The sequence below is a fragment of the Ambystoma mexicanum genome, chromosome 7p, assembly GCF_040938575.1.
Source record: "Ambystoma mexicanum isolate Mex_15411 chromosome 7p, UKY_AmexF1_1, whole genome shotgun sequence".
Lineage (NCBI taxonomy): Eukaryota > Metazoa > Chordata > Amphibia > Caudata > Ambystomatidae > Ambystoma > Ambystoma mexicanum.
In genome coordinates, this window is record NC_090939.1 from 517,573,765 (window position 1) to 517,645,853 (window position 72,089).

Below are 72,089 nucleotides of genomic sequence, written 5' to 3' on the forward strand. Positions count from 1 at the left end.
GGAGTGCATGAAAGAAGGTATTAATGAACTCCCTACTGTCTTTGGGCACCTTCCTGGGGGTCTGCGCAAAGGCATGTTTTAATTCTTGTACAAATTCTTGTGGGGCCTGGTCTTCCCCACACTGCAGATTGTAGGCCGCCTTGTCAGCCTCTTGGGGGTTCCTATGTACAGAGAAATGTTTTAAGATGGCCGGCTGTAGATGGACCATCTTGAGTGGTTCTGATCCTCATGCTCCACTAAGAATCTGGAGTATTCAGTGGAAAATGTCCATTTGACATATTGGATGCAACTCTGGCTATCTTTCAGATGGAAAGTATCCATCATCTGCTCGTGTAACTCAATGTGCTGCCAGACTGAATACTTGGCATTTTGTGATAGGGAGTTATGAATGACGCTCCTAATGGCCTTGAACTGTTTCAGGGGATCTTTTAGTAGAGCCTTCTTAATTTTGTTGGCCTTTTTGGTCTAAGTCACCAGTGTCCACTCATTCTCTGAGTCAGAGGCACAGCTACAGGAGGTGGCTATCTGATCCTCTAGGCTCTCCCTCATTCTGCGAGCTTGGGAATGGCTGGCAGAATGTGGGGGCCTAGTTTCTTGATGCCTGTGGTGCTCAGAAGAGTCTTCTGATTCTCCCCTGCTCCCAGGATTGGCTGAGTACCCTTCCCCCAATACCCTAGCTGGGAAGAGGCCTTTAAGATACTCTTTGTGGGCCTGCTTTCCTGGAGTTCCCCACAAATTTGACAGACTGATACTTTGGTAGGTGGTAATTTTGAGGATCCAATTCCCTGATTCTCCCCTCACATGAGTCTTCCTGATCAGAGAGGCTACCCTTAACATTTTGGAATCTGTACAGAGACACCTGCCCATCCATTTCTGGGAGGCACTGATCTGTCAGTCCCATGTTGCCAATTCTGCTGAAGTCTACCATCCCCGTGGCCCTTGGTTCATATGAACCAGTGGACATGAATTCGGCAGAGTCCATGGTACTGAAGGGGTTAGAGTCCCTGATTGCAGGGGTCTGGATGTTATGCTCAAGGGTTTCTCTGTCCCTTCCTACCTCTTCATTTTCAGCCCCTATTCCCTGGTGACATGCCAAAATCTGACTCTTTTGCTCCTCTATTAAGTCCTTACTGGACTCAATGATTTGCTCTTGAATGGCTATCTGTTTGTGTAGCCTTTCATTCTTTTCACAGAAAGCCTCATTGTCTCTCTGTGCTTCCTGCCTGGTTTGGAAATATTGGGCCAATTTTTGCTACAGGAGACTCACCTCCTGAGTTCTTTCATTATTGGTCTAAGTGTTCTTTGCCAGAGCATCCTCCACCCACCTGGTGTGCTCTAGTAGCTTCTCATATTCGGTTTTAACTTCACTAAACTCCTGGAGGGCCAGCTTTCTTTCCTCTAACCTGGTTTTTAATTGGCTGACTTTCTGGCCTAAGGCGTCCCTCTCCTGACTTAGTGTGCCCCTCTGTTCAGCCAGGTTGTCCCTCTGTTTATTTAATGCACTAGATTTCTGCCGCTCCTCATCAAATTCCTCTTGAGAGTGGATGTCTTTAATAATTAATTTATTATTTTCCCCTTTCAAGGATTCTAGGTGATTTTGTAAGGTGACTATCTGTTCTGCACAGACTCTATTATAATTTAATTGATGCTCCAGTTTCTGTTGACTCTGTTGTAAAGAGTCAACCCTTTCCTGACACTCATCTTGCAGTGTCTGTAATTTGGTATCTTGCTCTGCCTTCTCTTGCTGAAGGAGGGCCAGATCTTCCTTTAATTTTGTCAAGTATTGCTTAGCTTCTGTCTCTGATTCTTGGCTCTTCTGGAGCCTTTGCTCTGCAAAGTCCAGATCAGTTTGGATTTTCTGTAGTGTTTCCCTTGCTTCTTTGCCAAAGCTATGTTATCTGCATGCTTTTCCTGTATTATTCCTATGTTGAGGTACAGGTAGGCCGCTATTTTGGCAATTTTACACTGCTCCTCTTTTACTTTTGGGGCCATGTACAGTTCACTAAGCACTTGGTGTAATGGGCCCTTGTCTTTGATTTCTTGTAGCCAGATCTGCTCATTCTGTTCTGGCCACTCACCCCTGACAAACAGTTTGTGCAGGATGTGTTCCCTAGCAATATTAATTTTTCCTGGGATCACCATTTCAGAAACATCAATTTCCTTATGACTTATTTTAGGGTTAATTTACTTTCACAAACATGCCTGATTTTTTGAATATTTATTTTGAGAGGTGCTTGTACAGTGTAGCACAGTATGCCAACCTAGCAAGGGGTCTGTACCCTGCAGGGTAGTATGCTGTGTTAGACTGTCACGGGTGGTATCTCAAACTCAGAATCACGACACGAGCCCCCAAAATCTGTTAAGGATTTCAATCAAGCACACACCCAGGTCTCGCATAGCATGTAGTGCGCAAATGAAATACTTCTTTTTTTGTGTCTATAAGTTCAAAATTCTGAATGATATATCACTCATATCACACCCATCTCAAAATACCCCCCAAGTCACACTGGACCAGGAATCAGACTAGTTTGTAAAGGTAAAGATTTATTTATTTATTTTAAATCCAGATCACACATACATTTTAATATAAATATATATGGGGAAGCAAACACCAAGCGGTGACAATACAATTGAAAAATAAGTAAAGCAATTGAATTCCCTTATAATAATGCAGAATAGAAAACATAGGAAAAAGAACAGTTTTGGTTTGTGAACCGATAGCGTTTAGGTTAATATTTCCCCCTGCAAAATTCTTTAAGGCACAAATGAGCAATCCTACACAGATGTAAGTAAGCAGCAGGTATTCAGGAATGAAAGACAATGGGCCTCATTACGAGTCCGGCGGTAACCGCGGCGATAAAACTGCCTGGTTACCGCCGGACTCGTATTACCATTCCGCCTCCGTGACTCCCGGAATAACCAGGGCATTACAGCCCCGGTGTCCCGGGAGTCACGGAGGCAGAATGGTGTTAATCCCCATTCCATTGAGTCCAATAGGACTCAATGTGAATGGGGAAGTGGAAACACCGGCACCATCTCGTGATGGTGCTGGTGTTTCCATGTCCGCCTGCAGGCGGGAGGTGTTCAACCCGCCAGGTCAGACCTGGCGGGAAGATCACCTCCCGCCTGCAGGACTCGGGATCGGGCGGTCCGGAATTAACAGTGGTGGTGGGTTTACCACCACTGTTAATTCCGGACCGCCCGACCCGTAATGAGGCCCAATGTCTAGAGTTTGAATGCAATCTTCCCTCCTCAAACAAGGGAGAAAACTGTTTATGGAAATTGACACTTTTTAAAATGACCAATGAAAATGGCTTTGTGGAACAATGCCAAAAGGCTAAAAATGCTTAAATGGACAGAAATTCTTATGAAAACAACACAAAACCGGTCCTAACACACATGAGCTACCAGATAAACAACAGCACACAACTTAGATCAGGATGGGAGATTAAGAAACACTTTGAATGAGAAAAAGACATATGTAGAACTTTTGAAAATGTAAATTCACTGCAAAATTTTACTATCCAATTTTTGATAAAAATGGGTCAAATACACTGTTCCGCAATGCAGTTTTTGGTTGTGGAGGTAGCTAAGGGCCTTAGGTATCAGTGACAGTAGAAATTAGTTTTCTATCTATAAAATTGAAAATGAAAACAGAAATCTGGTTTTAAAAATGACAGATTGGTTTTATTACACTATATTAATGACTATGAAAAAGAGAATGACACCCATGAATCTCCACAGTTACTCAGGGCCGCTTTTAACTCTTCATGTCTGATGGTCTAGTTTCTGTTTTGTATGGGAATTACTTTACTTAACCCAAATCACTAATGGGTTTTGGTTTAATAACACAGATGAGAGAAAAATCAGCACAAGAATGGTTCTGACAATATGAGAGTTCTGAATTTAAGATGGGATGGGTTGAGATTGAGATAAGACAATTCAAATATACTATGGGTCACTGTCATTCCTGTTGATACTTACAGTCCAAGGTAATTAAGTTAGGACCGTCAGGGTTCTGGTCATCGGATCGGGTCTAACGGAAGCAGAGCACTTCTGGAGGGATCAGTCAGCTGGGTGGATCTGGTCAATTTGGACGGCCCCTAAACTGGATTTGGAATGGATTGACCCTTCTGGTCACTGGACATGGCAGATTAGCAGGATGCAAGTTTTAGCAGGGAAGCTTTAAAGGTAGCAAGCCAGACTGGATCAGAATTAAATTCTCTTAAGTTTGGGATGGTTGAATTTGGGCCTAGCTAACAAGAGTTCAGCAAATGCTAAGGCCTGGATTCTGCAAACAAGTCTGGAATCAGCTTCAAGATGAAGAGTTCTGGAGCAAAGCGCTGCACGGAAATCTGGATGTGTTCAGAAAGCAGTGTGTCTCTATGTGTGGTGAAGTTCCTATATTTATCCTACCAAGTGACATCACAAAGTTTATGGTGTGGGTAGAATTTCAAAACACACCTCCACGGCACTTGCCTTGTTCTGGTTGGCAGTCAGAACAGAGCTGTCATCTTTATGATGGGATTTAGGAACTCCCACATTGATTTAAACAACAATTTAACTTTTGCACAAATGTACATTTCTAAAAGTATGTCCGCTAATAAAATTGGACACATACATAACATATTTGAAGGGTTATTTTTACATTCAATTCCCATCTCTGTATGAGCTGTCCTTGTCATTCTGTGGAATTTTATCAATTTTAATCATAACAGTTTGGCCTAAGAATTTCTTATTCAATACATATCTGGTTGATGACCCCTAGAACATGGATATACAAGATCAGATTTGCAACATTAATAGTTTTGCCACAATCAATGTTTTGGTGTATCTTTGTTTCCTTATGTAGTAAGAACTCCTACCAAATCTTCTACTGTCTAGCATGAGTTCAGATTTATAAGTATGTATTTTTCACTTGTCTACTTATTTTGGCTGCCATGTTAAATGTCAAAGTTCTGAAGCAAAATAAGTAATTTCCATTCAAAATCCAGGCCAGTTTTTTTTCTTACTTCCCAAGTGAGCAAATGGCCAGTCCTTTGAAGTTCACGGAGAAACCTCCTCCACATCCTGCCCCTCCTTTAGGAGGATGGGTGTCCAAGCCATCCTTTGTCCTTGTGTCAGCCATAGATGCATGGCTAATGAGGTCTTTGTTCTAAATATGTGGGAACCTCCAGCAGCCCTTAAGCCTTCCTGGGAGCAGCTTTATGTCATCATGAAGAGTCATCTTTCCCAAGCTGGGCACTGTCCAATCAGAATTAACCAGTTAACTCCAACTTGGTTACTTTAAGATTCACCTACAATCTTTCATTTAAAAGATATAAAATGAACTGAGTTTATATGGGGTGTTGACAATTAAAGGAGTTAAGCCCTTCACAAAAAACATGCTTCAAACAGGCGAAATGTGCGCATCTTCAGAGAAAAAACACATTTAAACTTAGCCTTTTACAATAGAGTTTCCTTTGTAGCATTCACACATTTAACTCAGTATTATCCTGTCTTGGAGTGCTGGGATTTGTTTTGCATGAAATACATTTCTTAGTTGCTGTGAGTGAGTGAGGCCCGGTTACTTCCGACTTCACTGGATGATCTGTGGTTTCAGCACACTTTTCATTTCAATAGTTGACTTGGAAAATAACTGAATTTAGCGCCAAAACAGCACTTTGAAGGTTGCAATTGATTGGGAAAGCTGCATTTTAAAGGCATTTTCGGATTTTAACCCACGTCTGTGGGCTTGCTTCATGTGACAGGTAATAGCACCCACTGATATTCAGTGAGTCCTGTTTTTATACCAACTTTCACTGTGTGTGGCAGGGGTGTGCAGCCTTTTGTGATTTATGAACCGTACGCAGTTTTGCAGATTTGGTGCGCATAGGGGTTAGCGCATTCATTTTTGGCAGTTTCTTTCCCCCATTGGCAAAGGGGTGCAGTGGGGCCCATTGGCATTGGTAAAAATGTCTCACATGACACCCATATGACAGCCATAAGACAGGCATGAGGAGGCCTACACCCGGGCACACATACATACATGTGGATTCTTTGAGCTGACCTTTGGACTGCTGAAAGCCAGGTTCCACTGCCTGAGCAGATCAGGTGTTGCCTTGCATTACAGTCCGGTGAAGACAGGGAAAACATTGGTAGCATGTGCTATGCTGCACAACATGTGCATACGTAGGAACAATCCACTGCCCCCGGACATCGAGCCAGCAGATGATGATGATGAAGACGGTAATGGGATGCGTACACTACCAGGCCGGGGTGCCATTGATGGACAATCATAGCATAGCACTCACACACAATTTCTTCTGACGTACCACATGTGCACATTCAGCACTTCATGTTGTAGCACTACAATAAATGTTTGCAATGCATATGAAATGAGAATATCCACTCATCATTTGCATTTGCACACCACTATATTGTTGGATTAACAGGGGAAACAGGATTGGGATTACAATGTAGACCACAGGTACCCACCCAACTCCCCAACGTTCCCACCCACCGACCAGTCTCAAACTGACAAACCCCACTAAAGCCCACCCCGCCTCCCCAACGTTCCCACCCACCGACCAGGGCCAAACTGACAAACCCCACAAAAGACCACCCCTACCCTCCCCAAATTCCCACCCACCAACCAGACCCAAACTGACAAACCCCACTGAAGACCACCGCCACCCAACGTTCCCACCCACCAACCCGGACCCCATCACAACTTGTGGACCAACAGTTCTACAATGCACAGCCTATTTTTGGCTGTGCTTGCACCCATGGTTGTCCCTCCCAGAGGCACCTGCCAGCAGCGATGGCCTCCTACGAGGGCTGCTGGTCATGGAACTCGAGGGTGTGCTACTGTCGGAGGCCACAGCAGGGTTTGTTGTTGGCACATGGCCCATGAAAGCCGGCTGGGCAACCAGCACTTTCTCAGCAATGTTGGACATCATTTTGTTGCCCTCCCTGACCTGCCGTGATAACACCATGCTTGTACTGGCAAACCGCCCGATCGCACATGAGAGGCGACGCACAGAGGTGGCAGTGCTCTCCCATTTCAGCCTTGACTCCTGGAACTGTTGATGAACAAGTTGTGTGAGACTGGCCTGGTGCTCCTCGATGCACTGTAGGCATGCACAGAGCTCCGGGATGGAAGGTTTGGAGGAGCGCATCGGACTATGTACTCCCAAGGGGCAGGTATGTTGAATGTGACTCACTTCAGCATTTATAATGTTGTGAACAAGTTGTTTACTTCCATAGCTTTGGGTCTGATATTTTTTTGAGAACCGTGCTTCTACTGAATTGCTTTCCAATGTTGCATTACTTAGTTCTGCTCAAAGATAATAAACATAAGCGTGTACTGTTGATAGAAAAGGTTATGTTGTCTTACAGTGAATTGTGTGTGTGCATTTTATGGTGGAAAGGCCACATTGGATCATAGCAGACTGATGAAAGTGCCATAGTAGTAGAAAGTAAGAAATACACTTTACCGCCATATTGGACCAACACTAAGATTCCTCGTGAAACTGTGGGGATTATTTTCTCATGGATGTTTATCACAAAACCAGCCAAAGAGAGGCCTGAGCCAACATCAAAGCTTCATTGGAGATGAAGCTGGGAAGTATCTCAGCTCATTTTGCGCACCTGTTGATCCATGCTGGTTGAGGCATCAGATCCACATCATGTGAATGTACTTTGAGCCGTTGGACAGTAGTGTTTTTTCACAAGACGTTACCTATTAAAAGTAAATAATACACCTTTTACCAAGAGGTTAGTAAAGGTTCCATTGGCCAATTTGCATCATGCCACAATTCAGACCCTCAAACCTGGTGGGGAACTAACGTAATCAGAAAGTAAACCCTTAGCCCTGTTCTGAATGTGCGAACAAGACCTTGGATGCTACCTCTGACCTTGACACTAAACCTAACATTAATGTCTTGTGGGACAACGAAGATGTGTAAAGATGTTAAGAAGTTGAGAGAGGTCTGGGCGAGACCACCTGGACAGACCATCAGAATAGCGCTATGTGTATCCCATCTGGCTCTCCTTACCCAAAATCCTCTGATTGAATCCTCACCCCTTGTGTGGGGAAAAACAGCCATGCCACTGTACAGAGGCATCTGTATAAAGGCATAGCTCAGGGCCTTGGACTGCAATGTGAGGATAGCCATTGAAATGTACACAGACATTTTAACTTTCAACATCAAATTCCCAAAGGACCAAAGCGGTTGACCAAGTCTGGAAAGAATGCATGCCAAGTAACTTGATTAATGAGGAATTCTGCCGGCCTTTTATACAGTGATGGTGCTCTTCAAAATTAGATTTGTTTGGTTTACACAAAGGAAAAAAGAAAAGAAAAAGTTTCAATTTAGGTTTGCCCAGAGACCGGCCTGAGCCTTAGTACTTGGAGATTCAAAAGTCCAGTGTTGCGCTTCTTCTCATAGAATACAATGGAGTACGTAATCATTGAGTATTTCTCGGTTTATTGTGGAGGAAAATGTTTTGTATGCAAAGTTCAAATGCAAAATATATTCTTCTTAAACTCATAAGACAAGTTACATTTCACTGATCATCAATAATCGAAATTCAAATTAAGAAAAGGTGAAAGAATAAAAAACATGAATTCGAGTGAGCTATTCTTGGGATGAGTTTTGACAATCCAGTTTCACTTCACTGTTGATCAATAGTCATTGTTCATGCTAAGTTCTTTGTTTTGAGTTGCCAATGGCTGTGGTTCATGCTCAGGGTTCAAATGAGGACATTAATCACACCTTATGGAAAACTGAGGGTATACATGAGGACACCAAATACACCTTATGAAAAACCATAGCATATGAATATATAAAAGGGAAAAATAAGGACATCAACCACTACTTATGAAAAACCATAACATATGGAGAGCATGAACCACAACCATTGGCAACTCAAAACAATCCAAATGGAGTAGCAAAACAAATATGATAGCACTAATCACAATCTGCATTTATATACAAGAATCCAATGAGATCACATAAATACTAACTCAAAGAACTTGAAACCATGAACAATGACTACTGATCAACAGTTAAGTGAATTTCGATTATTGATGATCCGTGAAATGTAACTTGATTGACTTATGAATTTGAGAAGAATCATCTTTGCATTTGAACTTTGCATACAAAAAAATATTTTCTCCACAATAAACCGAGAAATACTCAATTATTACGTACTCCATTGTATTCTATGAGAAGAAGCACAACACAGGACTTTTGAATCTTCCATACTGGAATAACAGGCTTTTCTGGTGTCGTGGATCAAATACCATTTGGATTCTGTGAAACATCAGACGAATGACCTCCTTTAACTAGATCTCAAGGTGATGGGTGTGACAATATGACTACTGCTCTACAGTGGTACAGGGATCAATAGTGCATAAAACAACTAAATAGCCACTGACTACAACTAAACCAGCAGTGATTCTATTCAGAAAGGTGAAACAGGCAAAGCCCGACAGCTATATCTCCTTTTCCTCTTGTGGTAACATTGGCCGAGGGCAGGCTATACTCTTCAGGAGAGGGGTGAGCTAGCAAAGAAGCTTTCAAACAACAATAGTACTGGGGTACCAAAATAAAAGTGTGTCCAACCAAGGCTCGATAAATAAAAATAGGATACTTTCATTAAATTAAAAAAGACACACAAGTCAAAACACCATAATCCTACCTTGTGAAAGAAAATGCAGAATATGCAGACTTTAAGATGAAAGAGGCACTCTGGGATTGAGGACAGGGAGAGACAGACAGTATTTTCTAAATCTATGCTTAAGTTCAATGAAGCTGTATTTAAAAACTCAAGGAGTTGGGTCTTGAATGACACTAGGGCCTTTGAAGCCAAGCCAGTGGGACAGAACCACTTCAAATATCTTTTAGGCTTGTGCTTTAGTCTCAAAAGCATTAATGCAGTCTTCTAAGTGCAGTGGGTCGAGTCAGTTATTTGTAATGCATCGTGTGTGTCAAGTCATTATAGTTGACTCGAGACAGTCCAGCGATGTGATGCGGTCATGCAGCAGTGATCGACTGGAATCAGCTGACGATCAGGCAGGTGATGGTCGAGTTGGTGTCTCAAAGCAGTCAAGTCGGTTTGATAAGGGCCAATGATGTGATGCAGTTCTACAGTGGCGATCAGCTTGAAAACAGCTGAATCTCAGGCATGTAATGGTCGAGTCAACATCTCTATAGCTTGAATTGGATCTAAAAGCAGGTATTGTCTAAAGCAACTTTGCTGGCCTACAGCAGCTCAAAAGCTACTTGAAAGCAGTTTAGCCGGTATGAAAGCAGATTGAAGCAGGAAACAGGGCACAGAGATGTTCCAGAGATAAGGGGAATCCTTGTTCTGCCCTTCGCAGCAATGAAGATTGCCAGAGAGCACTTGCCGGGACTTTCTACGGCCATGAGCATGTTAATTCCACTGTTAAGGCAGCAGGTAGGCCTAGTCTCCACAGCAGTTCATCCCAAATGTTCTTCTGGAATGAGGGAGGAAAGGGTCTTTCTCCCTCCATGGAGGCCTCTATCTTTTAATGATGGGTTGTGCTCTCATTGCATGCTTAGTTGTAAATATTTATTTTGCTCTCATATGTTACATCAATGTTGGAAATGCTTGCCTTCCCCTCATAGATGTGGGTGAAAGTATCAAGTATTACCATGTTTTCAATTCAGCATTTCCACTCATGATCATGTTGCATTTACTGCATGGCATGTATTTTTGAGAACATATAGTACATACCATATAGCGGATTGTGTTCTTGGCATAAGCACTTAATGCAGTATTGACCTCATGCAATAATTACACCATATGGTGATGTCCCCCATGTGGTGTCTATTCATAACGAGAGAGGGTGGTGAATTCATGTGGTAACGGCTTTACTGCTGGAACGATATTGCAGGGGAGAGCATAGGGAGATATTGGGACAGGGACATATAGTGGATGGGGCATTAGGGTGATGAACAGGTGGGCCCTGAGGGGAACCCTCATAAAAAACTAAGAGCAGAATATAAGAAAGGAAAAAAATTGAAAAGTTATTAAAGCTGCTGTCTTCAGCTGCATGACATTTAAAGTCAATTAAAACAGTGACATGGAAGCTACAAATGCACACAGAGTGGTTGCCTCTTGGGGTAACTTTATGAAAGGTGAAAATTACATGGATGGGACCGCCAGTGCTAGCACTTACGTGTTGTTGGATCCAGTGCATGCAATTTTAGACCAAAGTGCAAAAGTAAAGAGAAAAAACAGTAATGTCACCTTAACTCTTTACTTACAATCCGTTTTGTTAATACCACCTCAAAATGATGCTTGTAAAACATCATTAATAATGGATTCCTACGGGTTCATTCCTCCTTCTTTCAGCAGGTGGTAAATTCAGGCAGATTCCATAAAAATCCATTAGTTTTACACCAGCATTAACATTTCATGCAGGCGTAAAATGCTCAGTATTTTCAACACGAAGGAGGAAAGCATGGGGAAAATGTTAATTCCTGCTTCGCACCACTTCCCAGCCTACAATAAAAAAAAGGCCTAAACGCATTATGCCTTTCTTCTGTGTACCTTGCTTTACAACCTCTGTGCCTTTAATATTTACTATGATAATGACTAGCCTGGGTGATGATAGAATGTATGCGTCTCAGCTACAATCATTTGATTTATCCCTTAGAGACAAGATCGACGTTGTCTTGAATGTTTATTTGTCATTTGCTGAAAGTATTTTTTCTACAGCATAAAAACTATTAACCAATTTTAGCAAAATAAAATGTAAAAAACTCGAAAGTAAATGTGGTCCTCTTTTAACAAATGGTCCTTCTATCAGAATAGAGAGAAAGTGGCCTCAGACCAGCTTCGATCACAAACTATTGCAATGAATGATGTGCCCACTAGAAGTGCTATTGTTTATGATGCAGCATCAACATGACATTCTATCTATTGGGGTCATCTAGGCACGATTAGTGATGGACGTGTCTGCTTGCTTGTGTTTCTGGATGCCCCAGCGTTCAGGCTTGGCAGCCATGGGACATGCTCTAACTGGTCCATAGGACAACAGGGCTATTCCCGAACGTAGCCCCAACATGCTAGTGTTGGCCGTTTTTTTAGACCATAGTGGGCCACTATAATGAATTGCTGCACTGGCAGCTGGAAGTTTAGACCAATGTTACTGACAAAACGTTCTTTAAAAAGCACTGTCTAACACCTAATTGCCCAATACGGCCATTCTGGAGTGCTCAAACAGTGTTACAGGAAAAGTAACAAATTGCTCCCAGCTGTTTTGTGCCAATATTTAATTGGTGCCCAGTCCTATTTTACATTCCAGTCCGACTCTGCATGGGGACAATGCAATGCAACCAATAGTTATTTTCGCTTTGGGGAAGCAGTGGAGATTCTGCTGTAGTTTCCAGGTGTTCATTTCTGCCAGATCACAGTTTGTGCAGATGGGATGTTCCAGGGTCTGTCTCCATGTGCTTGGGCCAGACAGTGTGCCTGAGCAGTTGATCCTGCATCCTGTGATATTATGCAAATATGTGATCCTGTTTCTGTGCCTTTGACACACAGCTATATCTAAAAGTGTCATCAGCTGCGGATGTCTACCATCTGATCAGTCCACTGTTATGTGGCAGTATTTAGACTAGGCCAGTTCCGCACACACCTAGGAGTTAGAAAATGTCTGGTCCTGCCTGCATTGTGTTGGTTTTCAGGTCCTCTCTCTCTTAGGCAACCTGACATGTGTCCCCCTCGCAGGCAAACATGGCTACAGACCAAGACTGTAGAGTGGATAGAGGCAGGTTCTGGGGGCCATCCATCCTAGTCACTGTTTAACTGTTGTCATTCTTCTCTCCATAAGGCTTCTTTAGGGTTTAAAGGGCACCAAAGACTTTCTGACATTCAAGAAATCTCATTCCTGTTGCTAATTAGTTGTGTTATTGGGTGGTGCTGTAGGCACTGCCTATAAGCTGCAACTGTTGGCATAGTGAAGATAGGTGCAAGGTGGGATTTAAGGAGGGACATACAACTAGTTGGTGCTGTTAGATATTTCACACCCGTTAACTGCGCATGGCCATGCTATTCCCTAGAAGTATTCCCACACACGACCTGATCCCTAACCACAAAAACACATACTCTGGGAGCACTTTGGCCATACTTGTCCCCACGGCTATTCCCACCCACGATCTGCCCCTCCCGCAAACACACATACCCTGGGAGCACTTTGACTTAGCTGTGCACTGTTAAGGGGATGCAATGTGATGTCTAAGCAGCTACCTGAAAATAAATTGCTTGAATGAAGCTGTAAATCAGCTCCCAATGTCATAAAAATGTATTAACCAAATGTGGCTTCAGGCACTTGTTTTAGAGACAATATGTGTGTCCTTGCATCTGCCGCTTCCACTAAATTCATATTAAAATCATGCATTGGCAAAGCTAATAAGTTTGGCTCTTCTATAGACATTGGATAGCTATTTTCCAGGCACTACAATAACAAGTCTATGAACTAACGCCACTAGCCACCTCTTACCATTGTATGGCAAGGTAGTACATTATTGTACTGTAATGTCTACTGCACACCTACACAAAAGCCCAATATGTAGGTTTTATAAGTGTTTGTTGGAGCTGTTTCCTGGGCAAAACCTGTGTGCATGTTTATCTGTTTTTATTGTGGATGCATCAGTTACATTTGGTACATGATGCACAATCTGGGGGCAACTTTTTCCCCATTTGTTTGCTATGTCAGATCAGTGTTGCTTGCCAAGATGTGTGTGTGGGGGGTGTGTCATTCTTACGGAATTGCTGTTTTGTAATGTTTCTGTTTTGGAATGGATGGACAATGTATATTCCCATTTTTTGTCTTTTTTGAAAAGATAAACTTAAAATGCCCCTTTGTTCCTTGCATCTATGAAAGGTTATGTATATAAATCTCAGAGTTCCCAAAGCTCCAAATTGTACCTTTAGTCCAGGCTACACATTTCTCTAATTTCCAATCTTCATTTTTGCTTGGAAGGCTGTAAATCAACTCTCAAAGTAATACAAATGTCTTAACCAAGTGCGTCTTTAGCCACTTAATTTAAAATCAAATGTGTGTCCTTGAATCTGTCACTAGCGTTGAATTCCTGTTAAAAGTAAGCATTGGAAAAGAGAATAGGTTTGACTTTTGTATATGGATTGGATTTTGCCAGGCACACCCAGAACATGGCCATGTACTGAACACCATATGCCAGCTGTTACCATCAGCCAGGTGCTACAACAATGTAGTACCTTTTTTTGCATGCCTACACAAAAGCCAAAACTATTGGCTCTGCAAATGTGTGTTGAACCTGTATCCTGGACAACAACCTGAATGTATGTTCCTTTGTTTTTATGTTTGATGCATCCGTTTCTCTGGTCACTTGGTGTGCCTTCTGGGAACAACATTGTTCCCTCTGGTTTGCTACATCTCATTGTTGCTGCTTGCCAAGATCATTGTGTGGGGAAGTGCACTTCCTAAAGAATTACATCATGTGCAATGTATCTTTTTAGGAATGGGATGGACCATGTATACTCCCATTGTTTCCCTTTTGTGAAAAGAACTTAAGACGTTCCTCCAGTGCCTTTCATCATACAGTCCCCAAGGGGCATTACTGTGCCATTATAGACTTCTACAACGTTCTCCTATTTTCAGTCTTCATTTTTTCTTTGGAGGCCACACTTCCTCTCAAGAGGGGCAGGTATGACCCGCAGGGGTCCAGTTGTTTTCTTTGCAATTGCATGAGTGGAGCGCTTCTCAGTCACAAACAGGGTTTAGTCTGGCAGCAATGCTGCACTTATTCAAGCACGCACATTATCGGCATGTTTAAACGGATGTTTCATTTTTAATTTGCATTATGAAGCACCAAGGCTCTAATTTGGGCAGGTGCATTTTCACCCATGTCTGCTACCCTGTTCAAGTGGATGCATTGGTGTCGTAGCTCCATTTCCTGTTTGAAATGTGCTTGAAACCTGGCAAGTCTCTTGCGTTCTTGTGCTGCAGGGCATTCAAGTGCGTTCCCGGAACATCTGATGCCTGAAGGCATTGCCTGGCAAACACAAGATTAGGGTTAAAAGCAGAGACAGAGAGCTTTCCATTTTCAATCGAATGGCCTACACACAGCCCTGGTATACGAAGATAAGACAAGGCATTGGTAGCTCTGATCCAGTAACGTCGCGTAATTAAGCCCTGTGAACATGGCGCCATGTTTGCACAGATGCCACAGCAGGCCGGTGTCGTGCATTGTGAAGCACTAGAAACGATGTCCATATGCAGTGAGCAAATATGTGTGTCCTTAATGAAGTGAAAGGGTTAAGGCTGCCATCCACAAAGTTATTACTTATGCACAGTTTAGCAATGAGAATAAGTCAACACAAATGTTGTGTGTACGTGCTATATGGTACCCCCAGCAATACATAGCTAACTCGCTAACAAAAGCTGACATAAAAGCGTCAGTGAGTGAACGATTGAGTGAGTGAGCTAGTGAGTGAGTTGAGAGTGAAGGAATGTGATCATTCCAGGGACAGAATTGTCTAGTTGAGATTTCTTCCAATTCTGGGCAAACAAAGTTGGGGTTAAAATGTTTAGTTGACCGGTATCTATGTCACACTCTCACTTTTGGCCTACTGAGTTTGGGCCATGCCTAACTGTGGTTAATTGTGTAAAGATCTTAATTTTCAAATATGATGAAGCGTAGGGCTTTAATTGGGCCGGGGCTAGACGGGCGGAGGCATGACAGTCTCCAAAAAGTGCTCCTGAGCCCACCCAGGACTAGCCACAGTCAAGCCAACCCCTCAGGCAGCCCATTTAACCGAGCAGTGCTATACAGTTAAAGGGCTGCCTGCCGGTGTCAGCACTTTGTATTAGAAAAAAGAAAAGGCATTGTCAGGAACAAAAGGAGGGGCCAGGCAACCCAGACCACTTCCTGTTTCTGAGTTAAGAGCCAACATGCAGCTGGAAACCCTTTCACTCAAGGAGCCGCGTGGTCTGGTTAAAGGGTTGTCTGCGGAACCCCACTCCTGCATTTGAACCTTTAAACACAAGACTCCTTGAATGAAAGGGCTGCCTGGTTGGTGTTGGAGGCACAGAAGGAGAGCTGATGCGCACTGGTGTCACACCTTTGGTGCGCCCAGCCTCTCCTTTTGTTTCTTCACCACAGGCTCCCAGCCTTAAATTGGAACAAAAAGGAGGAACAGGGTACACTAAAGGTAATAATGCCAGTGTGCCTGGTCTCCTGCTCTTAAATGCCCCACCACCCCTTAGGTGAGGGTGGGGCTCTCGCTAGGTGCACACCTCCTAATGAGAGCCGCCTCAATTTAGCATCCCACTTAAATCACTGGTGATATGTAACTCTCACCCCTTATATCAATCAGGTGTCCCCATGCTGTTAGTTTCAGTTGAGCGTCCTTCAGCAGATCTTCTTTTTTCTTGGCACTGTCAGCTAAAATGTCTCTAGCTGTTGTCGTGATCCGCTGTAGACTCTGTACTGAGGAGACCCCCGGCCGGCCCATAGAGTCGGGGTTTGCTCCAAAAGTACTTTAAGACAAGATTGCTGCGCCATGAGATGGATGGGGGTGCAGATTTATTACTCCAACAGCAATCAATAAGGACAACTCAATGGTTAGGCAAAGAGAGTCCATTTAATGACAAGTACAAAAAACGGGGGGAGTCTTGGCAATCAGCAGTGATGTGATAGTCAGTCTCGCTTCAACTCCACTGATCTTCATACAAAACACATTGTTTATATGGAAAATTTGTCAAAAGTGACGTGTAACACTCAAAGGTTAATAAGCATTTCTATTGGTTAGGAAAAGGTAACTTTACTATAGGTGCTATATCTGTATATGTTAACGGAGTGAGGGATTGGGTAAAACACTGTCAGCTGGGTGTCTAAGCCCTTTCTTCAAAATGACTACGGTGGACATCACCAAATGTACGATGTCCCATTGGGTCTAATAACTATAGGACCCTAGAATATTTGGTCCATTGTGATTGGATTGGCACTAACCCCGTGCATACATTTCCACTTTGCTTAGCAGCACGCAGAATGGACAGCCAGGTGCAGGGTGCCCCCTCAGCTACCCGACCATCCTCCAATTAAGGTAACAATCAATCACTTCAGCAACAATGTGTCAATTATGTTACTGTTGTTGGCCTCGAAACTTCATCTTTTGCCTGAGAAAGTTCTGCTATCTTCTCCTGAGCGGATTCCATGCATAGGTGTGAACTCGTGTTTCTCCTCGCTCGGATGGTCACGTGATCAGACACCGTGAATTTTCCTAGTTTCTCTCGATGTGTACATTTAATTCTTATTCAGCTTGCCACCTGCCTACGCTTCCTTATCTTGACCTTTCAGAGGCAGGATATTCTGTTCTTAAGTTTCATTTAGATGTAGCTACTGTTTGTTTCTTCTATTGGTATGACCTTGGCTACTTTGGCATGAGTTGCATCTGCTGAGTTTCGATTCAGCCGTTTATCTTTGTTTTGCTAGAATATGAAGCTTGTCGTGCTTGGCCTCTAGTAACCTAAGTTGATTCTGCTTTTCGTGCAAAGTGGACTCACACTTACAATACTGTGCTTCGTTTTGAGGTAGATTATGTACAATGGTGCTTGCCGCGCTATTCTTCTACTTCGCATAGCAAGCCGTACTGTTTTCTTAGCTTTCTTGCAGTTTCAAGCATATGTACAGGCGTTAGCTGGTTGGATATCTTCATTTTGCTTACAACTTAACTCTCTTACATTTTGATAGCTCCCTATCACTATAAGCTCACAATCTCTTTTCTCATGGCGTTTTGTCTCCTTGTGTCATTATTTGTTCGTCATTTGTTCTATCTCTGAGTTCGTCCAGGCTCTTGTGACATCACCATTCGTATTCCATTCGTACTACATTGTTGCGAACACTGATGAGGTGAGGCTGAACAGCCCATGTTCATATGGGATTGCATGAAAAGCTTCTTCTGATTTGGCAGAGAAGTAATTCCCTCTTTTCAGCTGAGCTATCAGTTCCACAGATCTCTTCTTTCTCAGGTGAGCATCTGCTTTTGTCAAAATTCAGGTCACTATTCGGGATTACCAATGCTGGAACGTGGACGTTCACTATCGTGCATATGCCTCCCCAGTCTCTTGGCAGTCTGATGTATGCTTTGGATCCACACGCCCAATAATGGTCCATAATCACTATGGTTCTATGTACCATTCCTGGAGTGTCGAAAACTCGTCCACAGTTCTGATTCTCCCATCTTCCTTGTGCTGTTATTTCTGAAACAGATCTTTTGGCTTTCTAGTGGCACTATCTGCAGGGGTCCTCCTCTGTCTTCGACCCATGTGAGTAGTTTTGCAAGTTTTGGCCATAATGGCTTGCATCTGTTTCATACTATGTTGATGGTTGGCTCGTAGTGACCGAAGACCATCTATGCTCAGCATATCACTACTCCTTTCTCTCATCCGTCTGGTGAAAGCACTGTTCCCCAAATTTGCATTTGGCCTCTATTCTTCCATTTCCGAGCTGCTTCTGGTGTTTTTCCTTGGACATTTAGCTTCTGATTTGCTTCTCTTCTAATCTCTGCTCCTTTAACTCCAGGCGTCTCATATCTGATCACAATGTGTTTCGTCTTTCCATTGTTTCTTGTCTTTATGTCCTGGAAATAATCATCTTCATTTGGATCAGTTGCTTCTGTTGCCCATTTCAAAGAAGCATCACTACCCATGAACTGGCCTCTGGTCTTGCACATTGCTACGTGTGACATGCAGTGGGCTGTCTGGACATCAATTTCTACAGCTACAAAAACCTTGGACTTCCCCATGCTGTATGGTAGGAGTGCACAAACAAAGCATTCCCCTTCTGAACTTTGTCTTCCAACTTATTTCATGTGCTGGTAGCAAATGTTGTTTCCCAGATGTGCTGTGCTGTCCAGGTAATCGTTTAGTTCATTATCATCTCCATGCATGCTTCTCTTGATTCTTAGTGTTTTCCTGTAGTTGGCTATGACTACATTCCTGAATGCATCTGTATGGCTTTTTCTAGCTGGAGGATTCTCAGGTGTCCTGGTCCATGGTACAGGCCTTCTCATCTGCGCCATTTGGGTAGATCGAATTCTGGCAGCTCTTTCTCTCTCTTGATACATCTTTCTCTGTCGGGTTATAAATGTTTGTATCGATTCCGGCATTGGTCTAGTATACGGTTGTACTGTCAAACTAGTGCTTGTTCCTTGCATTGGAATATATATGCTTGGTAATACAGTCTCTGTAATTTTATTCTTCAGTTCCTCTTGTAGTTCCCTTGTTCGGGCTATGTGCGGAACTAATGAGCCTTGTGGGATGTTTTTACCCATGCATCCACGCCCTACAATAAAACTGGGCAGTAGTGGCATGGAGAACATCATGATGGCCAGAACTCCCCAGAGAGTGCACAGGGAAAACATGAAGAATAGGCTGCCACCCATTTTTGCCTATGTTGTGAGCACAGGAGGGCACTGCCTAAAACCACCAGTGGGCTACACACACAGTAGCCTGAAACCATTGGGAATGGCAATGCTGATTGCCAAAAAAGCAACTCAGAACTGTGGGAAATTCATTTTCTTAATCCTAAAAATGGTTGCATTATCAGTACTCACCACTATCAGAAAGCCGGTGTTTTAAAACCACCAGACTTTTGTGTAAAACTGAACAAATGAAACAAAACCAGACCAAGGAAAGACTTGCTAAGAGGTGGATACAATGTAAAACTATATTCTGAAATGACTTGAAGGAAGTAATTATTTAATGTATATGTAAAAATTGTCAGTTTGATTTAAATGTAGAAAACTGGGAACAAAAAGTGACATTTAGCTGAAACCTGGCTTAATGAAACTGGATTCTGCCTCACAAATACCCCCGACATGAGTCGAAACCTGCTCAGCCACTCCCCTTGCCAAAAGGAGTTGTCACCTCTCTGATTAGATTAGGGGTGGAGCAGCTGGGGACTACAGGGAGTTGAACAAAGGCCTGTCCTGGACTCAGGCAAATGTTATATTGGGGGGCCGTAAAGTGGCTTCCTCTTAGGGGAAACTGGGAGGGGCAGTGCCTCTGCTAGCAGCTGAGCTTGGGGGAAGTGGATAAACCAGTTATTCCACCCTGTGATGTGGGAAGCCACACCCCTTTTTGACCAGAGCATAATTTTAAAAAGATAGATAACTCATAGTGCGGACTTGTCAGAATTATATAAGTAATATCATTATTTTTGTGATTTTTCGGTGCACATTTTAAGAGGCGTTAGGACCCTGTGGTGCATTCTGGGGGGTTGCTAGCGGAAAATAGGGTCTCACTCCAAATGTATGCATGTTAAAAATCTGACACTTTATCATCTGTAACCCATACCCCTGGTGCACATTTGTGTAAAATCTGGAAAGGTTTAGAGGTCGTTATCTGGATGAAAAGGGGAGAATTCTGTCATCAGTGGACACGACATCGTACAAAGACAGGGATTGGATGGTTTGGTGCTACAGAAAATATGTTAACTGGACCTACAATATTAGAAAAATGGTACATAGATAAATATGTATTTGGGTCAGAAATAGATTTGTGTGCAATCTGACAAGGGGAGGTTCCTCTGACCATAAAACCTACAGCATCACTCTGACTCACATTTCCTTCCCCCAATCAAGGGAGAGAGGAGGAATTGGCCAATGATAAGTGAGAGGGGCAGGTTTAGTTATGACCAGGCACACACCCATTTTCAAAACACATAAAAAGAGACTGCTGGGACAGGTAGAGAGATTCAATTCCATTTGCTGCGGAGCATGCTGACCGATGACTTCACATCCAGAGATCCAGACTTCAAATCCATCAATCTCCAAAGACCAGAACTTTACTTCAGAACTTAAAGCAAGGGCCTAAACCCACAAACTGAGAACTCTTCTCAGCAGGCCTCAGCATCCTTAAAATCATTTGCAACTATTCCACAGCCGGGCGAGCTGTTTGAATTCTTTTGCCAAGAACAATTGCCAGAGACCAGACCAGAGATCCAGAGTGACCCAGACCGCTGTGAGCAGAACCAGAGAGCTGACCCAGATCACTGTGAAGTGCCGAGACCAGAACCGGGGTCCAGTCCAAAACCTGACCAGATCCGTGGCGAGGCCTATTTCAAATTTATATTGTGAGTACCTAGCAGAACTGTGCAGAACCAATCTCTTAGTTAAAATAATCTAATCCAAACTATTTTAACCTAAGTAGAAAAGCCTCCTAGAAATCGTGTCATCTGTCATTTGTAAAGCTGCACAACTGTCACCTGTCAATTCTGCAGCTGCAAGCTGTCACCTGTCATTTTGAGTTTACTTTAAATCCAAAAAACTACCTTTATTTAATCGTCCGTATCTCTGGAACCGTGTGGGCTAGGAACGAAATTTAATCTAAGCTTTCCAACAAGCCTAGAACCGACTTCCTACTCCTTATACTTTTGCAGCAATTATGATTCACGCACTCGCGAATTTACAGCGATTTGCGATTTTGGCTCAATTTCTCCACTTGTCAAAATAGCAGCTCCATTCTTTCTTTTGTTAAAATCCGTTTGCAACTTGGTAATAACTCATAAAGCATTGCTAAAGTGAGCCTGAACTAATACCAACACGCATCTCCCACTCACCCTGAATCTCTAGAGGGAATTAAAATCAGTTGGCACATTTTCCCATCCATTGCCATCACATCTAAAAAGCATTTTTTCGCCTGTGTTTCAAACTCCTACCTGTTTCCTCTAAGCTTGCTGGGGGGGAACCAAATTTCGTATTGTCTTTGATTGCATTCCTGAGAACTGTGTGCTCCTCTTTCCATCTCCTTCCATTTCTTACATTGCATAGGGGAGGGGGGTGAATTGCCAGAGAAAAAGTGATTATCTTATCTTTTGATAAAATCATATCAAGTATTTCTGTACTGCATTTTGTTCCTCATTGCTTTTCCCTTGAAACCATAAAAGTATGTTTGCTACTTTATCCATCCTATACTAACTCCTCATTGATTGTAAAGAAGTGTGCTACTGCCAGATTACCCATTGTTGATCAACATCATATGTCTAAGTGTACTATCAGATATTAATTTATTATAAAGTGTGATATATATATATATATATATTGTTTAAATTCTCAAATAAACCTTTTAATTTGCAAAACAAACCTACTTCTTGGCTCAGTGGGGTCAGGGGGATTCTAAGAGGGGGTGTTATACAAGGGTGGTCATCCAGAGTACTGAACTGGACATAAAGATATATCAATAAGGGTTTCCATTCAGTATCCCAGACTAGGCATTGACTTAGCTGTAGTGTTGAATTGAATCCTCTTACAAAGTGGGGGCTCGTCCGGGATTCCGGATTAGATCTATCACTTGTGCAGATTAATACAGTGTGCTAACTGACAAGATACATACATCCGGTCGGATCACCACGCTGTGTTACGCTGTAAAGCACTCCTCAAAGGAACGCTCTAAGGAAACGGTCTGTTTTGCAAAAATAAAATACAAACTTCTGTAAGTCAGGAAGGAACTCAAATTCCAGAATGACGACACTGGTAGACATCAAAATAGCCAGAGAGCACTTCTTACGTAAGCTATTTGTGAGAGGTGAGTGGACTCATCAGGACCAAACGGTCTGGTTGCAGGCAATCGCGCAACAGGTCACTGAAACAGGGTCAGATAAATGGGGAGATCAGGGTCCCCTACATGTGGCCCTGAGTGAATTATATATGGCTCCTAAAGCCAAAGATGAACATAATAAGATTGCCAGGATAGCGGCATATTTGTATCTATATATGGGAGCCATGCAGGACAAATGTGCTGAAGGCCAAGATCTGGCAAATAGGCAACAGGTGGCGTTAGAGAAGGCCCAATCTGATCTGGACTCTTCTGAGCAGAGGCTGCTCAGGAGCCAGGAGTCAGAAAAGGACAGCAGACAGTACATCACTAAAATAAAGGAGGATATGGATGTGCTGCAACAGGAAAAGGCGGACCAGGATACCAGATTTCTGGCCTTGCAGAAGGAGTACCAAGAAGGTTTGGACTCCCTACTGCAGAGCCAGAAAAAGCTGGAGCAACAATTAGATTTCAATAGGGCATGTGCCGAGCAGGTAGTCACCCTGCAAAGCCACCTAGATAGTGAGAAGGCAGAGAGCAATAAACTGATTTTGAAAGACCTGGATACCCAGGCAGAGTTTGACCAGGAGCACCAGAAAGCTGGTGCCTTCCAAAGGCAAAGGGACGACCTGGCGGCACAGATGCAGGCTCTTAGTCAGGAAAGGGATACCTTAGGCCAGGAAGTCTGCCACTTAAAAAGGAAAATGGAAGAAAATCAGCTGGCCCTCCAGGGACTGGGTGACCTCCAAAAAGAACACCAGAACTTGTTAGAGCACACCAGGAGGGTGGAGGATGCTCTGGCAAGAAAGGAGCAGGCCAGTAGGGATGGGACTGAGGAGGTAACCCTCCTGCAGCAGAGACTGGCCCAGTACTCCAGGACCAATCAGGAGGCACAGAGAGAAAATGAGGCTCTCTGTCAGCACAATGATAGGCTCCAGCAACAGGTAGCGATGCAAGAGAGACTGATAGAGTCTAGTAAGGCCTTAACTGAGGAACTGAAAGCGCAGGCTCTTGCATTGCAACAGGAAGCAGGGGCGGATAGAGATGAGGTTCGCTGGGAAAGAGAAACTCCTGAGCATAACCTCAGGAGCCCTAGTACCAGAGGCCTTCATCTCTCCCAGTCCATGGACTCTGCCACCCCCATGTCCCCTCACGCACATGAGCCCAGGGCCACGGGGATGGCAGATTACTATCCAGCTAGAAGTATTGGGCTCATAGGCCAGTACCTCCCAGGAATGGATGGGCGGGTATCCGGGTATGGGCACCCAAACACAGTGCAATTTAGTGGGGAACCCCAGGAGAGTAGGCCCAGTAAGGGCATCCTGAAAACCTCTGCCCAGTTAGGTCAGTGGGGGGTACCCATCAAATCCTGGCAGCAAGGAGGGGTCTGAAGACTCCTCTGAGCATTACAGCACACAGAAGACCAGGTCCCCACATTCTGCCAGCCAGTCCCAGGCTCGCAGAATCCGGGAAAACCTGGAAGATCAGACGGGCACCTCTGGGAGCAGCGCTTCTGAGTCGGAGGATGAATGGACCAGGGTTACCTGAACCAAAAAGGCCAATAAGGCAGAAAAGGGCCTTGCTTAAGGACCCCTTAAAGCAGATCAAGGCAATCAGGAGTGTCATCACTCCTTGTCATAAGAACGCCAAGTATTCCGTTTGGGAACACTTGGAGCTCTATGAGCAAATGATGGAGACTTTCCATTTGAAGGACAGCAGTAGCTGCATCCAGTACGTCAAATGGACATTCTCCCCAGAATACTCCAGTTTCTTTGTGGGGCTGGAGGACCAAAATCATTTAAGATGGTCCACCTATAAGGCGGCCATCTTGAAACATTTTTCTGTTCACAGAAATCCTCAAGAGGCTCGCAAGGCAGCCTACAATTTGCAATGTGGGGAGGATCAGGCCCCACAAGAGTTTGTGCAAGAATTAAAGCGTGCTTTTGCGCAGACCACCAGAAGGGTGCGCACGGATAGCAGAGAATTTATCAATACGTTTTTCCATGCCATACCCAAATACATAATGACCCAGCTCATGAGAGATTTTCATGAGAAAAGATCTTTAGACTGGGTCATTGAACAGGCTACCCGGATCTATGAGGTGCAGAAGCCCATCGTAAATAAAAATAATGCGCTGAAAAACCCCAAAACCAACAGCACCCCTGCTGCTGCTAAGGTGGCAGAGGTAAAGGTGGCCCCCGTTTTAGATTTGGAGATGGGGGGGCCTAAAAACTGCCCACACCAAATAATTCACAGCCCAGAAGGCCCTCGGGCCAGTCACAGACAGGGAGTCGAGGAGGTAGTCCCACAAATGGGGTCCCCCGCCCCCGTGACTATGTAAGTCCCCGCTACAAGGGAAACCAACCAATCCTGGGTTATGTGTGGACTCCTCCAGCCCAAGGGGGGGATCCAGCCAAGCACCTGACCCGGGGAACTTCCCTCCTAACTTCCCCCAGGAGGGCAGAAATTCACCAAATCCTGGGCAGAACTCTTTACCCAGGTATCCACCCAATTTCCAGCCCCAAAATCATCCATCCTTCTTTCCCCAATTCCCTGAGCCCAGACAACCTAATCCGGGAGAGGGGAGGCCAAGGGTGGAGGGGTACCAAAATCTTCCCAACCAGGGGTACTACCAGAGAAGGGATAGCTACCCTTCCCGGGATCAGCCCAGGGGAGAAAATAGAGCCCCGTATCAGCCTGAGCGGGTTTCACAACTTGAGCGCCAGGTCCAAAATATGGCACGGGATCTGGGTCACATACTGAGGGCTCAACAGAACCCTCAGATGAGCATGCCACCGCAGAATGCCCCAAACTCTGGACCTGGTGCTCCAGAACAATGACGGGGGCAGCACCTAGATAACCCACCGGTTCCCAGGGAGGAGGCACAAGGGGAAGGGGGGTGTAAAGCCTTGGAGGAAGCTTCCTTCCCAACTTGTAAACAGCCCCTGGAAAACCAGGAACCAGAAACAAAATCTCCTACCCCTGAAAGTCTGCCACCCAAGGAGCAGAGAGGAGGTAGGAGAAACAAAGGACCCAAACAGACCCACTTTGTGGAGGAGGTACAGGTCTTCCAATTTGAGGGAGGGGGATCCTCAGAAGATCCTGGGAAAAGGATCTTCTCCTTCAGAGATGGGGGAACTCCTCCCAAGGAAAAATGGGTCCCAAGGGATTCCAATCCAGACTGGGGAGATGTGGAGACTGAGCTACCGCCGCCCATCATCTCATCCCAGAACCGACAATACCAAAATCCTGTGGTTCAAACCCATCCTGGTGACTGCCTCCAAAAAGGGGATGGGGGCGGCCCAGAACCGGAACCAGGGGAACCCACAATGGCTCTGATCTCCAGTTGGCAACTTTTTCTTTCAGATTCCCAAGGCTCTCCACAGAATTCTGCCCAAATCTCTTCGCTAGCAATGTCCAAAACCAGAAAGTTAGCCCACCAGTTGTCCAAAAATGTGCATTATCTGTGCCCCCTTGAGGAGAAGGAGGGAAGATACTATGCCCCCGTACAAGTACAGGGGCAGGGTACGATTTTGGCACTGGTGGACACTGGATCCCAAGCTACCCTTCTGTCCAAAAGGGCCTTTGAGGAACTAAATGCAGGAAGGGGGGAGAATTACCGAATTCCTCTCACCTCTCTTCCTGGACAACTGCAGAACTTTGACGGGAAGGAAATTCCCGTTGAGGGGACTGCAGACTTGGACATTAAAATTGGGCGACACAAGGTGAAACACCCGGTCATAGTAGTGACTCCAGAGGGCACCCCTTGCTTACTAGGGAATGACCTCCTGAGAAGGTTGTCACCCCTAATAGATTGTGTAAACAAGGTCCTCTGGACCCAGACTAGCCGACCCATAAAATTAAAACAGAGTGTCAACCATGTTAGTTTAAATGGCACCTGCCACATGGTTGAACAAAAATCTGACCAAGTAGAATTTCACTTCCAGAACAACCAAACTCCAGACGTGACAGTAATAGCAGTAGGACAACAGACTGGTGATGGGGGGGTCCTCTCTATTTCTGAAAATCAACCTTCCTTCCAGTTTAAGGTGGTATTCCACACTGGAAGGAAACACTCTGAAATGCTTCACCAATCCACAATCAGAAACTCCCACTCCTATAGTCCAGAAAGTTATGAAGTCAGCTCAGAGCCTGGCTGATATTCAGCAAATTGGAGAGCAGTTGATCATCCCTGTTCAGTTAAATGATGGGAAGGACTCTGTTCTCGCTCGAGTATGTGTGAACAACGGTAAGAGCTTCATCAGCGAAGCCATGTTCCGCCAACTCCCAAAAGATCCAGCCATTCCCACATTCAAACTGATAGACAAATGGGAAATGGACCTGGAAGCACCTAATTCCAAACATCTCCTGCCAAGCAGGTGTATGCTCAAAATCTCTATTGGCAACAAGAGCATAGTCCATAATTGTTGGGTCGTGCGAGACGTCACTGCCGCCTTTTACTTAGGCAGTGACATTCTCAATCGCTTTGCCATTAGTTTGGACCTAATAAACTTCAAAGCTTGGTCCCGATTAGCGGATAATCCCATGGGCTTTGATGATCCAGAAAAAGCATTTAGGTCAGCTCAATTGCTACCTTATGCAGTTGAAATTCAGATCAAAGAGGAAGTCACCATCCCAGAAAGGACCCGAGAATTCTCCCTGGAAGTGAAAGTTAAAAGAGGACAAAAATTGAAAAACCCTGATGCTTATATTCATCTAAATGCTTCTCTCCAACAGCAAGGGTTAGGGGTAAACCCAACACCATTAGTCAACATAGAACATGACACCATTCCAATAGAGGTGGATAACAGCGACTTAAAGAGTATTACTCTAGCCGCAGGCACCATTATTGGAATGGTGATTGATGACCGACATTTCTCCATTGATTTAGGAAATGAACTGTTAGGACCAATCCCCAAGGACTGTTTTGACAGTGACAGTGAGGACAATACAACACCAGACAGGATTTTCACCCGGCATGGGGGGAACTTCCTGGTGTACACTTCTTGCCCTTATGGTAAGGAAGATGTGACTTGTGACTTCAGGAGGGATGAGGTGATTTTCCAGGTCCATGAGGGCTGCCTTTCCCACCTGAAGCCTCCAGTCCAAATCAGCACTCTGACCAGGGACTTCTCCACCCAGCTGGAGGAGGCCGCTGAGATAGCCAAACCAGAAGTCTTTCCAGGCTTCAGGCAGATGGTGGAAGAGAGAGTCAACCTAGCTGATGCCTGTGTGACTCTGGAACAGAAGCAAAAGTTGAAACAAGTTTTCTTGGATTTCCAAGATCTCTTTGCGGTAGACTCATATGACTGTGGTCGCACCGACATCCACACCACAACAATTACCACGGACTCTGGAATGACTCCAGTGTTTGTGAAGCAATATCGCTTGCCTCTCGCATCCATGGAGTCCCTTACTGAAATAATTAAGAACCTTGAGTCCCGGGGAATAATACGTCCAGTACACAGCACCTTCAATAATCCGGTGCTGGGAATATTGAAGCCAAACGGCCAGTGGAGACTCTGCGCCGACCTTAGGGAGCTCAACAAACAGGTCCATACTTCCCGATGGCCTCTGCCCTACATTGACCAAGGGCTGGCCCAGATTCAAGGGTCACAAGTATTCACTGCAATAGACCTGACCAATGGATACTGGACCGTGCCTGTCAGTAGGGAGGACCAATACAAACTGGCTTTTACCTTTGGGGGCCAGCAGTACACCTGGACCCGGACTCCCTTCGGATACCTCAACTCCGGCAATGAATTCAACATTTTCCTACATAAGGCCATGCCCGACCTGGGTGCGAGGGGTAACCTGGCTTATGTAGATGATGTCCTCATCAAAAGTTCATCTGTGGAGGAACACATAGCAGAGATCCGTTATGTTCTGACACAGTTGAGGGCCGCCGGAGCAAAAGTTTCCTTTCAGAAAGCACAGTGGTGTAGAACCCGTGTTAATTTCCTGGGGCATGAGATTACTCCTCAGGGTCTCTGTCCCCAAGAAAAGAAAGTGGAAGCACTCCAGAAACTGAAAGACCCCACAACTCTGCGGGAACTAAGGAGCCTCCTTGGACTGACTAATTACAGCAGAAAGTTCATTAAAGGCTACGCAGAGATCACTAGACCCCTGATTCATCTCTTGAAGGGGGGTGGTCAAGTGGGAATGGGGTCCAGAACAATCTGAGGTGGTAAGACAACTCAAAAGAAGCCTCTCACAAGCGCCTTGCCTAGCTTACCCTGTCAGAAACAAGGAGTTCTTCCTGGAGACAGCGTTCTCTAATACGTGCTTGACGGCAGTATTATACCAAAAGCATGACAAGGTCAATAAAGTAATCTCCTATGCGAGCAAAACTTTATCCTCTGTGGAGGAAAAATTCAACGATTGTGAGAAGGCACTCCTGGCAACGGTGTGGGCATTGAAGAATTACCGCCCGTTTATCCATGGGGAACACATCATAGTGGAGACTCCACACCAGCCTCTGCAATATCTCCAAAGTGACAGAATCCGGGCCGGAAATGTGAGTAATTCCCGAATTACTTCCTGGATTCTGTCAATGCAAGGCTTTCCTGTAGAGGTCAGATATGGCCAAAACAAGAAGAGTCCCCTCGCGCACGGTCTGGCTGACTTGCATGATTGTGCTAGAGAAAACTGTCTCGAGGACGAAAGTCTAAAAATCAAGGACAACATGGAGGCATACCTTAATTCCCCACACAAAGTCTTTGAAAAAGACAAGTGTGAGGGAATGCCCACTGTCTATGTGGATGGATGCTCTTACCATGTTGACAACGACGGGGATAAAGAACTGGTGGCTGGCATAGGGAATGCATGGGTGAAGTAGTTCCCAGAACCCTCCGCTGGGTACAAAATTGGTCCCCGAAGTAGTCAGGTGGCAGAATTGATGGCTGTGCATCAGGCCATCCTCACTGCTGTCCAGCATCAACTCCACGAACTGGTCATAATCACAGATTCGGATTATGTACGGAACGGGTTCGTCGAGCACCTGGTCAACTGGAAAACCAGAGGCATGTTATGCGCTAATAGCAAACCCCTGAAACATGGGAAGTTAATCCAAAACATTGATGATCTGGTCACCTCGAATGGGATGACCATCTACTGGAAGAAGATCAAGGGTCATTCCAAAGTAGAGGGACCAGACAAAACTGGAAATGACTTAGCTGATCAGCTGGCCAAAACCGGGGCCATCCAAGGGGATCTAATCGAAATAGAGTCCCTGTTGGGGGAAATCCAGGTCACTGCTATCACTAGGTCCCAGACAAATGCTCACAATGATCTTTCAAATGCCCAATGGAGCAAGGAGACCCCTGATGCTGATTTGATTACAGCTCAGAAGGAGGATCCAATCATTGGTAAGTTTTACCAACACCTTGAGGACCCTGAGAACTTTCCCCTGACGGACACAGATTACATTGGGAAAGAGGACCTAAGAGTGTTGATGAAATGTCCAAAAATGTTCCGAATCCAAGACGGTTTGCTGGTAAGGAAATCCAAAGCTGGCCATGATCAGTGGGTGGTTCCTACCTCATTCCAAAGCCTGATGTTAAGTCACGCCCATGATGCGGCCACCGCCGGTCATAGGGGGTTTCACATAACACTGGAAATCTTAAGAGAGGTTGCATACTGGCCACACATGGGGCAGGACCTCGACCAATACTTGAAGGGGTGTCTTGTGTGTGCACAATTTCAGCCATCATGCCTCACACACCGTGCGCCTCTCCAAAAGAGAGGGGTGACACTGCCATGGTCAGATTTGCAAATCGACTTTGTAGGCCCTGTGATTCGCTCGTCTAGAGGAAACAAGTACATGTTGACCGTTACATGCTTGTTTACCAAGTGGGTGGAATGTCTCCCAGCCCCAAACTGCAAGGCAGAAACAGCAGCTGCCCTGATGATTAACCACATCTTTTCCCGTTTTGGTCTACCTCAAAGGATTGACTCAGACAGAGGTAGCCACTTCACCAGTGAAGTAATGACAAAGATGTGGGAGATACTGGGGGTCAAAAGAAAGCTACATATTGCTTACCGGCCAGCTTCTTCTGGAGCAGTGGAGAGATATAACCGAACCATTGTGAGCATCTTAAAAAGGTTTGTGGCAGATTCTGGGCCAAGTTGGGATATCCGACTACCTCTGGTCCTAATGGCCATCAGATCTACCCCTTCATCTGCAACTAAAATGTCACCATTTGAGTTGATGACGGGACGCAAGATGGTGCTTCCCCAGCATTTGCTCTACAGGACCCAAGAGCAGACACTGATAAATGCCTCCACAACTCATGAGTATGTGGAGAATTTAAGGAAACACCTTCAGCATGCTTTTGCCTATGCTCAGCGGAATCTAGAAAGATCAGCCGAGAGCATGAAGACCCACTATGATTTTAAAACTACCTGAAAGGAATATAAGGTGGGTAATCGGGTCTATCTATACAATTTCCAAAGGAACCAGGCCAAACAGCGAAAATTCTTGCCTACATGGAAGGGACCGTTTGAAATTATAGACAAAATCTCCCCTGTGGCCTACAAGATCTGCATCCCCAAAGGCAGTCTGGCGGAAGGGGAAGACAAGTGGGTCCATATTAACCAGCTAAAGTGTTGCCATCCCAGGCACACTTTGCAGCAACTGGAGGAGTCCTCTGCAATACCAGAGGGGACCGCTCCAGATTAATTCAGTTCCAACCCTAAAATATCCCACATATAGTCTCTAAAATATTATACTCTTGTAAGCCACTGTCTTTGAATGATAACTTGTATCTCAAAAGTAAAATGTTAGGTATGTTAAAGTATAAAATGTATATGTCTGCCACACCATTAGTAGTGATGGAAAAATGTCTACGAATAGGTATTGCCGCTTTTCCTTTGTCGTCCTAGGAGAAAGAAAACCTGGAGACTGGCCAAGGAGGACGATCCAGAGACCGGGAGCAGAGACCCAAGGGGCCCGGGGTACCGCCCAATCCTCCCATCAGGACCAGCAAGGAGAGCTGATTGATCGACTGGAGGGAGGAAAAGATGCTGAACTGTGCCACCTATGGAATTGGAAGAAGATGAGGCGAACATCCCAGATCTTGCGAGTTCTATCAGTGAAAGGACAGAATGGCCATCGCAAGAGGGGGGGCTTGTGGGATGTTTTTACCCATGCATCCAAGCCCTACAATAAAACTGGGCAGTACTGGCATGGAAAACATCATGATGGCCAGAACGAAATTTAACTTTCCTCTGAAAGCTTAGAATCTAAGCTTTCCAACAAGCCTAGAACCGCCTTCCTACTCCTTATACTTTTGCCGCAATTACGATTCACGCACTCGCGAATTTACAGCGATTTGCGATTTTGGCTCAATTTCTCCACTTGTCAAAATAGCAGCTCCATTCTTTCTTTTGTTAAAATCCGTTTGCAACTTGGTAATAACTCATAGAGCATTGCTAAAGTGAGCCTGAACTAATACCAACACGCATCTCCCACTCACCCTGAATCTCTAGAGGGAATTAAAATCAGTTGGCACATTTTCCCATCCATTGCCATCACATTTAAAAAGCATTTTGGGCCTGTGTTTCAAACTCCTACCTGTTTCCTCTAAGCTTGCTCGGGGGGAACCAAATTTCGTATTGTCTTTGATTGCATTCCTGAGAACTGTGTGCTCCTCTTTCCATCTCCTTCCATTTCTTACATTGCATAGGGGGGTGGGTGAATTTCCAGAGAAAAAGTGTTTATCTTATCTTTTGCTAAAATCATATCAAGTATTTCTGTACTGCATTTTGTTCCTCATTGCTTTTCCCTTGAAACCATAAAAGTATTTGTGCTACTTTATCCATCCTATACTAACTCCTCATTGATTGTAAAGAAGTGTGCTAGTGCCAGATTACCCATTGTTGATCAACATCATATGTCTAAGTGTACTATCAGATATTAATTTATTATAAAGTGTGATATATATATATATTGTTTAAATTCTCAAATAAACCTTTTAATCTGCAAAACAAACCTACTTCTTGGCTCAGTGGGGTCAGGGGGATTCTTAGAGGGGGGTGTTATACAAGGGTGGTCATCCAGAGTACTGAACTGGACATAAAGATATATCAATAAGGGTTTCCATTCAGTATCCCAGAATAGGCATTGACATAGCTGTAGTGTTGAATTGAATCCTCTTACAGCCTACTATCAGTTGTGTCTGTATAGCGAGTTTCTCAGTGTTGGCTCTTGTTTTCTTAAGAGTTTCTGATATAACTGCTCCTGTTGGTTTTTGTCTTAATTCTTGTTTTCTCACAACATCTGCTGTGGGGTTTCTTGTGTCAGGCAGTCTCTTCTCCCTGCTGCTTTGGTGTGTGGTTCTTAAGTCATTAACAGTAGGCCTGTTTCGTGTACATTCAGTGTTTGCATGCGTGTAGTTGTCAGTAATGTTACTTCATATCCCTTGCCGACCCTGTCTCCGGCTTTTTCTTTCGTTCGTTACCACAAGTGTGTGTTTTGTATCGTTGCTAATCACATCCATTTCATGTTCATTCACTCCCCCGTCAGATCTTCTAGGGACTGGAATTACTATATAAGGTCTGGGTGCCTTTGTAGGTTTTATGCGTGGATCATAAGGTGGGTGTACTGAAATTGGGACGCTTTGTGCACCAATAAAGAATGCAGTTCTGATTGTTAATGACAGTAAAACAATAATGAATATGATGCATAGGTACATTATGCCCCTGTAGGTCAGGCAACAGCATTTTCTTCCAGAGTAGCAGGGTTGCCTCTCTTCTTGTGGGAGGACCAGATTGGTGTTCTGGACCCCCATGTCGATCATTCAACAAATGTCAGTGTTTATTGTTTCTGTGTTTTAAGAGTGTCCAGTACTTCACAAGTGTCCCCCCTCTCATGAGTTTCAAATTGTCTCTTTTTTTATCAGGATACAGTTCCTTTGCTAGACTATGGGAAAAATCAGACGTAAAATAACATTTTAGTGAGTCCTGTTACTGTGCATGTTCAAAATAGGTAAGCTCCCAATACACTCCCCTTATTTGCTTCAATACTGAGGACATGGTGTATGCCGGTTAATACGAAGGATTAGGGACAAAAATAGCAACAAATATGACACGTGGAGTTCTTGGCACCACTTTCTTGATCTGTCCCTCGGCAGAAGGTTCTTAGAATCTCCTCAGATAGCTCCTCTGATGGTTAGAAAGTTCCAATTGGAGTATGATTCCGTGTAAGAGCATTTCCATATGTGCAATATTAGCTGGGTCTCTGATGAAAGTGAGGACGTCAACATCGATTGGTCTCCCCACTAGTTCTGGAAAATCAGTGACTAGGCGAAAGAGAACATTATGGGCCAACCTGGTGTCTTCTGGTGACAGGGACATCCGTCCTGCCCTGCTGAGGTTCAGGATTATGTGTTTTCTCCGAAATGTGGACAATGTCTGCACTGTCCGGTCGCATGGAGTGCAACCAGAATTACTATCTTATTTAAAAGATGGCTTAAATGTTCTGTATTTGCTGGATCTCGAAGAAAGGTGAGTGTGTCTGTTGTTCTTCCGATAAGAGTCAGACAGTCTTCGTTTATGGGAAAGAACAGTGTGTTGATGAGCTCATCTATTTCCGCCTGTGTTGGGATCATTTGATTCTTTCTCTTAGTACTCAGGGAGTAGGATACATTGTTCAGCAATGACAGTGAGGAGTTGCCTTATTGTCTTTTCATTTTCAGAATCTTGTAGGAAGTCAGTGACACTGGTGAGCCTCCCTACCAATGACGGGTATGATCTTAGCACTAGATCAAGGTAGATTATTATGTCCTTTGTGATGTGTCTACTGTGGGATAGCGTAAGTGATTCCGAAGAGTGTCTCAGTATTAAACAAATTGGGATACTGTATTTGCTTCCAATGTAAGTGTCCTCGGTCAAAATTTGGTATACTCTTTTCTCAAGGCTTAAGGGTGCCTCAGTCCAAAGTTCAAAGTCATCCGACTGTGTTGTGACTTGTCCGTGAAATTTTCTTCATCAACCTGCAATTAGGATGCACAGAGTGTCTGTTTTTTATGTCCTTATCCCCTTCTTTGCTTAGAGGAAGTGTTCAATTTAAGCCATAATTTGCAAAAAGTTCTTTGTCTGGTTGGTCATGCGTCCTTCTCCCGCGTCATGGATCTCGTCTGCACGTGCTGTGGTTCTTCCCCATCGCTCGTCGATTCCTCTCATTGGGGTGCAGGCAGGGGGCCTCCTCCGATGTAGGGTTTTATATCGCTGAGAAAAATCAAAGCTCTCCTGCCTTGTAGTTTCACTGCGGACGGAGTGCAGTCCTCATCTGTAAAAGGACCATTGAACCTTGGCTCGTCCCACTTTTTCCTTGTGTGATTCCTCACAAGGACGGCATCTCCAGGGAAGATGGGTGGAACATGTAGACCTTGAACTTGGTCTGTTGTAGTGTCTCCTTCTGTTTTCTGTGCTGCACTGCACCCTTTTCGTCGTCGCTGCAGCGGGTCTGAAATTACAGTAAGGCAAGATGTCATGCAGTTCAGATAGTTTTGCATTTCAGACCCTAAAACCTCTCCTGTTGACTGGGCATCACATCTAGTTATATCACAGGGTATCAGAGGAGTTCTCATTCTTCTTCCTGTGGCTATCTCGTGTGGCGTAAAATGATGTGTGCACCTGTGCTGATCTCAGTGGTCTAGATGCTGTATGTTGTGTAAAGCGCGAGGACAAGTAAGCGGGTGCAGCATTGTTTTGTGCCTTGTGTGTTAGAACAAGTGTTTTGAGTGAAATACGGCGTGTAATGGGTAGCCAGTGTAGGTTGCGCCTAGTGGAAGAAATGTATGAGTGCCTAGGGATATTGAGGGCAGCCCTAATGGCATTGTTTTGGGTGACCTGAAGTTTGCCAAGGTTTCTTTGACTAGTCCCTAAATAGAGGGCGTTACAATAGTCAATTTTAGACATGATGAGGGTTCTGGCTAGTATCAGGCAATTGTCAGTAGTGAGGAAGGGGCGACAAGCTGTGATGAGTTTACATATGTACGATGAGGCTGAGGCTACTGAATTGGTTTGTCTGTTGAGAGAGAGCATGGAGTCTAAGTGTTTTCGTGACGTTGGTGACTTTAATGAAATTTCCATCAATAATGAAGGCGTTATGTTTAGGGTCAAGTTTAGTGAGTTTTGGCTGAGAGCCTAGGATTAGTAACTCAGTTTTTTCATCGTTAAGGCAGAGCCCGTGGTGTGCCATCCAGGCCTGGATGACTGAATAGACTGAGTTGAGTGCGTAGTCACATAGTCACCAGTGATAGAGATGAGTATCTGGGTGTCGTCAGCATAATTGGTGTAAGAGACACCCAGATAGTCAAGAATATCAAAGAGCGGTTTAGTAAACACGTTGTACAACGTGGGCGATACGCAGGAGCCTTGCGGGACTCCGCAAGGGACATGTGCTGGATCGGCTGCGGCAGAGGCGGAAAAAACCCTCATAGATCTATTTGCCAGAAAGGGGCTGATCCAAGAAGTAGCTGCGTCGGAGAAGTGGGCGGCTATCTTGAGGTGATGGCAAAGGATTTGGTGATCGACCAAATCAAATGCGGCAGAGAGGTCAAGAAGGAGCAAGAGAGCTAGTTTGCCCTTGTCTTTCAAGTCCTCGATTTGGGTTTTTAAGTCGATCAGGGCTGTCTCTGTACCATGTCTTGGACGGAATCTGGATTGTCTAAGTCCTAATAAGTTGTTGGTCTCCAAGTAATCCTAGATTTGGAGATAGGCTGCAAGATACAGAATTTTAAGTAGGTAAGGCACTGTAGTGATCGGCCTATAGTTGGCAGGATTGCTGGGGTCAAGGTTGGGTTTTTTGATTAAGGGGATAACCCATGCATCCTTAAGGTTGTCGGGTACTGTGCCCGATTTGAATGAAGAATTGATAAAGGCGGTAATGAAAGGTGCGAGGTCATGAGCTGCTTCCTTTACGACCGGCGCGGGGATAGTTATCAGTGGGGGTTACGACAGTTGTTGGTGCCAGAGGAGAAGTGGTGTTTTTGTTTTTTTCCATATTGGGGACGCTCATATGATAGGACCAGTGATGGCATCTGGAAGCTAGCCTTTGGTTTCTAACAGAAGTGTCACATGGTTGCTTCGGGAGGTTAGGTAAGGTTAATGTACTCTGAAGAGATGGTATATGTTTATGCGTAGCACTTGATGCGTTGCTATTGTAGAGGCAAGAGCCAAGCCTGGCATTCCTGGTGCTAGTGGGGCATGGTTGGTTAGGGGTAGGTTTGGTGGTGAAGTGTTGTAGCCAAAGGGCAGGTGCATTTAGGTAAGGGTTAGCCATGACGGCGGTGCACCCGGTAGGTTAGCAACCAATGTGGGCTGCATGGTTTTGTGCATTGTGGTTGAAGATAGTGTGTGGTGTCGGGCAGTAGTGTGGTAAAGCTGTGGGCCAAATAGGGCAAGGATGGTGAGCAGTGCGTAGGAGGTGAGTTGAAGGTTAGGCCGAGGTGTAGACTTTAAGGCGCAGGTGTGTGAGGCTAGGAAATGCAGGTGAGGTCTAAGGGCACAATACATTGTAGTCTAGGGAGTCAACTAGTAGTTACTCTGGGCAAACCGGGAAATAGTACAGCAGATAATACCTAGCAACCTAATGCAGCAAGGTGAGTCTGTCAATGTCTAATATTGATTAGCTGTTACATTCGACATGTAATAGCCTAGGCCGGCACAGTGAGTACAGGTGTTTAGCAAAGACCGAATGTGGTCACACATAAAAAGACCTAAGCAGCATCCTAAGTGCAAATGCTAAGCAGAGACTCAACGTTGTTAGACATAGAATTACAGAGCAGGCACAATGGGTGCATATAGCTACCAATGACTGAGTGTAGTTAGACAGGTGAGCAGGGGACGCAATGAGTATATGTACGTTGTATAGGTACAGAGTAACAAGTGCGTAATGACTCGGGGTACAGTGATTAGCAGTACTAGGGGTTAGCACTCAAATGTGCACTGGAGGTGTACAGAGGATGGGCCCTAGTAAAAATTGCAATCCAGTGTACACGAGGCACGAATCAAAGTCATAGGCAATCAGTGAATTAGAGGTCCGTTTAGCCAGTAGTGCAAAGACATTTTTCTAGGACGTTATAACATGCAGAGCATACAGAGCTGAGAGGCTTTGCAATTGGTTTAAGGACGGTAGTTATTATGCATACAATTAGTGGACAGCCAACAGTAACAGTGAACATAGAAAATGTGAAGCAGCTACACTGGGCACGGAGAGCACAACGCTGCAAGTCAAGTGAAAGTCAAATGTTCAGGGCGGTCTGACGTAGGGGCGAACATGTAACAGGTAAGTGCAGTGCCTACAGGGCACTTAGCAAACACTCACCCAGATGCATACTGTGAGGGTATCTGGATCCTGGGGCAACGTCCATGGCCCCTGGCTCCGACAGCTCATGACAGGCTTAGGACATGCAGGATAGAAGTTCATATAAAGAATGCAACATGCTCGGTTAAATTCGGTATAAACCAGTCTTCTGTGAGTGTTGCTGCTAGGTTCTCTTTTGTCTTGTGTGCCGGGTAATGTAACTGCTCCAGCACTATTTTTAATAGGGCTACAGGCATTACTGGTTTACCAGTGCTGTCTTGTCGCCACAAGATGTCAGAGGGATTTAAAGAACACCCTCGACGTTTCCACATATTCTTCTCTTCCTGCGGTGCCTCCCCTTGGAGTTCCATTAGCTGTGTTTGCCCCAAATTACTGTAACTTTCAGGTGCAGTTCGTGTAACGATCATTCGTTCGTTGGTATGGATAACTTCCACTTCCATGATCGCCTCACTTTTGGATGCCATACGCTTGGCTTCCGTGTCTGCTGCTTGATTTCCATTTGAGATAAAAATCTGTCCCTTTCGTGGGGACGGCACATTTCATGACCGCTATGCCCACTGGCAGCTGTAGTGGCTTGATCAGCCTGTCCAATAAGGCTGCGTGCTGCACTGGCGTGCCATCCGCTCAGAGGTAGCCCCTCCTTTTCCAGCGCGCTAAGCCTGCGTGCACTGTTGACGTCACATAGGCGGGGTCACTGTACACCATTACTTCCTGGTCTGCGTGATTCTCAATGGCGAGTATCAACTGAAATAATTCTGCAGCCTGTGCTGAATAATGATATGTTATTCGTGCACTAAGAAGCACTCGAAACTCTCCATTTGTTATGTGTTTCATCACAGCAACGCATGTGTATCTTTGCCCATCATTTTGTTCGATCCTTGAGGACCCATCAATAAAGACAATCTCTCCTCCTGCCAAGGCATTTTCTTTCACCCTGGGGATTTCATCATAGAATTCTTCATAATTTGTACAGTCATGTATGGGCTCTCCTTCAGTGACTGGCTGTGCCACGAACATAGCTGGGCTCACTATTTTACACCAGACTATTTTAATCAATTGATTTGATATGATCACTTCATAAGCAGAAGCTCTCTGAGATGTCAATGTGCCCTTTGGTTTCTCTAGAGTGGCAAATAGCGAGTGCTCGACATACAACGTCATTGGGCATCCCACTACAATGGTTGTAGCCTTCTCTATGGTGAACGCTGTGGCAGCTAAACTTTGTTCGCACGGGAAGTGGCCTCTCATCACTGGGTCCAGATTCCTGCTGTAATATGCCAGGGGCTTGTACCCCAACAAGGTTCTTTGAGTGAGCACTGGCGTCATAACGCTGCCATTTGTGTGTGAAAACAGATAAAATTCCTCTGCATAATTGGGGATCCCTAGAACTGGTGCCGTGCAAATGGCTCTTTTGAGTTCAGCAAACCCTTTCTCCATGGTCTCAGACCATTCGATCTTTTCCTTCATCACTTGGGCCTTCTTTAGGGCCTGAAGTAAAGGCTTGGTGTAAGAGCTGTAGTCGAAGACCCATGCCCTGACATAGTTGCATAGGCCTAAAAAGCTCTGCATCTGCTTTATCGTGTGTGGCTTAGCCATGTTAAATATGGCTTCAGCTCTTTCTGGGGTCACTTTCTTTCCTTCATGTGAGATCATCTGGCCTATGTACAGCACTTCTTGTTGACAATATTGTAACTTTTCTTTGTCAATTTTATATCCCTTCTCAGCCAGTATAGTCAATAGCTGAACAGAATCTTGCCTACATTGCTCTTCTGTGGTGCTGCAAATAAAGATGTTATTCACGTATTGCAGGACAACACTTTCTAGTGCAATATTGCTCAAGTCCATCTGCAGGACTCTGTTAAAGATAGAAGGGGACTCACAGTACCCCTGTGGCAGCCTCGTGCTTTTGAGACACATTTGTCTGAACGTGAATGACGTCAGATCTTATGAGTCGCGGTGCAACAGGATTTTAAAAAATGCATTTTTCAGGTCAATCACTGTGAAATACTTTGCCTCAAAAGGTATATTACATAGAATTGTAGCCAGGTTTGGGATTATAGGGAACTCGGCCTCAACAGTATCGTTTATTGGGCTAAGGTCTTGAATTAGTCTCCACGACCCCCCTTTACTTTTTTTCACAGGGTACACTGACATATTACATGACGACACTGACCTCACTAAGATGCCTTACTCTATCATGGCAGAAATTGTCTTAAAAATCCCCTCATCTGCCTCTCCAGACAATGGATATTGTCATGCCTTGGGTAAAATTGCTCATGATTTCAGTTTAATCTTCACTTCTCCAACCCCCTTCAAGAGGCCTACGTCATAGGGTCCTGTAATCCATACTGAGAGAGGCACCTTGGCCATGTCGTCATCAAAATATACAGGACGGGTTTGTGCCAACATCATTCTCTGAGGTACTTCTCTTTTAATCATCTTTACCCAAAAGGTGAGTCTCACTTCTACCATTGTCTCTCCCATATCTGTTTGCTTTTCAAACTGATCGTCATTGGTGACGTCAGTCAATTGATATCCTTCTTCGATGGCGATTACTGCGCAACATGGTCGGCCCTCATCGACATAAGCATCAATCAAGGCCACTCTCTCTTTCACTGTAGACATATGTATCATCAAGGGAAATACTTGTCCCTTCTCCTCATGCATCGGTATTCTGGGTCTGAATAAGAACTCATCAGGGGTTCTCATGATTTTGTCTGCAAGGCCTGGCACCCCTGCCATAAGCACATGCATACCATATGCAAATATTTCTGGCTCTAATTGTATAGCCCTCATGGCTGAGTGTCCTGGTGATGCTCTGATTATCTCACATACATTTGAATAGTGCATTCCTGGAGTCGAACATACTATGCCCATCTCCGTGAATGAGATAGTCATGTTAAACTTAGTCATTAAATCTCGTCCCAAAATGTTTACTGGTGTCTGACGTGAGTAGAATAAGGGCACATTCATTTTGCACTCTCCTATAGAGACTGGGAGTGCATTTGTAAAGGGAACACGACTCATCGCTCCTGTGAAACTCTGAGTATTTATGGCCTTGGAAAACTTGCCTTCACGTATGGACGAGTGTGTTGCACCGTGTCAACTAGGAAGGAATATGCTATATCCCCTACAATGACATCCACCCTAGGTTCCCTGTGAGGGTCTGGTGTCACTGATAGGATAGAACACATTAGGGTTCCCAGTGAGCTTACTAGTTTATATACAAATTTGGCCCACTGTGTTCTGGTGAATTTCCCCCATTTCCATTGTTACTCCCCATTCCAGGGTTCGTGGTCTGCCCTGTGCCCATCGTCTGCGATAGTTGCAGCGGTGCCTGTTGGGATTGTCCTTGTGGAAAATTCCCCATGCTTTGCGGTGGCACACCTTGTTGCGCTCCTGGCACTTGTTGCTGCACCGTGTGATTCTGTGCCCCACCCTGCTGTAAAACTACAGGTGGATTTGCCATGCCTGCTCCTATTCATTGGCCACTCTGCATCATGCCTAAATTTCTGCATGTGCGCGCCAAATGCCCTGTCATTCCACAAAGCCAACATACTGGCGGCGGTCGGATCATTAGCCTATTTGACATATCTTGGTTACCATTTTGCACATTTTGAAAACTTCCTTGATTATTTTGGAAACCTCCCTGATTGCTCTGCCCTCCTCTTCCCCTAAACCCTCTTCCCCTGGGATAAAACCCCATATTGCCTTGATTATTTTGCTGTGGACTAGCCACCTGCTGCATGCTTGCTTCAGCTGTGCTAGTTATCATGGCTCCTTCAAGAGCATATTTTGCCAATTTCTTCTGCACCAGTTTCGCTTCCTCACCCTTTCGAGTTGCTTCCTTTTTGTGATTCTTTTCCTGCAGCAACCTACAATAATGTGCAATGGCCAACTGTATTTCAGCCCAAGGCTTGGCTTCAATTCCCACCAATTTCTTGAGTTGTTTCTGTATCGGCTCTGGCAGCCCTTGGCACAATATGTGGTAAAACACAGGTATAGATTTCGTCCACGATTCATGAGTCTCGAGCACCCATGTGTCTTGCAAATTTTGTATGTAAATTAACGGATCTTCAGACTCCTTCATCTTCTACATCATTATAGCTCCCATATCAGAAGTGTTTGGGTAAAGCACTTGTAGCGCATTACGTACTGCGGCTCTACAATTGTTAAATGGAGCTCTGTCATGCGCAGTATTAATTGTGGTTACGCCAGGGTAGCCTGCTCGTGCCCACATGTCATCTGCTCTCTCACCAAGTATGCCGATTAAGAGACCTTTGATATCCCCTATAGCTAACGTGTTCCCTCCTGACAATTTTATTAACTGATGTATCCACTTTCCAGCTCCCGATGTCAGCATTGGAAGCTTATTTTTCAAATGTTCACGATCCATGGGTGGCCATGGTATATATTGCGGTCTTCCACCCGCCTTCTTGAGCAACGGAAATTGGAATGTGTAGCCCTCTCTCTCTTCTCTCATTGTTGTCCTGTCTATTGCAGGGGTAATGTTCCTGCATCATGTCTACCTGGTAATGCCCTTAGTCTGTCCACATAGGGTGGCAAAGACACCCCCCTCTGGCCGTGAGATACTTCTTCATATCGGTCAGGCTGCGTGGCAGACTCTGTTGCCCTCTGTGCAGATTCGCTATTGTCTGACCACCTTCTTCCTTTTTCCCTCGAGAGTCGCCTTTTGCTCCTTCCCTCTTCCTCATTTTCCTCATGCTCCTCCCTTTCGGAGTCAGACATTGTCTGTCCCCAACTAGTTTGACTTCTCGTGTCCTCTTTATTGCTACTTATTTCTAATCTATCCAGGGATAGCTCTCTATTCCCACTACTTCGGGAGACATCCTCAGTGTCATACAGCAGAGTGCTCTGTAGGTGCTCGTCTTCCCCCTCCCCTTGGGGTATTTGTTCTAGCCCCATTTCATCATATATTCTATTGATCGTTTCTCCGATGCTTCTGGTGTCGAACACATAGTCAATATTTGCTCTAGACGTGCCTGGTACTGAATCGTACTCAGGAAAGAATTCTTTGATGTCTTCCCAGTCTACAACTGGAGGGTTTTTTTTAACCTCTTTCCACAGATATTCAAGATTGCGTGCTCTCTGTCTTCACTTACATTCTACCTCGTTATGAAATTCCTTGTGTGTCCTCGTCTCTTCTTTGACCCTATCTTCTTCCTTTCTCTTTTCAGTTCTGCGTTCATCTGCTCTTTGCATTTCCTCAGCTATTTGTCTTTTCATTCTTTTCTCACGTATCCTTTGCTCTTCCACTAACCTTTGCTGTTTCTTTCTGTCTTGATTATTGGCTGCTCTTGGGTTGCGATTAAGCTGTCTCGCTTGCTCTTCGGGATATAGCTGTTCTCGCCTTAGTCTGTCTTTCTTTCTTATCCTTTCATCTCTTAAAGCCTTCTCTTTTCCCTTTCTTCGTGTCTCGTCGAACCTCTCTTTTTGTTTCACGTCATCAATGCCTTTGCCATCGAATTTCAATAAAATGTGTCCTCCCATCCATTCGTCTTTTGCGAATGCTATCTCATCAGTTCTATCTTCGCTTCCCTTCCATCGCTTCCCATCTCTGTCTTTGTCGAGAGATGCACTTGTCTGTGCCTGATCTCTTCTTTCATCATCACGTCTCTCATTGTCCGTTGGGACTGCAGAGGTAACCTACTTGTCCTTATCTTTCCCTTGATTTTTGTCACGGCTATGTGTATGTGACTCATATGCGGGTTTGCTATACCCCGTGGCTGCTTTAAGTTCTCTCAGTGGGTATAATCCCTCATGCTAACCTTCTTCAACTTTTGTTTCGGGTGGGGCAGGTGGCGTGGTAGGTGTCTCACCCCCTCTGTGCATACATTAAGTATCCAATCTGTTGGCGGCTCTTCCTCCATTCCCTGTTCATACATTTTCCACAACTCAAGAACAGCAAGGCGTTTTTCTAACTTTTTGCCTGTTTACATGGCATGCAAATATGTCGTCATATGTTGTAAGACGGCTTTAGATAAAGACCCATTTTGTGGCCATGGCCTAAACATCTTTTGGGCGGTACCTTTAACCCACTCGATACTATATTTCTTTAGCTTGGGTGCATGTTTTGGCAACTGCTTGCATAAGTATGCCAATGGAGTCATGTCTTCCATGCTTAAATCTGTTCCCTTTTCTCTTATATAACACTCGTCAACGTTTCCATGTGGGTTTAACAACTTCTAACAATATGAGCGAGCACCAAACACTGCAAGCTCCAATCCAATTTTTCGCAAAATGTTATACCTTCTGTTTAATTAAAAAACATCAATTCATATGTGATTTTATCTCAGCTATCCAATTGCACAAAATTCAAATCTGTTTTCTTTAAGATTTTTGATATGACATCACAACAAAAACATATAAGACAGAAACTTGACAGACTAGATAGACACCAGCTGGACACAGATATCTCTGCCTCTAATCATTACCCCTTCATGATGTGTAAACATACCCCTTTCATGACGTCTTTAAACGTTGCGGTAGTCTATTTGTTCCCAATTATTTGGGACTCTGGGTACACGTTTCTTCTAACCGTTTGTATTAAAAGCGTAGGTATAAGGCAAATCCTCTCACTTCTCGGGTGTCTGCTCCGGTATCCTCTCTTCTCCGGTGTCTGCCCCGGTAACCTTTATTTACTTAATTATTCCCCAGTCATTATCCCCTTATATATATACAGTCTTCTCTACTTCTAACTATATTTTAGTTTTTTTCTCCCTCCTCCCTCCATTACCTTTTCCCGTTACTTGTTCTAAAGCATGCACTTTTGCCAGAACATTAGTCTTTTTCACTCACCGTACACATGGTTCTTCTCTGGACCCTCTGGATCACCGCCTTTGTTACCGCCTTCTTCGACTTTTCACCCGCTCAGCTGGCCGTAGGAATGGGAAGAGATGCATGGGGAACACGGTTCCCTTCAAGCCCAAGTCTGCAGTATTTCTCTTTAATCTATCACTGTCTACGGGGAGCTTCACGGTCTACGTGGCCAAATGGCAAAAGACTTGTGATATTGCCGAAGACCTAGAGTTACTTTAATGTCGATGGTCAATAGGTGTCTTATTCAAATCAATAATCGATAACCATCATATCTCTGCTACCAAGTGTACTGAGGAGACCCCTGGCCGGCCCATGGAGTCGGGGTTTGCTCCAAAAGTACTTTAAGATGAGATAGCTGCACCTTGAGATGGATGGGGGTGCAGATTTATTACTCCAACCCCAATCAATAAGGACAACTCAATGGTTTGGCAAAGGGAGTCCGTTTAATGACAAGTACAAAAAACGGGGAGTCATGGCAATCAGCAGTGATGCAATAGTCTGTCTCGCTTCAACTCCACTGAACTTCATACAAAACACATTGTTTATACTGAAAATTCGTCATAAGTAACGTGTAACACTCAAAAGTTAATAAGCTTATCTATTGGTTAGGAAAAGGTAACTTTAATATAGGTGCTATATCTGTATATGGTAAAAGAGTGAGGGATTGGGTAAAACACTGTCAGGTGGGCGTCTAAGCCCTTCCTTCAAAATGAATACTGTGGACGTCACCAAAAGTACGACGTCCCATTGGGTCTACTAACTATAGGACCCTAGATTATTTGGTCCATTGTGATTGGGTTGGCACCAACCCCATGCATACATGTCCACTTTGCTTAGCAGCATGCAGAATGGACAGCCAGGTGCAGGGTGCCCCCTCAGCTACCCGGCCATCCTCCAATTAAGGTTACAATCAATCATCACTTCAGCAACAATGTGTTAATTATGTTACTGTGGTTGGCCTCAAAACTGCATCTTCGGCCTGAAAAAGTTCCGCTATCTTCTCCTGGGCAGATGCCACGCGTAGGTGTGAACTCGTGCTTCTCCTCGCTTCTCCTCGCTCGGATGGTCACGTGATGCAGACACCATGAATTTGCCTAGTTTCTCTCGATTTGTGCATTTAATTCTTATTCGGCTTGCCACCTGCCTACGCTTCCTTATCTTGACCTTTCAGAGGCAGGATATTCTGTTCTTAAGTTTCAATTAGATGTAGCTTCTGTTTATTTCTTCTCTTGGTATGACCTTCGCTCCTTTGGCATGAGTTGCATCTGCTGAGTTTCGATTCAGCCGTTTATCCTCGTTTTGCTAGAATATGAAGCTTGTCGTGCTTGGCCTCTAGTAACCTAAGTTGATTCTGCTTTTCGTGGACTCGCACTTATAATACTGTGCTTCGTTCTGAGGAAGATTATGTACAATGGAGATTGCTGCGCTATTCTTCTACTTCGTATAGCAAGCTGTACTGTTTTCTTAGATTTCTTGTGGTTTCAAGCATATGTACAGGCGTTAGCTGATTGGATATCTTCATTTTGCTTACAACTTAACTCTCTTACATTTTGATAGCTCCCTATCACTATAAGCTCATGATCTCTTTTCTCATGGTGTTTCGTCTCCTTGTGTCATTCTTTGTTCGTCATGTGTTCTATCTGTGAGTGCGTCCAGGCTCTTGTGATGTCACCATTTGTCTTCCATTAAGACCTTTTTGGTTTCTTCCGGGACGGTACTTAGGCAATCTTCATTGCGTCTCATTTGTTGGTAGGGTTTTCTCAATGGATACCTTACTGTCCATGGTTGTCTCGTTATTGGTACTTCAATAGGTGTTGCTCTTCTGATGGGTACTGGGCAGAGCCCTACTGCGGCTCTCTGCTGGTTTATTTGTTCATCATATGTCACATATTTTGGTGTGAATGTTCCTGGTACTTCAAAATGGATGATGGGAGTGCAGGCTTTATTTGGGACCTCCTCTACAACTCGATCATGTGAATTCTGTTTACCTGCACTCCTTTGTATTAACTTTGGCAGATTTGCCTTCCCAATTTTTAAATACCTCCAGGTTAAAAATCTCGACCCAAATATAAAGAATGTTAAAAGATTACTTTCATCCTGCAGCGTGTTTTCTTATAAGTGGAGAGAGACCCCATACTCTAACTAGCGGTTCCTTCTTCCTACGCATCATACCTTTCTCCACCACCCTTCTTGAGTGTCTAACTGTTTTGTTACCAACATCCTGATCCCTGCCAGATCTGCCATACGATTCTCTACTCCCTTTGAAGGGCCCGTTTTCTGTCGCATTCCGATAATTTCCTCTCAATACGCTTTCACCTGCATCCATGTCCGCCTGCGCGTCTATGTCCGACTATGTTCATTGGTAATGATTTATCAGCATGCAATTTATTGTCATTCTTCTGATCTGGTCATCATAACACGTTATTTTAAGTAGTGTCTTTGAAGTTTGTGGAGTCATGTTTTTAGTACTCTGATCTAGATATGTAATGATATCGTTTGCTGTCTTCTGCATTCACCACTCCTCTCAAATGACCCCAACTATCTTATGCATAGCTTGAAGTATCTCTTCATTGTCTTTGTTCATCTCATTTGTATACAGTAATTCCATAGGGATTCAATGTTGCCAGATACCAGAATATGCCACACAACATAATTTCTGTATTTCAGGTTAGGGGAGTGCCAGGAAGCACAGCTGAAAGTTCTGATAACAATGCATTCTGGATTTCTGACCTAGTGATTGCACTCCACCACCCAGATAACATTTCTATTCAGGTATTTATCATCTGGAATGCTACTATTGAGGTTGAAGATAGTTGCTTGTTAATAGATCTATCCATCCATCCTCATGTCATACTAAGAGCCCCAAAAAGCAAGACCTGTGTATTGTATTAACCACCTTAGTTAGGACATAGTGGGTAGTGATATATAATTTTATTTTGCAAAAAAGTGATCTCATATAGAGAATCATTTGTTTCTTTCATAATAAGAGCCATATTCTGGAAGGGCTCAAGCCACAAATGTTTGCGTCCAGATGGTTCCTCTTAAAATCAGCATTTTACATAGAACACAATTTATTGCCATGAAGTCTGCTCGCTTGCAATCTGCAGAGCGCGTCCGCTGGAAGGCCGGGGCAAAAAGGTTACGCACAAAAGCGCAGCGTGCTGCGCCCCGGCTTCTGGCACCGCGCTCTGGAGACCGCAAATGGAGCTGGAGGCCAGAGCCCGCAGCAGGTAAGTTAGGGAGGGGGCAGGAGCAGGTGGAGGGGATTACAGGGGGGATAGTGGCTGGCGGTGTGGGAGGGACCCGCCTTGATAAAGAAAGGGAGAGGGCCATGCTCAAAAGGCTGCACCAGCGGAATACAGCCTTTTATGCGGCAATCTGCACATCCAACCTTTTGTGCGCGACCCTTAGACATAGGGGAAATATTTTGGTGAAAGTTGTGAAGTGCATGTATGGTGTTTGGGGCTTTACATTACAAATGGTAAATAATAAAAGGTGATACAAGGAGTATAAATAATGAAGAACGATTAGTTTGAACTATCCTAAAATGCCTTGACTAACAAAGAGTAAGGGACAGGTGATACATTATAAATTTAATAAGAACAAAGTGTGAGAGTATTTTATTGGCCTCGATTATAACTACGACCTGGAACCAATATATTCTGTGGATATATTTTCTGATCGAAAGTTGTGTTTAAGATGTGTGTTGTATGCTCTAATAGCAGTAAGTGACTGCATATGGATGTTCTGAGGGACACTGTGTTGGTAGTATGAAAAGCACACTCATATCTGGCCTGGGAAACCTTGGCAAACTATGTGGCGTTAGCAACTCATCCCGCCGGTCACACTGGGGGCTAACAGGGAGGTTATCCCCGGTGTAGCCCATGGAACGGTTACTTATGCCATTAGCACCCCGGGTTACCAAAGGGTAACCCGGAGTGCTAAAAAAAAGTATTTTCACTCATTGAACGGGACGCCGCGCGCATCCCTTTCAATGAATGAAAATACTTTGCCAAGATGGCTGACATAGTTGTAGAATGTGGGGCTCCATAAAGAGCCCCTTTTCCATTATCATGATCCAGGGAAGCTGCAGCAGTAGCTGTGGGAGGCGCCACTGCCACAATCAGGTAAGTGGGGTTGGGAAGCGGGTTAGGAATATTTTTTTAAAAATAAAGGGGAAGGGTGGGTGTCTAGAAGATGGCAGAGCGTGGCGGGGAGGCAGCCAAAGGGTTCCATGGAATGCGGGCTGAGCTCAGTTATCAGCCCGCGAACCAAGGACACTGATTTGCTGCTCCCACGCCCCGGGTGCTAATGAAAAGTAGATCCTATTTGCATGAAGAGATTGTATCATACACTGGCCCGACTAGTCAAGATTTGCCAAGATGCCTCAACTTTACGATGGTGAGGTTTGGACGCGGGCACTTGGAAGCATATATGTCCGACTTGCCCAAAAACTAAAGGGTTGTGGGAAGGTTTAGATAGGGAATTCAACAGGACACTAGGTCGTACAGTAGTATTCACAGGCCCATTGGGGCTTTTGGGGATGTAGCCTAGTCATATCCTTGCAATATGTGAAAGGGAAACAATATTGTTTGGCTGTGTATTGGCCATGAGTCCAATGACAGTGGGAACGCCTGATTGCAGAATGAAGTAAAAAGATGAATCATATAATTAATGCCGCTAGTGTTTCTCAAGGAGCTAGCTAAGAGAGAAATGTGTCAAGTTGTTGAGTAGTTCTTGTATTTAAGAACAGAGCGTCATTACCGACAGAAATGACTTAAAAAGTAGGTAATACAAGAGAGCAGAGGCCGCCCTAGTTTAAGGTGCCTTTCATAAAACATTTTTGTATTGAATGATGTATGCAAGGCGGTGAAGGATTAAGAAAAGGTACATAAACAAGGAACAGCAACTGGAGGACATTACAACATGTTTTGCATTAAGAGCCCAAGGCCAGAATTTACAGTTCCATATTACCTATTACATATTATTAATCCTTGCATTGTTAGCAGAGATAGCTTTGAACGCTGGGGTGGTGGTGGGGCATTCCATTGGAGTGAGGTAGGCGAGGAAAGGGAGGAGGCACATGGGTGCAGGGGGCAGATAAGTTGCGAAGAGTCAAGCACCAAAGAGTTCAAGAGGGAGGGTACAATGAGATGCATTCAGTGAGCTTGTTGTGGCAAACACATGGAAGGAATTTTGCAGATTTAGAGAGTGGGTTTACATAGATACATTGTGCATGTTGTCGCTAGGTATAGATGGGGAAGGGTCTGGGTAGATTGAAAAAAGTGTGTTCCAAAGTTATGCACTCTGTTGAAAGTAGCAAAAGAGTAGAGCAGCAGATCAAGAAGTAGACTTTTGCAGTAGTTCTGTTTGCTGAGCACAAGAGTAGCAGTAAGGGTGTTAGCTGAGTGCTGTGTGAGGTGTGGGCCGATATCTGATGTTTAGCAAGTTGAGGCAGACTGCAGTGGCAAGCAGGGGAGTTGCTAGGTCTAGAAAAGAGACCCGGGGCTAAACTGATGTCAGAACAGTTGGGACTGGGGGCTAGCTAGTCTTTTGGATGTAGCTCCTGAGATTCTATCCGGGGCTACAAACAAAAGATCAGGGGCTATAGCCCGCTTAGCCCCCCCTAGCAACGCCCCTGGTGGCAAGTGCTGTGATGAACAGATACAACTTCAGATCACTGTCAAAGAGATCCCCAGCTCTGGAAGCCATGGGTAAGGAGCTCAGGGGAGAAAGAGATGGAAGAGGGGAGAGTGGGGATAGCTTTGAAATTAGGGAGAAAAATAACTTCTGTATTTGAAGAGTTTTGCATGAGGCATCAAATAGCCAACCAGTGGCAACTGCCAGTTAGGCAACTGGTTATATGTTATGAGATTGCAAGGATGAAAGACAGGAAGGAGAAGATCAGAGTACCATCGGTCATGGGGTGATAGTTAAAGTCCAAGTATGCAACTTAGTTTGCCAAGAGAAGTCAAAGAGTTAAGAGAAGTGGGTCCAGCACTGATCCTTGGGGTTACACCGATGGGAAGAGGTGTTGGGGAAGAGGTGCCGGCATCCTACTAAATGGGGAAGGATTGGTCAGAGAGATATTGGGACGCAACACTGAATATGGTGGCCTTGACACTAAGGAGAGAAAAAGTTTGAAGGAGGGAGGGATGATCCACAGTTTCAAATACAACTGAAGTTCCGAGAAGATGAGAATGGGGAAAAGGGGAGAATGCTGAGCAGTGATGAGAGAAAAGACTCCATAGATGCGTGCAATCTCAGTAGAGTGCTTGCACCAGAATCCAGATTAGCGTAGAACATCAAATTAGTGCCACTCAAGATTCTTAATCTGCTTTCTCTACATATTTGTGAGGTTATTTATAGTTGTGTTTGGGTGGGGGGATTATGGGAAATTTTAATTTTATGTTGTGTTTTCTGACTATAATTCTGTTGTGTAGCATTCTGGGCAGGAAAAAGCAAAGTGTAGATATATGTAACTGCATTTTTCCTTGGAGAAGTGGGCAAAATGCTCCAGTTTCCAGATTTCTATTGAAATAGCAATATCTGCCCTAAACAAAAAGCCCTTTTACGTAAAATAAGGTATCCATAACTTTGCATATCAAGTTTTCCAGATCAATAATCATTGGAATTGAGGAAAAGTGTCATCTGTGCTTTAACACCATTGCAGCCTATAGTGGGAAGAGGCAATTTTAGTGACACATATACATAACATCATCCCAGAATTGAGGGGTTCCGTGATTTCTAAAAGGAAATCCTATGATGCACTGCCCAAAGACTTAGTCTGATGTGCAGTAAGTCCCCCAAAGGAATCCTGGTTTGATGGACTACATTATGGTATTTGCATCTACAAGGCTTTCACTTGAAAGCCCCGAAGCTGCTCACTGTACATCTTAGCATCTCTGGAGGACTATGATCCAACAGAAGTCAAAACGTCAACAGACTTGAACTCCACCGGTGGAGGAGGGAAAGAACCAGAAGACAGACTGGCCTTCTCTGTTTAAGCCTCCAAACGCTGTAACCTCTGTCCTGTCAACACCAGACTCGCCCTCTCTCTTCTACGTTTTATTAAGGAGCACAAGACCTTCCTCTTCAAGGATTGACTCTTTCCTCATGCCTAGATCCACAAATCCTCCACTCCCAATGTACCCCGAGACTGGGAGATCTCCTCGCCTGTGCTTCCATCCTGATTGCTTGACGATTACTTGTGGCTAACATGTCCATCCTCCTCTCCTTGTTTGCTCCCATCTCCCCTGTATCTCTGTTTCTCTCAAGTATCCTTGTTATGCATGACTTGAAAAGGGCTCGGTTGCCTCCCAAAACTAGGTCACAGATCAATAAATACCCTATACATGACAATAATAAACATGATTACTTTATGAGAGGACGTATTAGTTATTTGAACGTCTAACAAGTAATATTGTATTATATCTGGTCGATGCAAGAATGCTGTAAAGGTGAACGTTTTGAAAATGATCAGGTCTTCCTGAATTGCTTTACAGTTTCAAGTTTACTCCTGAAGAAGGGCAATTACACACAGGGTTGGCTCTGCTGCCTCAGTAGGGTACCTCATTTCTGACCTCAAATATTTGACTGTGGAAGTGTTTTCACTGGCAGGATATGCTGACTGTGATAATAAGCAAACCCGATATGTGTCAGGATATCTGTAGCTGGATGTCAAGAATGGATCCGGTACAACTCGTTGGGGCCATCTCATCAAAGCCATTCTCCTGCATTGCTGCAACTATTCTATGCAGAGCAAGCCCATCATATGCTCCCTCCATACCCCCACCCCTTCCCCAACTCCCAAACATTATGACCTAACCCTGCACCCCTGCTAAAAATGGCATGAAAGAATGCAGCAAAATGGCAGAAATGTATGGCCCCCCTACGAGTTGGGCCTGTTCCATCATGAATGATGAGGAACTAAATAAACTGTTCTTGATAGTACAAATTGCTCAAGTCAGCAGATTCTCAATATACATGCCCAGCTTCTGGACAAGAAGACTTCAATAGGCACTGCAGGAGAAGGAAAATATGTCCAGTCTGTGGAGTTCTAGTGTCTTGTCAACTCCGTAATGCACTTGTTAGTGCCATGCTCTCACTGCTTGCATATATTTTGGAGAATTGTGGAAAGAGCATGGCGGATATATCTTTTGTTATTGGTGGATAGCCAGCTTTTGGGAAATCAGGGCGAATATGGGTGCAATGCAGGCTGGGTGTTCGTTAACAGCCAGTTAGCTTGGATTTATGCATCTATTGTACAGTGTTAGTTAATGAGGGAGTTGCCCTATAATAAGCCATGCAAAGACATTTTCTGGCTCCCTGAAGCATACAGATGTCTAGCCACCATGACTAAATTGTTGAAAAAAACGTTGGTCACATGAGAGACAGCTGTGCCTTGAAAAGTTCCAAAAATCATCTACAGGGTTCACATGCGCTCCAGGGATTTCCCCATTTTAGGGAGATCATAGAGCTTGTTACTTCTGTAAATAGCTTATGTCTGTAAATATGCTTAATATGATTTATGCCAAACCTATGTTTTCTATTGTTGCCTGTGGTAACCCCTGTAATGTGTATTACCTGCTCTCCAGCGCTCAGATACCTACGGGTTTGATGCGGACTACAAATGCTAAATAAATAAATAAATCAAATGTAAGATCTGTTACCCCTTGCCCTCCCAACTTACCTGCAAGACCGGAGCTTTGAGCTCTGGTCCCCACACTCCTTCCGATCCCGGTCTCCACCATAGAAATGGAAAAGGGACTTAGTGCCTTTTCCCTTTGGCGACGGCCATCTTTTTCATTCCCACCTCGCCCCCTAGCCCCCCCTCGGGAGATTGGTTGCACAAGCAGCGTGAATCTTCTGAGGGGATAAAGAAACGATTTCACCCTGAGTAAACTCTGGGGTGTGAATGGCTTCATTCAGGCACACCATAGCTCAGGGTTGCATGTCATTACAGGGCAAGGCCGCTCCCCCACCCCCACCGGGATGTGAAAGCTATAATCTATACTTTTCTTTTCAGAAATGTTAGTATGCACTACACATGATTTAATTGTTCAACGTTTTGTAGATTGAATGCGATCAGATCACGATACAAAAGCAATAACCTCAAGCTCTGGTCATGAAGTCACCAATCCATGTACAAACAGCAGGGAACCTTTACCTTATTGCTTTCCAGATAGTTGCCTAGCTTCCCGTGGGACTAGCTGTTTCAGCCCCAATAAGTGGCTTTGTTCTTTTTTTAGCACATTATATTTCTATTTCGAATTTTGGATTGTGGATGTACAAGTTCTATGATTTGCTATGTCATGATGCACAAACCCTCTCGGTTTTCCTAATGGCTTTTCCGGCTCCGTCATTCTTGTGTGGATGTGCTATTTTCAATGATTCACAGAGCCCAGAGCACTGCATGCTTAACCCCTTAAGTGCCAAGTATGAGTATGCTCGTCCTTTTTGCATAGACTCAGGGCCATCTTAAGCATTTGTGGGGCCCTGGGCATGGACATCTTTGGGGCCCCCCTCCACCAAACCAAAGGAATTAAGTGATCAAGAATATCTGGTGGCACCCTAACCCCACCACATAGGTTGATATGACACCTCGCAGCATTCAAAATAAGCATGTTTACTTCCTTTAAGTCCTCTTACCCTCTCCATTCTTGCTCTAATCAGAATGATAAACAAGTAGCATTTGAAGGCCAACATTAGCAATCTACGAAGAGGTTACTTCTCTTCTAGTATAGAAACAGGATACTTTTTATCAATAGCATCCAGGAAGGTATGCAGCCTGTAGTATTAATGTAGGACTGTATGTAAAAGGTACATGTAAGCCAGAATAGGCAGAGAACTAACATTTGATGCCTCAGAGAACACAAACGTGTTCAAGCATGGATAGAGGAGACCAATTGAGATGCAGGAGAAAGCTACACATACCATAGCATGGATAGTGGATGCAGATTAGAAGCTACCAAGTGTCTCTGTCCAGACAGACTTAGATCATAAGTGGGACATGGTGTTATAATAGTGTTGCCATTAGAGATCAAGGGAACAAGTGCCTTTGGTGTGCAGTATATCAATGCTCACTAAGATAGTGGAAGCAGCCCTATAGCCTGTGAAACCATGAGTGAGGCTTTTATGAACATCATACCCCGAGAAGGAAATCTCTCTGAAGGGCTGTCAATCATGAAAGGTTTAGGGACTGGCAATCCTGATAGGTTAGGCAATACAAGATTAAATGAGATGCCCAGGATCACACATTGCTTAAGGTGTGAAGCTGGGATTTGTGCCAACTCGGCAATTTCTGCATTTGAACACTTTCTTTTCCAGCTCTTACCATGTACTAAAACAATCTCATTTTATAAAACGGACTTGCAAAGTACACACATCACATTTCCAAACCTGACCATTTTTAAAACCAAAATATTACAGAAGGGTGTTACGCAAAATGGGAATGATTCTAGCTTCATTCTCTTCATCATCAAGGGAAGTATATAAGTACTAGCATATCAATCAATGTGATTTAACAGATTTGATCTGGGTTGGTCTTTTGTACTTTTAAGCTTTACATACTTCCAAAACAATGGATGTGAAATTGTCATTCATAAACGTGAAATAAAACCTTTGACTTTTGTACCAAAAGCAAAACGTTTTTTGTGTCAAACGAGCAGACCTTAAAATATGCTTGCCCAAGGCCTACAACCTCTGGTCCGCTCTCTCGGGTCTATCACCACTTCCACTCAAATGGCCTACATAAGAAGAAAGATCAAGTACAGAGCTAAACGATGCCATCAGCATTCAAGAAGGCAAACCTCACAGTAGACAGCACAGTAATGTCAGAGATATACGATTTGGCCAGGATCTCTGTATTGTCTGCTTGCAAAGCCAGGATACAAGCATGAACACTTTGGTTCCACAGTCTTTTATTCACCTCTTGGACTAATAATTTATGCTCATCGTTGTAGGGGATTGCCTCGGTTTTAGAACGCCCCATCTGAACAAACCAATTTCTAGAACTTCACCATACGAATGACATGTTAGTTTTTATAGCAACCCCTATCTGGTGCAGGAACATTGCTGATAATAGCACCCAATAAGCTGCAAAACCAGGTACATATGCAGGTAGGTTTATAAACTTGAGACAAAGGAAAGGCTCAGCCAGCCTTGCTGCAATGTGTTCTTCTAATCTTTCATATGAACACATATCTCTGCAATGAGTGTTTCACACACTGAGATAATTTATGAACCATTGTACCACCCAATTTATCAATATGGATTTCAACTTTGGCTATTGCATATGATCAACATAATGCCAACAGGAAGGAAAGAATGCTACCGCGTTGTGCCATAAGGAACACACAAGCTACGCATTCCACAGTGAACACAGAAAGCATTACAGGATGAATTGATCAGGGCAGAATGTACTTGTCAAAACGTGTCAGCAACACCCCATAAGATATCCTGATGTGTGTTATTTAAGACTGTTGAAGAATGAAATCTTAACTAAGAGCAGGCAGCATTTTGGGGCCCGCTCCAAGGTGGGGGCCCTAGGCAAGTGCCCATTTTGCCCCCCCATAAAAACGTCTCTGCATAGATTTGTATACTAGCCTAACGCCCACAGCATGCCAGATTACCAGATGAGTGTACTGTTCTCACCTGCGTGATTCCATCTCCTTGGTACTCTCGCAAGCCTCGTATACAGTGGTCCAAGTGTACGAAAACAAGTAACTAACTATTTTCCCTGCTGGCTTGTTCCCGCTCCACAAACTGCATCACTATGCCCCCTCCCACATGCCATACAAACCCCTAAATACAAGCACCTGCTGTTTAAGGGAAAATACAGTGCAAGTTTCAACTTCTTCCTACACTTCATTTTAAAACGAAACCATTCCTTTTTACAATAAAAGTATAGGAACAGGAAAACGTATCGCTCGCGCACACTTCGACCACTGCTCTTATATATATTCATTTATTTGTTTACGCACAATAAGCAAAATGTATTAAAAATAAAACAACAGAATACTTCCAAATGTACAGAACAATTTGAACAATAAAAGAAGGACACTGAATTCCAAAAACTAGATGAGCAAGAGGACGCTCTTCCTAACAGGCTGAGCAAGGGGCGAGGACAGGAAATCAAAAGCATTTCTGCACATTGAATTGTGTGCATTTCTTCTACGTGGGGGTCCGTGTGAAAGTGTGTTGTGTAAGTGGCAGCTGCGTGGTAATGTTTGTGAAACAAAGTGGTGCCGACACCAACACACCTGAGCCAGCAGGTAAGTTACTGTGGGTTTATTATGTAAGATAGTAACAGCAACACCGCCACATCCCTCAACGCCAGCTAACCTTCTCCAACTGTCCCCCTTGGAACACCCATTCGGATCACAACACTGACACTCCATGGTGACATCACAGCATGTCCACACTGACATCACCACACTCAGAGAGCAGAGGGAGACATACATTACCACACCTCTCCTTCCTTACACTTCTGACAACCAAGATCATTGGTAGCACTACTGCAGCACTTAGTATATTCCCACACCGCACTACATACACTCCAACACCCATACAGCCCTACAAATACGCGTGGACACCACGTATCTGCACCAGCACACCAGAGACCCCAAATGAACACGCTACCCAACCCTAAAGGAAACCGCCCACATGGAGCATCACCACTAAAAAAACAAAACACCACCAATGAGCACCGACACATAATGCCCAACACCAATCCACCAACATAAATGCCCTACAACACACATAGCGCACTAAAACAGCAGAGCCACAACAATAAACCCCACATGGCACCCCAAAAGATCTATACCCAAATAGTGCCAAACAATACAATATACTCCAAATCGTGCCAAAGATACAATCAACTCCACTCTGTCCCCACAAAAACCACAACTAAAAGAGGAACCCACCGAAGTAGAATAAGGGCTTATCACATCCCCTCAACCAGGACCGGAAACACTCAAGGATGAAAAATAATAAAACAACACACTCTACCTGTTTCAAGCTGCCCTTTGAAACCTAGAGCCTGCCACGCCCCAGGGTTCCACAAAGTGCATTACACTAACTATCAAAACCATCTGTGCACCAACAACTTCCCACCCTGCTCTGCACCTCAGGGCACCAGGGCTGCCACCCCAGGGCACTAACCCAGCTCAACAGAGCAACAACAAGCACAACACCCAGACATCAGTCCACAACTGCTCTCACGCTGGGAAGACACCACACTGAACACCAGTCGGACACGGTCGACCATAACGGCGACAATTTACGCCCCTAAACCGTAACACCACGAGACCCCTAGTCCCTGCCAAACTACATCCGCAGAACACCTGCCTACTGCACCGCAGCACACTTACAACTGCCCCTACAGTACACTACCACACACACAGAACCCCTAGTCCCTGCCAACTGCAATGCAGCACACCTTCACTGCACCTACAGTACACCACCACACTACACGGGACCCCTAGTCCCTGGCAATAGCACCGCAGTACACCTACCACTGCAGCTAAAGTACACCACCAGCCACAAGACACACTTATTCCCTACCAACTGTAGCGCACCCCACCTACCACTGCACAATTGTGTGACCCCTGGCAAACAACAGGCTGCCACATGGCGGCACACCACTACCAAAAGTATGGAACCCCTATCACTAAACCAAGCTTCCCTAGCTATCACACCCATACATAAAGTACCGGAACACCCCTATGCACACGCACACATGCGCTCACGCACACCTCCAAACACGAAGACACCATAATGTCATCAGAACGTCAATAATAACACAGCATAAATGCAATACAATAATTTCCTGAATGATTCTTAATGGTCTCACAGACAACTTATACATTCATTTGTTTGCATGACTTAAGTATGAATGCATCACAAAAGACACGCAACTGTATTACCCGAACCCATGAGTCCCCACGTTGCAGTGCAACCTATTAAAACCGTCCACCCACAAGTCCCGGAGCTCTAACCACCCACAGTTCCCACAAACAAACAGTACACATATCCATTACATTACAGAGAGCCCTACTCCACGCCCCCAGTCCAAACCCCACCTGCAAGAAAAACAAGTTGAACATAATAACACTTTACATTTTCCATTCACAAGGCCACAACATGAACATCCATACCGATACCGGCCCGAGACACAAACAGCACCTAACATAAGGGGCCACAACGCACACAAACGACATCACACAAAGGCCCAAAAGTCTACTGAAAATGAGTTGCTCAATAACAGGATGGTGCGTGATAATTCTACAACCATCTCCTCCAGGGATCCCGAAGTACTGCTGTTGCACCGGCAAAACCCATGGAAAGACCTCCCTTCCGCCACACCAGACGAACACATAACCTGGGCATTTGTCCATTAGTTAGGCCATGTGTATCACCCATTTCTCATTCTTGCCAGCCCCTTTCCTTTCCCCTCTAGTAAGATGCTAAATGAGACATTTTCTTATGGTTTGGCGCAACAAGGCCGCAGATTTTCACATATATACAACCACAGCAAACAGATCTTGAAAATCGTTCCAAAGATGTAGCGACTGCTCCTTGTCCTGCTTCCCCCTTTTTATCCATGTCCATTGCAGGCCCAACTCCCCCAAGACCTTTGAGTCTGAGAACCGCCTGCCTCTGCAGGTATTTGCGGACTGGGGGAGCGCCGTTTGTTGGGGGGAAGCTGAGCCCCAATTGCTACCGCCAGACACCCACGCCGTTTAGGCCCCCAGGAGGCGCTGTCCAGAATGGGCGAAGCCCCTTCCGGTTTAGCAATGGCTCATTCAGAGTCTTTCTCTTCTCATTGGTCGCCACAACACTGCACTGTCGTCCTGCGACAACGACGTCCAGGCTCTGCCGTAGCTGTAGGGTGGGTGGGAAAACGAAATCCTCTCCTGGTTGACGGGCGCCCGGCTGCTGGAAGAGCTCCAAGTGCTCCTGTGCCGGGCACCGGCTGCATATGAAGCACTTGCTCCTCCCCTTTCCATCGTTGCCCTTCGCGGGTTTACGGTTGCGCTTGGCGCTCTTGTGGAACTCTTGCCGCCCTCTCCCCTGCCCCCGAGAGGGGGGAGGGACGAGAGAGCGGAAGGAGGAAGGCCCCTGCCCCGGTTATCGGGGTGCCTCCTCCATTTTCTTTCTGTATTTCCGTCGTCACCTTCATAACCTGGGCATTTGTCCATTAGTTAGGCCATGTGTATCACCCATTTCTCATTCTTGCCAGCCCCTTTCCTTTCCCCTCTAGTAAGGTGCTGAATGAGACATTTTCTTTTGGTTTGGTGTAACAAGGCCGCAGATTTTCACATATATACAACCACAGCAAACAGATCTTGAAAATCGTTCCAAAGATGTAGCGCCTTGTCCTGCTTCCCCCTTTTTATCCATGTCCATTGCAGGCCCAGCTCCCCCAAGACCTTCGAGTCTGAGAACCGCCTGCCCCTGCAGGTATTTGCGGACTGTGGGAGCGCCGTTTGTTGGGGGGAAGCTGAGCCCCAATTACTACCACCAGACACCCCTGCCGTTTAGGCTCCCAGGAGGCACTGTCCAGAATGGGCGAAGCCCCTTCCGGTTTAGCAATGGCTCATTCGGATCTTTCTCTTCTCATTGGTCGCCGCAACACCGCCACGCCAAAGGTGGGTTACCGCCCACCGTGGCTCCCCCCTTTCCTATTTTGTCGCTCTAGAAGTTCTGTGTACACCTTGCTGTCCAGTGCCAGTCCTTCTATCCTTCTTTGACCAGGGATGTCACCTTTACTGGTCGTGCCTGATCTAGCGGTACTTCAGTCCCCTTCCACCTTTCCGTTCTCCTTTGACCGGCTCCTGGTTCTACCACTGCTTTGAGGCCAACTGCTTCCCCTTTCTTCCAACCATCTCCTTTGTAGACACGACTCTCTCAACCCTCCATGCCTGATACCCCCCTGCCCCTGCAGGTGTTTTGGGCTGAGAGAGCGCAATTTGTTCGGAGAAGCGGAGCCCTCGTTGCCACCACCAGACGCCCCTGCCATTTTTAGGCTCCCAAGAGGCGCTGGTCCGACTCCGTTCCTTGCCTTGTCCAAACCTCTCCTTCGTAGGCACAATTCTCTCGACTCTGCGTGCCCGGTACCCCCCTGCCTTTGCAGGTGTTTTTGAGCTGAGAGAGGGCCATTTGTTCGAGGAAGCAGAGCTCTCGTTGCCACCACCAGACGCCCCTGCCGTTTCAGGCTCCCAAGGGGTGCTGGTCCGACTCCGTTCCTTGCCTTGTCCAACCATCTCCCTCGTGGACACCACTCTCTCAACCCTCCGTGGCTGATACCCCCCTGTCCCTGCAGGTGTTTTTGGGCTGAAAGAGTGCCATTGGTTTGAGGAATCGGAGCCATCGTGGCCAACACCAGACACCCCTGCCGTTTTAGGCTCCCAAGAGGTGCTGGTCAGACTCCCTTCCTTGCCTTGTCTGCTTGGGGCTCTTCCTTAACCCGGGCGGGACTGCTCTGGGGAATACATCAGCCCCTACCAGCTTTAACCAGCCTCTGCACACCACTCTGTCCCTGGCATTCCTCATGAGTTAGTGAAGTCTAAACACGAGGCTACTGTACCCACTGACTTGTATTCCGCATCGAAACTTATCCCACCTTTTGCTTCATACTACCGGTGTTATATTGTTTCCACTTAACTGACCCACGTGCACAATTCCCAATAAATTGCGTCGTGTAATAGTATCCTTTGTGGCCACCTCTGCAGCCCAGTGGGTAGCCTGAGCCCTCTCGCCCGATTTGGTGCCCTTGCAACTACCAGGCCATGGAGTGATAAGGTACCCCACCATGCCCCAACCTGGACAACCTGCTTTGTAGGGTATGCACTCTTGTGCATCCACCTCGGTGGATCAGCAACTGACCTGAGCGCCCCAGCAACCTTCACCCCCCGGCCAGTTCAGATATGTCCCATAACGAGAACCCTAGTTTCTGCTCAGATATGGTAGCCCAAAGGGGTATCCATCTACCTCTGTGTCCTTATTACCTCCCCGGGTGTGGGTGGAGCGAAGGGGGGGGTGGGCCCTGAAAGCCAAAGCACTAACCGCACTAATTGAATTCCATTGGTATCTGCTATGATCCGCCTTTTATAACATGCTTAATACCCAGAAGTTTCACTGAGTGTATTCGGTGCCTGCCTCTGTGCTGTTCCGTCTCCTCACGCTCAAAAGGTGATAATGTCGCCGCCGAGCCCAGGCCCCTTACCGCTACAATGTGCCCCAATCAATTGTGAAGTGCGTTCCTAAACCTAGGAACCCTGATAACCTGCCTGTGTCCTATACTTGCCACTTTCGAGAATTGGGAGGCCAAGAACGGTAGTTGAGGTGTCCTGCTACCCTCCCCTGCTCCCATACTGGCAGGGCAATGTGCTACCCTCCCCTGCCCCCATACTGGCAGGGCAATGTGAGGATCGACCCTCGTTCCAGATGTCAAGAGATTCCGAGTATTGGTGCCTTGCCTATCCACACCCGAGTGATCTGGGAGCGCACTTTGTCCAATTAGCCTTGCGCTACAATGCTGTATTCCCCCCCCAGCAGACCATCCCCAAGCCCCACTTACCTTAGGCCCGCTGCGGGTCCAACCTGCACTCTGCTCTTCACCCCTCCTTAGTTAAGAAATTGCGGCTACCAACGGAAGCCGCACCATCGGCCCGCAGCAATGAATACTTTGCAGTCCCTGTGGGTACCATCTATTACACAAACATGCCCGTTAAGTTCACCTGTCCTGGGCCTATCCAGCCCAGAGGGGACGATGTGCAGGCCCTCCAAAGCTCTTAATCAGCCGTAGAACAGTAAAAAAGGGGGGAACCCCCAATGTTCTGAACCATCACAAAAGGGGATATGTTCTGCCGCTACCCTTCCAGCCGGATGGGTGATATTAAAACCCCCACAACCCGAGGCTTTCGCTACCCATTCTTTCCCATTGCCTCATATGGTTGGAGTTGCCCACCACTGTTATTTACCAATACATTTCTTAAACCCCTGCTGCAAACCATGGAGAAATAAACCGTACAAATCAATCATAGCTACCCCCCTCATTTACCAAAGCCTGCTAACTGCTTCCCCAGGGCGATTATTAATTCCCAGGAGCCCATGCCCCGCTGACTGTAACCAAGACCCAATTATATGTCCCATCACACCGTTCTTTGCATCTGAAATAAATACACCAATTTTTTCACCCCATCTCCCCATGCAACCTTCTCTGCCACCTTAGTGAACCAGAGTTGTCAGCATGCTGCCCTTATTTGTCCCCCACCACCAATGTGGAATCGCGCCCCTCCCCTCATGTCACTGCGGTGATTAGATCCACTTTCGAAAAACGGGCCTTGGACGCACAGCGCCCCACACCGTGAACTCTCACCAGTGAGGATTCCCAAAGCAAAGGCATCCTGGCTGGAGTTTGCCGCCCCGCAATCAAAATTTTGCAGTAGAAAACCAAACACTGGGCCGACCAGAGAAAATGCAATAGTCGAACAATAGGACCAAGAAACAAGGGGCGGTGCCGCGTCCTGCAGGATTTAAACCCCACCGCTTGCCACAAATTAAGACTTCCATCCATTAACAGCGCTCAATCAACCTTCGAATCTTAGTAAAAGGCTCCCTTGAACCCCAAACAGCAGTGTACCCTCCATTTATTTTTATTTATTTATTTATTTTTCTTCAAAGCACCTCGCCAAGATGAAAATAAAGAGCATGGGGGCCATCAGCACCACCGCAACTGAACCATATAACATATCCTCCATCAACACTATCAACCTGCTAAATCAATGCCCGGTCATGGCTCCCACGCGGTTTGCCAGCCGTGTGCATGCAATGGCAAAATTGCCCTCTGTGGTAAACTTGCCTTGTTATGAGCGCGCTCATAACCCACTGAGGTTATGCCCAAAACACCATGATTGCAAAATGGAGGTCCCTACAACCACTTTCCTTGTTGTGAGCCCGCTAACTCTTGTTAATCCCCAGCGAAATGGACATGAGAAAATGCTGACATTTACAAGCAAAATGAGGCGCGGTCCGCGCGGGTCGTGAACAATAATGGCCCCATGGAAGCGTGGCAACTACAAAGCATAGTCTCGCAAGCCTGTGTGAATTGCATAACCGCCATCAATCAAAACATGCGGCGCAGCGGCCATGGCGAGCACCAAATACCTCACCAACCAATGGTCATGCGGAGCCAAGGCCATGAATCAATCCAAAGCAAGAAACACTCAAAGGCAACGTCTACCATACCAAACATGCGGCGCCAGGGCCATCAGTAAAAACCTATCGCCAGCAACACTCCCTTGCTACTTGTATCATAATGCACACGCGGCGCCAAGACCATAAACACCCAAGGCCCTAATTAACCTCAACACCAGAAACCCTTAACTGCAGTGTGTACCATAATGAACGTGTGGCTCCAAGCTATGGCTAAACACGTTCCTACATCCGTTGCCGAGACATCGAAATACATCGATGTAAACCAAACCTTTTTACTGCATGCTGCCAAGGCGGCATTCAAGGCCCACGTTGTGCACTCAAGTATAAACCCATTCCACACCAGAGTTCACTCATAAGGCCCATTGTCCGCAAGCCATTCACTTTAAAATGTTTGTGTAAGATGTAAAACTGCATTTTAGTGACATATGTACTGCGCGATTACAACACGTGTCTAGGGATCGGATATGCTCCTGGCCCGCATCCAACAACAGTAGCTGCATCCCCGTGAAACACACCCAGATGGCCATTTACATTACTCATCCCTTGCGCCGCTCTGTACGCACCTCCCTTCATCCCGAGCCCATTGCGGTTCATGTCCTTTGATTCACCCCACTATCTAACGCTTGTACGTACTGCAAACGTGTTAACATCCCCCATTTAATAGACCTTTAGGCCTTCCCCCGACGCCCGCTCATAGGGATAAGCTAAAGTGGTTACATTTAAGCGGCCCCTTTAGGTAATGCGTCCCAAATCGTGATAATCCCCACCGTTCAAAACAGGTGGCATTCTGAAAAGCATTATGCTGTCGTACGTCCTGCACCTAGCTATTGCTAAAATGCCAGCACTTGCTGTTTAGTCTAGCCCGCTTAAATAACTCTGATACTGCCAACTAAACATAAGTCACAGGTAGCACTCTCCACGCTGTGCTATCTGCCTGGCTCTCTCCCTTGCCATTCCCCATCTCCCTCATGTGCCGTGACCCAACGCTGCTTACCCGACAGGAACCGCACCCCCATGCCGGAACACAAGGCTTCTACAACACGAACACTGGAACCTCCACGCCGGAACCCCAGACTCCATGATTTCCATCCACACGAACAAGGAGCTGAAAACGAAATCCTCTCCTGGTTGACGGGCACCCGGCTGCTGGAAGAGCTCCAAGTGCTCCTGTGCCGGGCGCCGGCTGCATATGAAGCCCTTGCTCCTCCCCTTTCCATTGTTGCCCTTCGCGAGCTTACGGTTGCGCTTGGCGCTCTTTTGGAACTCTTGCCGCCCTCTCCCCTGCCCCCGAGAGGGGGGAGGGACGAGAGAGCGGAAGGAGGAAGGCCCCTGCCCCGGTTATTGGGGTGCCTCCTCCATTTTCTTTCTGTATTTCCGTCATCACCTTCATTGTCCTCGATGGCGCTGCTCTTACCGCGTCCTCCTGGTGAGCGTTCGGACCATCACTCACTGTCACTTCCACGATTTAAAACTGCAACATTGCCGGAGTCCATTCCAACACTGTCTGCACTCCAAGTGCCAAACCTCTCCTTGTTAGCACGGATGCTGGACCCGTCTGCTCCCCTTCCGGGAACTTGGAACTAACGTCCATCCGTAACTTGCACACCAACAACACCGCACACTTCAGTTCTCTTACGCATTCCAACCATTGACACTGGAATGCGTGATGACAACCACCAGACGTCATCATTCTCCTTGCAGCACCGCAGGAGTCGCATTGCCCCGCTACTCCATTACGGCGACCTCTGTTCAGTCCATGGCACCGGGGAACCTCTACACCAACATCCTCCACAGACATGTACTCCCCATAATAGCACCAACCTCCAGTACACATCCGTCGCTCTGCAATGTGTTCCTTCTCAATGGCCAGACCACCCGGCCTCCAGTCACGCAGGTTGGCGAGCCAAATTCCCTCGGCCGACATGCACCAACACTGGACCCACGGGGCTGTGTCCTTCCTTTCCCGGCTGCACATTATCCAAAGTCAATACGAGGGAAACACTGTTCGGCACCAGCCACAACAGCCTCTCCAAGACCTCAATCCTCCGGTACTGGACTCAAGGACACTGGGCACTCTCTCAGTCCCCGCTAAAGCCTGCCAGAAAACTGCTACTGGAAACTGCACAGTGCCTCTGATGCTGCTGAGGCACTAGCACTGGTCCAGACCTCAGTAGGTGCTCCAATGCTCAGTACGGGTCCCAAGGGGCTGGGCACACTCTCCAGTCCCCCCGCTGCAGACTGCCAGCGAACGACCTACAGGACCCAAACTCTAACGTGGCACCGGGGACCCGATTCCAGCAGGACCCTGGCTCCTACTGTCCTTTTATCTCCTTCAGCACCACCCGGGCTGCTGCACCGCCACTCCGGTCCGGACACCCAGAGCTGCACTGCTGGCTAAAACCCAGGACGTGAGTACTTGGAGGGCGGTGTGCTGTCTAAGCTGCTGCCCCCTCCACGACTGGATCCCATCCTCGTAGCCAGTGAAACAAAGTGGTACCGACACCAACACACCTGAGCCAGCAGGTAAATTACTGTGAGTTTATAATGTAAGACACCGGCACATCCCTAAACGCCTGCGAACCTTCTCCAACTGCCCCCTTGGAACACCCATTCAGATCACAACACTGATACTCCATAGTGACATCACAGCATGTCCACACTGACATCAACACACTCAGAGAGCAGAGGGAGACATACATTACAACAGTTTGCTCTGGAACGTTGCAGTTTTCTGCAATTCGCGTGTCTCCTTGTGCCAATTAATATTATAGGAAGACCACACACATGGAAGCCTGTAAATGAGAGACAGGCCACATAAAACTAATTTAGAGCCGGCAGGAGATGCAGGTGTATTTGAAATCCCACGCCATCGGCTTCCTGTTTGTTCCACTTTGCATTGGCATTGCAAAGGGGACAACCAGGAACCCGGAAGTGCTGGAAGTCGTGGGTTGACTTATCTATCTTACTGTTTTCTTTAGCAGGGATGTCTTGGAAGGCTGTGGCTGCACTTTCTAGATTCTCCCCTGTAGTTGTGGGTGTGCTGCAACTTGAGGCTGGTGGGAAATCAGGCGCAGACCGCCGCTACATTTTGGCAGCGGTCTAATATTAAACAGCAAAGGGGAGCCCGGACCATTTGCTGGGATGTGGAGTAGGAACACGGGGTGCATGCTGGGAATGATTGGTGAGTAGGTGAGAATGCTGGTGAGTGCAGCAACAAAGGGAAAGAGTGAAGGGATTGGAAAGGGAAAATCGCTGGGATGGGAGTTAGATGAGGAGCGTGCGCGGCGAAGTGTGCCCGGAGGAACAGAGGGTGGCAGATAATCCTTCATTAGAGGATTACTGTGGGCGAGGATGAATGCTTGATGGATTGTGTTGCTAGACAATGCCTTCACCAGGTGAGTAAGAAGGGGCATCATGCACCTCTACCACTGCACAGCTGGGTGTGTGGTTCACCAGGGCAACACAGTGATATGTGTTTGGCCTCCTTGTGACTGGATCTAATCATTGCAGGTCCTCTGAGCACTATTCCGAGGATGATCAAATGACTCCCATTTAGGTGGGTAACATGTTATTCATTGTACAAAGCCTTTAGGGAGCATGCGTTTGAGGTCACCCAACCAGCATGCTTGGCATGCTGAGTTAGACCGCCCTCTGACGACAGCCCAGTGGGATGCTGGGCAATTCAAATCTATCCTTACATGATTGGCTAATGTGAGCTGTAATTTGATTAGTCAAACAAAATGCTGTGCATGCTCTGCCCGCAAGTAAATGTTTTCTCTAGGCCGAAGGCTATGTAGTCAATCACCAATTAAAACTGGTGAATTTTATGGCCACATCACGTGATTGCCTCCTGACGATTCAGAGGTCCTGGTTGATGTGCTTGGTTTTTTCAATGTATTAACTGTGGATTAGAGCACAAGCTCTCTTGGCCAGATCTAAAAAAGGGCATTTGAGGAGAAAATGTGTTACATATTCTATAGAATAAAGATGACATCGGCATGTTCTTTTTCCAAATAAAAATTCTTTCCATATGTGCTGCACAGCATCCAGACATAATGTATTAAACCACAGCGATCCTGCCAGGAATCTGTTTTTGAAGATTCGATCGCCGTTTCAGCAGATAAGGATTGGCTCTTCATATGCGAAAGGTCTGTGATCTTGAGCACCCCGACACACAGCCAGTACCACTTCCTTTGCCACTAAACGCCTTGCTTTCCTGGCACGCGCCACACCGCCCATTCTAATTCGAGTTAAACTTGTGTTTAATTCAGATTTCAAAGATGAAATGCACGAGGGTGTAATTGAGGAGAGCCATTAAACACAGATGCTTGGAGCTTTTCGTTTTGCAAATACTGATCCCGTTGCCAAATGCTAATGGATGCTAACACTGCTAAATTTCAAAGTACAGTGCAGCCAAGGTCTAGCGGAAACACGCAGACTTAGCATCAAGCTTGCCAGCCGCGTGCATGGCTCAAAACATTATTTAGACTTCACAATGGTGTATTGCTCGAATTGTGCCCATTCGGGTCGTATCTGCAGGTGACTGCTTTAGTTTACTGGGATGACTGGAACAATATATTTGAGCTGATGCTATGGTTCAGTTCCTTTCTCTGGAATTGTTTGGCACAGTGCATATAACTTAATACCAACCACAACATCCCCATCGATATTTCTTCAGGCATAACGGCTGCCCTCTTGGTCTTGACAGATGCTGTCCCATGACCTCTGCAGATACATTTGAGTCAATAAAGGCAGAGCCAATTGAACTGTTTTCCCCTCCTGGCGTCTTGCACCAAAGCAAAGATTCAGCATGGACAGTTTAAGGGGTGACATTTCGGCCCCTTTCTTATTCTGAAAAATAGACCAGCAGACTTCTGTGATATAATGAGAGGGTTCATATAATAAATAAGGATATAGCCGATATGGAATAACCCCAACAGAACTCAAACAGGATATGTCAAGTAAGGAAGGAGTTCTGTGGCCATTCAGGAGCACAGGGATGTGGGCTGAGGAACTTTACTACATGGGAACTCTCAGGTGATTTGCTGAATCCAGATTACTTTGCTTTGTGCTCCTAAACAAACCTGAAGTCATACTGTCCTCCTCCAACATACCGTGAATGCTGGGTGGGAGGGTTTTTTGTTGCCTTTGCATTTTGAATACATTACACTGAATACTAATCTGTAACAATCTGACGTTGTCCCGGGAGGATAGCTCAGCGGCAACGTGCTCGCCTTGGAAACAAGACTACACAGAGAAACACAGGTTTGATCCCCGGGTCAGCGCTTAGAAACCTCTGGGTAATAAGTGCGATATAAATAACCTATCATATCATATCAAGTATAGCCCATTCAATTAATGTAGATCTAGGCTTCAACTTTAGCACCCGCAGTGGAACCCTCAGATTGTGAAAGCCAGTCATCTTCAAGGGCCTCCTGCCAATCATCTCTGCCCTTCGCCTGCTTTATGATGGCTATTAGGATCTCAGTTGTTAACCAGGAGCCTCCAACTCCTCTCACTTCCCTCATGACTCTGCATGTACTTGTTTCCCCAACCTGGTCCTCCCCCACCATTTTCTTCTTCACCTCTCCCACTGCAATGGCAGGCATTGAAATGAAGAAAGGACTGAGTACACCACTACCGTTTGGCCAATCTGGGGCAACCATGTTTAGTGAGTTTTTCCACATTGATTCTGATTTTCTTCTCCATTGGGTACCGAATGGTATGGTGAGGACAAACAACTGGAGTCCTAGTATAGCCCCCTTGCCTGTATCTGTTAATAGTGGCATAGCCCCTCACTGGCAGGTAACACTGCAAATTATTGCCTGTTAGCCCTGCTTATGTGCCCTTGACTTTGGTTTGGGGCATTAGCCAGACAAGTATTTAATCCTGGCATTATCTCTGGCGATGGGCCATCATTCTAAATTAAAATGGTCATGTCTCCAGCAGAATCAATGGAGAGATGGCTCTCTACTTTAATTGGTAAATGTGTATTGCCTGACAATTCCAATGTCTTAATTTCATGACCTCTGCCTCTGTCAAGTCTTCTTCCCTTTCAAACTCATTAACCACTCTGTCCCTGTGCTACGAAGAGGTGCGTGTTAAAATGGCTGACACCCATGATGGAGACACATGGACTGGCGTCATCGAGAACTCTCTTCCCTCTACCTACTAGTGTTGCAACTGATAGGAGCTGTGGTTGAAAATGAGGCGTTGTCTGCTTTCCCTGTCGATCACCTTCTCCACAGACCTGAGATGCGTGTGGTGTGGGTGTTGGGCTTGCGGCAAAGGAGATGCTTTGCCCTCCTTACCCTCCCTGCGAATGCTGAAGCAGAATGCCAGTAGCAGCAGGGCCCTGCATACTGTCATGCACTTTCATTCTGTCGCGGAACGGAGGAAATGAAGGCCCCACACGGTAAAGACTAGAGGAGGGTGGTTACTATCACTAACATGTTTCACGGTGCTTTCTCAAGGTGTGTCATTCAGCCATTCATTTGTAGTCAGTGATGTAGCAGGAGGGAGTGGAACGCCACTGGGGGCTTCAGGAATGGCTGATAGCCAAAAGGAGCATTGTTAGGGCCTTCTGCTGTGTCCTGACAGAAGGTTCTAGCAGCCCTGTAGGCCTCTGAAGGGTAGAATACAGGCCCTAAAGACGGTGGCCCTTGTTTGTGGCTCTGGTCTTATGCCGATAAGGTTTGAGTGGCTCTGTCTTGTCAATGAGTCGGGTTATAAGGTTATGATGAAAGTATTTCAATCATTTGCACATTATAAAAATATGGAGCAGAAAACGAATGGTCTTTGCAACTGACTAATAATGCTTGGGACAAATTGTGAGTGGGAAACAGGAAACTGGAGGAGCCAGACAAGGGCGAGTCGAGTTTAAAACCTTTTCACATAGAGAAAGCCCGAAGATAGGTCTTCTTCCTATTCAATGCATGACTTTGGAATGAGACCCCACTACGCCTCATACTCCTTCCCTCAGACAGCTCAGGAAGTATCTTGCAACTCATGCTCAAGATCCCACTCCCACCCGATCCTTGATTCTACCATCGGCATTCACACCACCCATTCTCGCTACTTCTGCCGTGGTTCATCTTGCGCACTCCTTGCATGGGTACATTTGAGCTCTGATTAACAGAAGTGGGAGCCACATAGAATCGTTGATGAGGTTTTACTTTTTATATGAAACACACACAGTTATTTCACACCTACCACCGCTGCAGCGCTTCCCTTTGCTACAAGAAAGAATACAATGGAATGTTTACAATATGTTAGGGGGTAGATATTGACATAGCAGCATGGTGTGTTTACTCTGTTTATTTTTTTTAAATGTAAGATGAGCTTCCACCAAATGACTTTATACATCTCTGAACAGGATTAAGTAAACAGTTACAAAGGGATAGACAAATGTACACATTGATCAAATATGGAGAACACATTTTATTCGGGAAGAGGTAAAAAGATAGGTCTTAAGAGAAGAACAAAAGCCAGAACGCATAGGAGATGGGGCAAGAGAGTAGAGCAGCATAGGAGGAGGAGGGAGAGTATAGCAGCATAGGAGGAGGAGCAAGAGAGTATAGCAGCATAGGAGAAGGAGCAAGAGAGTATAGCAGCATAGGAGGAGGAGCAAGAGAGTATAGCAGCACAGGAGGAGGAGAAGGAGAGTATAGCAGCATAGGAGCAGGAGCAATAGAGTATAGCAGCATAGGAGGAGGAGGGAGAGTATAGCAGCATAGGAGGAGGAGCAAGAGAGTATAGCAGCATAGGAGGAGGAGCAAGAGAGTATATCAGCATAGGAGGAGCAAGAGAGTATAGCAGCATAGGAGGAGGAGCAAGAGAGTATAGCAGCATATGAGAAGGAGCAAGAGAGTAGAGCAGCATAGGAGAAGGAGCAAGAGAGTATAGCAGCATAGGAGGAAGAGCAAGAGGGTACATCAGCATAGGAAAAGGAGCAAGAGAGTAGAGCAGCACAGGAGCAGGAGCAAGAGAGTACAGCAGCATAGGCGGAGGATCAAGAGAGTATAATAGAGTAGGAGAAGGAACAGGAAGTATAGCAGCATTGGAGGAGGAGCAAGAGAAAAACTGTTCCAGAGTTTA